The following is a 72,089-nucleotide window of genomic DNA, read 5'->3' on the forward strand; positions in this document are numbered from 1 at the left end:
CACGTTTTGCATTGACTTTATTCCAGATCAGGAGTGTCCATTTTAAACAGACCCTAACAAAACCTTAAGCACAGAAGTTTTATGGCCAGTAATTAGGCCTGAAGAGGCATACATTTAACATGCTCTGACTACACAGTGTTGTCAAGATAATTCAAAAAGTTATCTTTTTTCTTGCAAGAAAATAATCTCAGAACAGGACTTGCCTTCACTGGTGCTTGGGGCATGAAACTGTGTCTCTGAGACACAGTGGGTGGGAGGTGAAAACTGCATCTGGGCCCTCTTGGCATGGGGATCTCAGAAAGACCCCAGAGAGATACAGGCAGGGGTCGGTGATCCCGTGCCGGCTTCCCCAGAGGGTCATGCCGTCCCAGATCACAGGCACCTTTCTGGGTGACGAGACGGGAGCCGGTCAGCCCTGCTCGCATCCTGCCGCGGTGCCCTCAGGGTGCTGCCTGCATCCCCCCAGTGCCGATGCTGCAACGCCTCCCTTCCCCACATCCCCCAGCCCCGCCGAGCACCGACCCCTGAGCCCTCGGGGCGGGTGGGGGACACGGACACGACGGGGACGACGACCTGAAATGCTTTCCTTACGCAGTAAAGCGCAGCTTAACCGGGCTGAAGCAACCGCCCCAAAAATATTTAAAAAAAATACAAGTACAACGGGGTCCCTTACTCCTCGACCCTGCTTGCAGGGAGGTAGGTACACGAAGCGTTGCAGGGAGGTACGTGAGGGTTACCGACGCGGTAAGGACACCCCGCGCTCCGCGGTTTCCGCGCTCCCCACGGCCGCAGCCCCGGCCGGCGGGAGAGGTGTGCGGACGCGGGAGGGGGGGTGCGGGGGGGCCGCCGGAGGGGGCGGGCGGGGCGGACGGGAGCGCCCGGGCCGGCTCCTCCCTGCGCACAAACCCGGCCGCGCCGCGGCGGGCGTGCGGAGAAGCCGCCGCCGCTCCCGCGCTACTTAAGCGGGGAGGGCGCAGCCCGGCAGCCCCGCGGGGGGATCCGGCGGCGGGGGGGGCGGGCGGGGGGGGGAAAGGCTAATCATCATCATCATCATAATCTATCTATAAGAAAACGAGAAAAGCAGAGCCGCGATGCTCCATCCGTAACCCGCAGGCGGGGGGCAGGTTGTGAATTCGCCAAACACCTGAGAAATAAAGCACGACCGAACAATTTCGAGGCGGGCGGGGAAGGGGGGCGAAAAGTTTGCCGGAGCTCAGGCGTTTCGGGGTGGGGGGGGCGGGCGCGATGCCGCCCTGGCTGCTCGGCAGCCTCTGCTGCGTGCTGGCGGCGCGGGCGGCGCTGGGCGGCGGCTCCGCGGGCGCGGAGGCGGCGGCGGAGGAGGAGGACAAGCTGATCCGGGTGCTGGTGCTGCTGCCGCAGGACGACGCGTACCTCTTCTCGCTGGGGCGGGTGCGCCCGGCCATCGAGTACGCGGTGCGGAGCCTGCGGGAGAGCGGCGCCGGCCTGCCGCCCGGCTACGCCTTCCAGCTCACCTACGAGGACTCGGCGTGCGGCAACCGCGCCCTCTTCAGCCTGGTGGACATGGTGGCCCTGCACCGCCGCCGCCCCGACCTGCTGCTGGGGCCCGTCTGCGAGTACGCGGCGGCGCCGGTGGCGCGGCTGGCCGCGCACTGGGATGTCCCGATGCTGTCGGCGGGGGCGCTGGCCGCCGGCTTCGGCGCTAAGGGCGGCGAGTACTCGCACCTCACCCGCGTCGCCCCCGCCTACGCCAAGATGGGCGAGATGCTGCTGGCCCTCTTCCGCCACCACCAGTGGAGCCGGGCCACGCTGCTCTACAGCGACAACAACGCCGAGCGCAGCTGCTACTTCGCCATGGAGGGCGTCCATGTGGTCTTCCAGGAGGAGGCCTTCCACATGGCCGTGCACAGCTTCGACGAGAGCAGCCGACACCTCGACCTCGACGACGTCGTCCGCGCCCTCCAGACCGGCGAGAGGGGTGAGTGGCGCCCGGCGGGGCGCCTCGACGGCGCTGGGTGGCGGCCGGGCTGAGGGACGGGGCGCCGGGGCGGTGGGAGCACCGGGGAGGGAGGGTCCTGCGGCGGCGGGGAGTCGTCTCCCGTCTCCGCCCGCGGGGGAGACGCTGCGGGGCTGTGCCGGCATCCCCCGGCCGGGCATCCCCCGACGGCTGGGGACCGGCTGCCCCGAGCGAGAGCGGTGCCCACGGAGGCGCGTTAGGGCTTTGCCTCCCTTGGCGGGCGGCGGGGGCTTGCCTTCGGGGACCGCGCTTTTGTGGCAGAGTAAGAAATAAGCTTTCTGCCGGCCGTCGGGGTTACTCAAAATCGCCCGCATCTGCGGAGCAGCAAATCCGTTGCTTGTTCTCGGAGATTTTTGCGGTGATTCTCTGCAAGTTCAGAGTCTGAGCAACGGTATTTTCTTCTCACCCTGCTGCGTCTTGCTTACGGGGATCCTTTTCCCCCGCTCCTGCCGTTGGAAGCCCCGTTGAGTACCTCATAAATAACAAATGCATTCAGGGAAGCGGATGTTTCGGGGGATGTGTGGATGCGAAACCCGTGAGTGTGTGCAGTAATGTTGCCGCCAACTGTTAGCAAAATACCGCAGAGATAAATGGCTTGTAAAACATCTTGGAAAGTCACCCCTGGGCCGGATGGACAGGCTCTGCCTCATGAAGTAGTAAAATGCTCAAAGTGCTTTGGGACATGCAGATTTGTCGTTAGATGTGTTTTTAAGTGAGATCTCACAGAGCAATGTGTGGATACATAGGCTTACCAAAAAGGCATTTTCTGTTAGAGGCTCTTACACCCATAGGCTTCCCCAGTAAGTTATTGCAAAAAAAAGAAAAGGTGTATTCCAGGAGTGGACGGCAGGATCAAGTTAAAGAAAGCCCATAGCAGTTTTCTGAAAGAGGCGTAGATGTGCAAAGTGCTTTGTACAATTTTTACATCCCTCATTGCAGAATGTTAAATAGCATCAAAACTGGACTGATGAAGATCATGCCGTGCGTGACCAGCACAACTGGTGTTATGGTGCCGTAGGCTGCGGACGGAGCAGCCTCGCACCGCTGATGTTGTGCTGCTGTGAAGTCTTTAACGTGCGCAGGAGCGTGTGTGAGATAACTGAGGTCTAATAGCATATGCCTCTTTAATTCTCTATTCACCAAAGCAGGTGCTTAAAATAGAGCTTTCCCAATAAGTACCATTCAGGGAAATACACTGAATGGAGAGAAAGAAATGTGTAAGTGCTAGAGGAAACCACTATGTGGGGAAAGATCCTTTTCTTTTTTAATCAGCGTAACTTGCGTGTGTATGTGTGTGTATGTGTGTGTATGTGTGTGTGTGTGTGTGTTCGGCTTCCCTGATGCTAAGAGCATAACGGCATGCTTACAGCAGGAAAAGGTGAGTGTTCACCCTTAGCGACAGGGAGCTGTGGCTGTGCTGCAGGAACGTGTCTGATGGCTAAAGACAGCCGCGCTCTTCAGCCCGTGCAGACAGTCCCCCTTGCCGCTCGCAAGAGAGGCTTACCTTCAGCCTGGGCTTAAGTGCTTTGCTGAGCTGAGACCTTTGGTCTTGCATCATTCTGTTAACTTGCAAATGACTGAACAAAAGCAGCCCTCTGTCTTACTTCTTTCCCCTCCCTTATGCCCTGTGGGGTGCCTCCCTCCATCTCCCCTCTTCACTTGTCCTCTGGCTCATGCCGCTACTGCAAAATGCAGTCAGTGGGGCCCTTCCATCTTCACTTGTGTTTTTCTGACTGTAAAGACTGACTGCAGGACTCCCTTGGCATCTTCCTTTGGGCCTGTGGGGTGATCCTTGTGCTCACGGCATCTTTCAGGTTGTTGCAGTATATAAAAGTCATATTATCATGTGAAGGATGCACCACGTGCCTTAGCTGACCAGATGAGGTCTTTGTTTCTTCTGGGGTCTCCTTGGAGGTCCCCCCAGCAGGGCAGCAGGGTTTGCGGGTGATGGGGCACTGTCCAGAGCACCTTCTAGAAACATTTTTGGTTGGTTGGTTTTCTCAGCAGTTTTTGAGGGCTCTTGTGTCACACCTGCCATGACACTGTCCTGGGCTCTGACCCTGCACCTTCTCTGTTTCCAGAGATTGCTGCTGGTGGTGGTCCCACCCGAGTGGTTGGGCTTCCTTGAGCTGCCTGAGTGGGAGTAGGCTTGACACTCTCCCAAGGATGAGAAAGAAGCTGCCTTACCAGCTGGCCGGTGGGGACCCGTGGCAGAGGCTGGCCCCATGCATTAGGTTGCTGCTGTCTGAGGGTGTGCACTGAGCTCTTGGGAGTTCGTGTTTGCCAGCATCTGCCTGTTCAGTCGCTGGAGCCGCTTCAAAAGACTCAAGTCTTAGAGCCACAACAAAATCGTGATGAAAAATATGATGATAAAAGTCTTTAATAAATTTCATTAGTAGTTCAAGCTCCCTTGTAGGCTTGGTTAGCCACGCTGCAGACTTAATGCTATACGTATGGTATGTTTACCATAATGGTCGCAAACCCAGGACTATGCTTAAATGCATTCTGCATAGGCACGTAGTCCAAGGGATGCATGTAGTAAAGGGAAAGCTTACTCCTTTAACTGGAATTAAACTCCTGAGTATTTGCAGGATGAGTCAATAATCCTAGTCAATAAATTCAGAATATTAGAGTTAGAATTACTGTGGTCTGCATGTATTATACTGAAGGGAGAACATTTTATATGTGTTTGCACGTACACATTTGTATGCACACAATAGTAAGGTACAGATGCAGATTAAATACACATAATTTACATTTTTGGAAGATTGCAGAGACATGTCCATAGCTTATTTGCTTCAAAATCTTGAAATATGTAATCTTTGTTCTCCTGCTGGGTTAAAAACCACATCCAAATAGTTACTATTACTTCCCTTACGTTCCTTTAGAGGCTTGCAAAAGATGATTTAATGTATTTTAAAGTAGGGTTTTTTCCCCCACTCTTTTTTTTATTACTTTTGCTCAAGGTCTTTTAGTGGTGTTGTGGGAGTCTCTTTGATTCCATCTACAGATTATGATTTCATGATAGATGTGAATTATAAGGGTGAAGTCAAGGGAGAATTGGGAGGACAGCAAGGAAACGTTTCAAAAGGAAATCTCTCACCTATCCTGAAATTAGGAACAGTGAGACAAACTTGTTCCTGATGTGCATCTGGAAAAGATTTGATCCAAATTTTATTGTGAGAAATTTTTCTTTCTTCTTCTTTTCCTTCATGCTAATCTACTTCACAATGGTAGTGAAATATGTCTTGCTCTGTTGCTCTGGAAATTATTATATTACTCTGCTATAATCAGTAAGACAGAGCTTTGCATGGTATAACTCTCCTGAAGCGTGGGGATGTACCGAACGTGACTCACCCCGGCAGCGCATCTGGAGCTTTATGCCTGTGATGGCATCCAACCAGAAAAGTGATGGGAAAAGATTCATTGTGTGTAAAAAAGATTTGGCCTGTTTGGCCTTTTCATTTCTTATAATAGCAAACACTTCTACCCAGAAAAGCTGAATGTGGTTTTGATTCAGTTTTATTGTTGTGGTGAAAATATTTGCGTACATTGTTGTAGCTTTTGAGCCCTGCCATGCGTGACGGCGTTCTTGGAAACGTGCGTGCAGTTGGTTTAAAATCATTGTCCCAACAGGATCTCTTACGACTTTTGCTGTAGGATATAGCCCCGAAGCACGCACTGGTACAATACTTCGCTGCTCGCTCTGATGTCAGTAGTTTCATACCCATAGTCTTGTGAACCTGTATAAAAGTTTATAGTGTTAACATGCTCAGTGTGGGAGGTGTCTCCCCATTGCTGAAGGCCTCGCCTGAGTTTCTGCTTTCCCTTTGCAGAGGGAAGGGGTAGCAAGGGGAGTAGTCCCCCCTGCCCAGCAGGTTGGGGAAGAGACCTCTCAACCATGGTTGTCAGAGCGTGGATCATGGTGCCCACATGGAGCACACCTTGGGTTTGTAGGTCCTGCTGTAGCAGCAGAGCCCCTGCTTAGCTCTTGGTCTGTGATAAATGAGGCTCTCTGGCATTTAATCTTGCAACTACTTTTAATCTTCACCCTCAGAAAGTGGCACTTGCTTGTCCCATTTCTGAATATTAAGCATGTCATCAAAGGTCATTGCCTAAGCTTATTGTATAGTCTCTGGAGAGAAGGTCACATTCTGGGCAGATTCATACCACTGTCCTTAGACAACTGCAGAGATGCTGCTCTCCATTAACTGTGGAGAGGCAACAAATTCTAGACCAGATACCTAAATTTTAGAGAGGTGAGGTGTAGGCAAGATGAATCTACATCTAACTGTTCAATGGAGTGGAAATGAAAATGGTAATGTCATTGTATCACCTTAATTCTTCAGGTTGTCTTCTATCCACTTAGAAGTAACAACGGAGGCTTGTGGTTGCAATTGACTCTACGAATATATGCAGTTGAAGAAATTTGAAGCCAGAACTTATCACATGTTGCAGGGGTAAAAATCTTAGATCACACACCGGCTCTGTTTAATTATTTTCAGAGGAGCCAAGGAAGGAGGAATCCTCTCTGTGTTGGGTACTTGTCTTCTGTCAGCTGTTTGGGAAATCAGCTTTGTTTGCCATCTGTGTTGTCATGTTTGTTGCAACACTGGGAGGACAGCTGGGGTCACTGTCTCTGGCAGCGTTCATGCTTAACAGTCTGTTCCCTGAAGTTCTTGAACTGCTTATCTGTGTTTCTCATTTTCTTCCACCAGTTGTAATCATGTGTGCCAGCGGTGACACAATCAGGAACATCATGCTGGCTGCTCATCGGCAAGGAATGACCAACGGGGACTACGCTTTTTTCAATATTGAACTCTTCAATAGCTCATCATATGGTAATGTTTTTCCTGCCCAAGTATGCTGCAAAGTCTTCTGTAAGCCTGGTAATATTTTTAGATTTGTTAGCCTCAAAATATGCAGCACTCAGTCCCAGAATACACCACTGTCTCTCCTCGTTGTTGTAGTTAACTTCCACCTGGGCTATGGTATCGCAGGAAATAGAACAGATCTCACAGCTATAGTTGCCACTGGGTGGATCACAAGCTCCCAAATACACTACAGGCATTATTTAGTTACTTGTAGGGGAAAGCAGCACCAGATGGAGACATTGGTTATAGCAGCCTGGTGTGAGTGCCCCATGCTGCAGTGTGTGCTCAGCTGTAGCTGGCTTGCACCATCCCCAGCCTCGTGACTGCCAAATCTCAGGGCGGGGGTATTCCTAGCTGGAAGGAGGCACTAGCAATTGCCAGTGCCATGGGCAGCTGCAGGGCCTGGGTCTCCAGAAGTCATCTCTGTGCTGCAGGATCCACAAGTCTAATTTGTTTCAGCTTTTGATCAGAAAGTGCACCTGCAAAAATTATGCAGCAGCGTTATGTTGAAGGGAAAGCAGTGGGTGGGACATGGACAGTCCAAATTTACTAGAGCAGGGTGGATAAAAGTGGCTAATTCCACCCCTGAGTAAAAAGGATCGGATTTGTCAAATTAAAACATGACTTTAAAATGTAAATTAAATAAATTTGCTTTTTGAAATATACTTACATTCAGTTACATTTGATATTATGGCAGTTCATGGCAAGGACTAAACTTGCTCTCAGCTGCTACAGCTATCTCAGTTAAACTCAAAGTAATACTGGAACAATGCGTTTGCTGAGTTTTAAACATCAGATGGCTGAAGCTAAGGCAAGTTCATGCCTGTGGACTAGGTTTTGTTGAAGTGTCAACATGGCTTTTGAAAGGAGCAGCCTCTTTTGCAGGTGCAGAGAAAATAATTTCCCCCCTGCAGGCTGCCTTAACTAATCCAGTACAATAACAAATTCATTTCAAATTGAAAACCAAGTGGGAGTTGAGAGAAGGAAAACTTGTTTTTTTTCTTTCTTTCAAGCCTCAAAAAGCTGACCAACAAGAACAACTGAATTAACAAAAGGATGATGTATTTTGTTTCATAAATCAGTTATTTGTAAGTTTAATTCTTTTGCATAAACTTTGTTATCCATCTACCACCTCTGAGATTATTTCACAGTAAACAGTGCTGTTTGTTGAAAAGCTCTATAATGAATGTATGTAGCTGTTTAAATTCAGAGATACAGATGTGTACAGGAGTACGTATACTGCTACATGTATTGTCTAGGTTAGCTGAAGAAGTGCCAAATTTTGCCAGGTAATAAGGAAGTAACATAAATAACTAAAAGATAAAGTTGCAGAACAAGATCAAAGCCAATGCTTTGAATCCAGGTTTTCTTTTTGTTGAGTTGAATTTGGAGTGACTGTATCCCTTGTGGCGTAAGCAAAACCGTTTGGCATTGCAGCCTCAATCAGGACCAGAGCAAAAAGCTGAAGGTCTACCCATATAAGCAGTCACAAAACCCTGAAGTTTTGGCTCTTTGTAGACCCTGGGAGCTTTGCAGCCTTGACTTTACTAGAAACCACTGGTTGAATAGCCCCTCTGGCTGGGATGGTGACTTGTTACCACTGCTCTACTGCTGCATTTCATCTCACAGTCTAGAAATGCATCAGAAGTGATTCATCTGGCCATAGGTATGAGCCTGTGTGTGAGCTGGGATCACTTCGGAGTCACAGGAGAGAAGTTGGTGCCCCTGGACAGCAATTCACCTTATCCTTGGGTGTCCGCAGTGACTCAGATGAATCATCCCCTACAACTGACGGTTTCCTTGCCTTGGCTGAAATGAGCACTGGGTGACTACCTGAGAAGCACTGAAGCTGGCTGGGACAGATGGTACCCAAAGTTCCCCTTGAGCAGGGGATGCTCACGTAAGAGCAGCTGGAGGAGGTGGGCTGCTGCATTTTGGAGTGGTTTTCCTTTCCAGGATGGTATTTGCTAGGAGGTAGGGGTGGTTGCAGGAGGCAGTGTTGCAATCCCCAGGCTCAGCACCCTTCCCCAGGAGGGACCCTGGCGTCACAGCTGATGTGGGATGGGTGTCCCCAGTGATACAGCCCCCAGTAGACAAACACTTTCTTCAGGTGTGTAGAGGGTAGCGCTGTTCCATGCTGGCGTGGTACTTTCGTGCAGCACGGTGATGGGGGCAATACCTGTTTGCCCCGTGGTCATGTGGGAGCCTCAGCACTATCCTCCTTTGCATCACAGGTGGTCCAATCCTGTAGTTTTTCCAAGGGATTAATGAAAACTGTCTGTCTTCTGATGTAGTGTAGTTAGGATGTGGCATTTCCTGACATTTCTAAGTAATAATTCTTTTAAACCAATTTTTCTGCTTCTTTGTGGATGTGTTTCGAATGAAGAGTGACATGACTGTGCATCAAAAGTTGACTTGTCTGCAGATGGTCATTACATGTGGAAAGCAAGCATAAAAGAGAAATATAAAGAAATTCCCCCAAAATTCCTTGTTCCCAGTGCCTGGAGATACTAGAGTGGGTGTGATTGGCAAATTGGCACTTTGCCTTTAAGTCCAGATGACCACATTGCAGTTTGTTGTTGCCCTCTGTTCTGAATATTTTTAATTTTTCAGAAGAGCAGGCATATTAAATGTCAAGGCTGCAATAATTGCACATAAGTACTGTGGCAAGACGACCTCCTGCAAAATAATCCATGAAGGAATTTAAATATGTGAATTATTCTAGGAACGCTGTTATGCAAGTGTACCTTCCCTGCTCCCAGTGTCAGGATTTTTAAAAATAAATGTGTGTAGCATCCAGGGCAGAAACTTACATTCTTCCAACACTACCATTTTTTGGTCTATAATCTCACTCTTTTTAGCCAACCCCATTTGTAAATGCAAAGCTATAGCAAAGCCCTCCATTCTGTAGTGTCTGCCTTACTTCTTGAATGCTGCACCTCTCTTTGCGGCAGAGGTTTTTCAGTTCTGAGGCTCCAGCAGGCCTTGTACCCTCTTGTGGGGAAACTAGCAAGACATGCTAGCTTACAATTGCCAGATGTGCATTTCTGTTTTTTCAAAAGAAATAACAAGGACAGGATGCAGGTACTGAAGGGAAGAGTGCTACCTCTGAGGGCAAAACCAGATGGTGGGCTGTTAGTTGCTCTCCATTGTTTCCATCAGGTCTGATGAATAGGGTCCTGGCATAAGTAATTTGACTGGTTAAACTTTGTATTGGGAAAGAAATTCCTAAACCAAGGCGTCTAGATCTTCTTCCTAAGAGAATGAAATCACTTCAAAAAAAGAAAAAAAAAAGAAAAAAGGAAAAAGAAAATAAATTAAGAATTAGCAAGGTTCATGGTGTTTATAAAGATTACAGTCCTAGCTGGTGCTGAGCTGTGGTAAATAAGGCTTTCCCGGGGCAAAAAAAGAGAGGTAAAAGGACCCAGGTACTCCTGTGCCTCCTGCCCTGTGCTGGGAGTGACAGGAGCTGCCCTGGAGTCAAAAGCAGCAGGAGGAAAGATTTGTGCTCTGGAGAAGTGCAGTTCCTTCCCCTGTGCTCTCTGAGGAAGCAGAGCAATTCTCCAGTTACATTTATGGTCAAAAAAAAGTCCCAGCAGCAGTGCTGAGGTACTGGGAGGACAAAACACAGGCTCTGTATTCACCTGATTTGAGGGGACTGAGGTGGTCTGTCCATGAATTTGCTCTTGCAGGCATGCAATGCAGCAGGTAGTGCTGTGCAAGGAGCACCATGGGTTTGATACCTGGACTCCACCTTCATTAGCATCTCCACTGCCAAACCACGTGCTTCTCTTGGTCCAAATGACACCATGGTCCTTGACCTGAGCAAAGCAGCCACATCCTCTCTCGTCTCAGGGTCCAATGTGCATCTGGGTCACCCTTGGGAGTTTAGCATTAGTGTTCATCTTGGCTCATTTAGCCATCATGGGGTTTGTTGCTGTTGTTTGAAAAATAAAATGACTGTCCAGCTTTTAATTATTTGTAAGCATTTTAAGGCACACTGCTTAGGGCTACCATTGTTCCCTCTAGGACTGTTACTTGTAATTTACGTAGAATAGCACAAAACTTGCTCCAGGGCAGTGTGAACCTTTCCACTAATCTCTTGAAGCTTTGGATCAGGGTCTCAACACCTGCTAAGGTCAGGCCCTGTTAGGCAGTAGAACTTCTCTGCTAATTAACAACCAGTTTGTTCAGCTTTTTAAAAATCTGATTACTTTACTGGTGGTCTTGAGTGTCATGGTTTAACCCCAGCCAGCAGCTGAGCACCACACAGCTGCTCACTCACTCCTCCCCAGTGGAATGGGGCAGAGAATCGGAAAAGTGGGAAAACTTGTTGGTAGAGATAAAGACAGTTCAATAGATAAAGCAAAAGCTGCACATGAAAACAAAGCAAAATAAGGAATTCATCATTCCTTCCCATCAGCAGGCAGATATTCAGCCATCTCCAGGAAAGCAGGGCTCCATCACATGTAACATTTACTTGGGAAGACAAATGCCATCACTCCAAACGTCCCCCCCCTTCCTTCTTCTTCCCCCAGCTTTATATACTAAGCATGACATCATATGGTATGGAGCATCCCTTGGGTCAGCTGGGGTCAGCTGTCCCACCTGTGTCCCCTCCCAGCTTCTTGTGCACCCCCAGCTTGCTCACTGGTGGCGTGGTGTGAGGAGCAGAAAAGACCTTGACTCTGTGTAAGCACTGCTCAGCAATAACTACATCATCTCTGTATTATCAACACTGTTTTCAGCACAAATCCAAAACATACCCCCATACTAGATACTGTGAAGAAAATTAACTCTAACCCAGCCAAAACCAGCACACCGAGTTAAATTGTTCCCCTACTGTGATACAAAACATGTGTGAAATCAGCATAGGTGCAGGATCCCATTTTATTTCTAAGTGTTTCTTTTCCACTAAGATTAGGCTGGTCTGATCATAACTGCACACGTGGTTTTCTCCTTGACCGCAGTGGGAGACCTGTGGGAGAAGTAACTGCACCAACTGCCTCCTATTCGGGGTGATGATCATACTATTGACTTTATCGGTGCCTTTCCAACTGTCCAGGAGTGTCGCCGGTGGGGTGATGTGTAACAAAAATGTTGTGGTCAAATCCTTCCTCATTTGTTCTAACTTAAATATCGCTGTGTTCAAGATCTGGCACTTTTTTTTTGCTCTGAGATGTCTTCTCATGCTTAGACTTCACTCCACCCTTTAAAAATAAGCAAGCACAGCATGGGAGTAAAGTTGCCCTTCTGTTTGCACATTCACTTCCCACCAGCCATTCCTCCCTGCCCAGTTCGCTGCACATCTTGGAGCAGGTTCAGTTTTCCCTGTACTCTGCCATCTCCCCAGGGTGCGGGAGAGGGAACTTCTGGGTGGGAAAAGGAAGGCAATCCTGTAATGGTACCTAATTTGGCATTGGAAATATGCTTGCTTTCCCCTTAGGCAATGGCTCATGGAGAAGAGGAGACAAACATGACCTTGAAGCCAAGAAGGCATACTCGTACCTCCAGACCGTCACTCTGCTGAGGACCGTGAAGCCTGAGTTCGAGAAGTTTTCCCTGGAGGTGAAAAGTTCTGTTCAGAAGCAAGGTCTGCATGAGGATGACTACGTAAGTACTTGATGACAGGCATCAGGTCTTAATATCTTCAAAAACTTGCTCCTAGTTAAAGCAAAGTAGCAGTGAGACCTTATCAGGACCGCATCACCTTGGTTCAGTTGTAAAATCGCACTGTTGCTTATATAATCTCTTTTTTTTTGTGTGTGTGGATAATTCAGATAGTCAGAATAGACTTGGTCTAAGTGCACTAAGTCTGTTCACCATCATCCATGACCAGTTGTCCTGTGTTCATCAGCAGGAAGGTTGCGGAAAGGGAGATTGCCAGGTCTCTCTCCCTCTCACACCAATCACTTGTCTTTTTTTAACAGGAAAAGAACTATATTCTTTTTTGTTTTCTCCCAGTGATTTTTTTTTTTTTTTGTAGAATCAGATCTCAGAAAATTACGCTCTCTGTATTGCATCTGATGAAGTTTTTCTTGATGTGAATGAGTGGTCATATTTCCCAACTAAGCATATTTAGGCTGTTGCTGTTGTTTATTTTAAACTGTCTAAAATATCAGTATAGTCCTTGTCAGTTGTTTTAAGCCTAGGGGAGTGCCACTGTCCTCCAGAGATGGATGTGGGAAAGTATGTAGTTTTTTAATCTCCAAATGTAGGAGGAAGATGCCTCTGAAAATTGCTTTTGAGCTACTGCTAAGCTAGTTCGTTAGGCATTTTCATAGAAAAGTCTTCTGTGAAAGCAAGAATGTATAGCACATACCTATAGGGATTTCTGCATGCTGATACAAGTACTTCCCAGACAGTCAGCCTTCCCCATGATGGGGAGTAAATTTTTCAAGTACTCTTATAAAGAAAAGAGGCTTGAAGAGAGTTTGTTCAGTCTTTAGCTGTAGGAAATGAGACCTAGAAATTGATGCCTGAAACTCAAGAAAGCAACCCAAAACCCTCATTTGCCAGCTCCCACTTAGGCATCTACCTCATCTCTTTGCTTTAAGCATTGTGTCCCTCACAGGTGGAGGCATCATCTTTAGTCTGAAGCACAAACTGATGAACTTGAATGTTAATAAATGACCTTTCCTGCAGTTTATTGTATAACCTCAGCTGTTGTCAGAAAACGTGTGCTTCTTAGAACTTGAATATATTTTATTTAAATATTTTGCTTAAAATGTTAAGTTTGAATCACATCAGTGGCTTATATTTTTCCTGTGAAACTTTCACAGTCTAGGCAGGCAGAAGTGGTCTTTTGTTGGCATTCTTTGCCTTGGGTTAGTGGAGAAACCCCAACTGCCGAGTTCAAGGTGCTACTCTCTGAAGAACCTGCTAAATGAGTTTTGAAGAAGGCATGGGATTACAGTTTTTTTCTGTTCCTCCCTTTTGCCTCTAAGGGCCCTTTTTGCAGGTGTCACTTAGCAAGCTACGTACCTTGAAAATCTGCCATGGCTTATGGTTGTGGTTGGTGAGAAATCTGATTTTGTATATTAAAGATCCAGGCATCCACAGTTTTGTGGCTCTTCTAGTCTGGGCAGTGTGACTTTTCCCCAGATGAGAAAAATGCTAAACTGCCAAGAGCTCAGGATGCTCTCTGTGGGTGGTTTGGAGGCAGGCAAGGGGGTGCTTTGCTGTTCTTCAGTATGGGGACTCACTGCAAACCCCATGAAGTTCAGCGTTGATAGACACTGGATAGATGCAAGCCCTGTTATGGTCAGGCAGAAGAGGACCCATGAGAGAGCAAATCCCTCCCGTGCCAGCAGGGGGAAAAGGTTTTGCAGGCTAATGTGCTTGTTAGAGAGACTACTTGCACAGCTGCATACCCACTGCCAGAAGTCCTCTTTTCTCTTTCCTCACTCCATGGTTGCTTGTGCCGTCAGTCTTCCATGCTGACAGTGCTCCTGGCTGTCCCAGGGCAGCTGCACAGGTGCCTGGCTCCCTACCACCTCGTCCTTTACCACATTCTGCCTGGCTCTGAGGGCTGCCTCTCCCTATATTCCATTCCCACCTGTCATTCAGAGCTTTTCATCTTGCTCCCTCACCCAAAAAGGTCAGCCTTTGCTAGGGCCAGACAGTGGCATGGGGCCCCTCCTGCTGCTACTGCTGCCTCTCTTCCCGCTCTTCCTTTCCCACCTGGTTTTCTGCACCCTTCCTAATCTCCCTACGTACACCTACTACAGCTTTCTGACATCTGAAACATCAATGCTTGACTCACGGGAAGCTCGTGGTGGAGGCCGTAGGGATGTGGGGTTCCCTGTGGAGGAGCTACAGATCATGACTATGGGGAAAGGAGGTTTGGTTTCAAATGCAGTGTTCTGATATTACATGGATGCTTAACTTATACAGACCTCAGCAGACCCCCCCCCCCCCCCATCTGCTTTCTCACAGCCTGCTAACCCAAGGGGATAATAAAACATCTTTAAGAGGGGTAGTCTCGGGTTGAGCATAGCAAAAAACATTAGCTGCTTTACTTCATTGACAGTGTGTGAATTTTAAGTGTCTATCTAGTTTGCTTTTCATCATTTATGATGAATTTTACATTTCCCCACTTTGGACAGTGGGAAAGAGATGTTTCATGTTCCCTTAACTGGTTGTCCTGCTGCCGTGTTCAGAGGAGAAACATTTTGGGGCAGCCTTCAGGCTTAAGAAAAAAAATCAACAATGGAGAAAAGTAAAAAGCCAAACTGAGGGCCACTTCCTTCCTCTCTGAAAGATATGTGGGTAGTGGACACCTCATTAACGGTGCTTCTTTTGACAGCATGGGAAGAAAGTGGCAATTTTGGCCTGGGCATGCACTAAGCAAGGCTGTGTCATCCAAGGGAAGCTTGGGAGGGAGAGGTCCTTCAGCTGAGTGGGTGGGAAGTGACAGAGGTGGATTTTTCTCTGGATTCTGCTCCTGAAAACAGAAACTCTGGGGAAAGATAGTCGGTGGTGCAGTCCATCTCAAGTCCTATCTACGGGTGTTGAAATATAATGCTCATCCCTTTCTGCTGTGTCCCAAGAGGATTAACTCAGGGAGGTTTGGATTTGAAGCATTCAGTTTTCTGCTTCTCTGTGTGGATTTTTTCAGTGTCATGGGAAAATGGGGCCCCAGGTCCATGGTCTAAATTATCTCTCAGTGACCCTAACTCAAATAAAAGTCATTAGCGCTGCCATTTTGTCCTGGCCTCTTGCCAGCACTAATCCCAAAGGCATTATTATCTACCAAGAAAGAATACCATAAAAATGGAAAATAAGCAGATGACAGAAGGAAAGATAAGGTAGACAGAAAGGGCAAAGTCCTAAAGCAGCAGCTGTCCAGTTGCCAGATGGAGAACACATATGGCCCTTGGAGGAGTAACAGGTCAAAGAGCATTGGCCATCTTCATCTCCAGCTGTGAAATCACACAGAAAAGAGAAAAATATGTTCTGGGTATGTCTTTCCGAGGTCAGAAATTGCTATTGTTTCTGCCTGGGTGTTATGCTGTGGAAATGGGGAAGGTGGAAGAACCTGTCCCTTGTGGGTGAGCAGGAAAGCATGGAAAATGCAATTTCTCTGACTCCTCCAGGAATCTCGTGTGTGAAGGAAGAAGCTTCCTTAAGCATCTTTTAACTAGACAGCATCAAAAATAAGAGTGGCAGAGATGTTTTGAGAAAGCATCTTAGAAGTAGTTGGGTAGGTATTAGCTGCATAGGATGGGGCTAAAAATGGTCATGTTCCCTGTCTACAATGTCTCATTGCAACATCCTATTGCAACAGCTGCCTGAGTCCATTAGCAAATATTATTAGTTTGCTTGGTCACCACTTTCAGAGCCTACAAGCAGTTACTGTCACATTAATGTAACCCAAAGAACTGTGGGCTGAAGCATCAGATCTCCTCAGCTCTCCTTTCAGCATACAGTAGTGCCATGATTTTTTCAAGAAACATCCTGTAGTTCTGTAGAAATCCTGATCATTTTATTTCACACCTACCTGGAGACTGACTTCTCTGATAAAATAGCCCAAAAAAAGAGGAATTTTTTCAAAAATCTGTTGAAATTTGAGGTTCAGGCATACGGACAGTAGAATCACTTTAATGTTATTACACAAATAATAGCAGTTTTCTCACTTCTGTAATGTTAATGTGTTACCAAGACATTAACAACAATGTGTCCTGGTCTCTATAAACCAATTGAGATCCTTGGTTTAATTGCAAAATACAGGACAAGTTCTGCTATAGCCTAGGTGAGGCAGACAGCAATGAGAATTGCATGCATTTACTTGAAAGAATAATTTGAAACTGTCTCTGAATTGGTCTGTGAATAAGTCCCAACAGTTACTCTAGTTAAAAATGTTTATGAATAAATAGCATTTTAGTTAAAGTATATGCATAAGCCATTTTTATTAAATAATGCCGAACACTTAATGAATTGGTGGTAGGCTGCAGTTTGGAAGCTCTTAATGCACCTTCTGTTCCTGACTCAGGCCTAGAATTCAATAAATGGTTTTTTTATGTCCAACCCAGTATTCTGAGCTGCAGTGATTTTACAGCCCAGGATATTTGCTCTTCTGAGGTTACAGACCACCCATGGCTTGTTTTTTCTTCTCATTTAAAAGCTGAAAATGTAAGTAATTAAACAAATATTTCTGCTGTGTCAACTACATGACAGCATTGTTCACAAGGTAGATGCGTGGATTTTATCCTATCCACAGCCTTTTCACACCAAAAATGAGCAGCAGGAGGGGGGAACCGGAGCCCAATTTGCCTGTAAAGTTATCTCAGTGAAAGAATGAACTACACAGATCAATTAGATCAGCGAGATGCTACTACCTATTAGAAAGGGCAAGTCTGTTTTATTTAACATTTTCAGCCCTCTGAAATGAGAAGTGGTTCATATAAGAGCAACTGTTCGAGCTCCAACAGTTAACTACAAAAGCTACGTGGGAGGTAGCTGTGCTCATAAAGTTTATCATCTCATCCATAATATCCATGCCAGACTCTTCCCCATGTGTATTCCTTACGTCAGCCTTTTAATTAGGATTGTACAGCAGCTAAGATAAGGGTTGGGAGAAGTGAGTAGTTCAGTCATGTCACTGGGAGAGACACTGAAAATGTAATGTATTCAGCAGTGTATGTCCCGCTTGTCTTTTTTCAGGCACAGGCAGGCAAGATTAATGACAGGCAGGCTTTTGTGTCTATTCTGACTACACCAGGATGGAAGAGAGTTTTGGGGAGATTTTTTTTTTTCCCCGAAAAAACCCTGCCAGGGAATAATTTGTTCAAATGAATAGGTCTATTCAGCTGCTGGAGTGCTTTGCTAATTGTGTTTGAAAGAATAAAAGCAAACCACAAGCTGCTTTCAGCAGCCGGAAAAAACGGGTTCACATGCCAGCTTATTAACAAGATGAATTCTATTAGTAAAACATATTTAGGATTTTCACGACCAGCCCTTCACCTCTTGGAATTAATGAGAGTTTTTTTAATTTCTGTAAGAGCAGTGTTGAACTCTGGACTGCTACATTTGGTGAATACAGCAGACACTTTTTGCTGAAGTTAATGCTTTCTCAGTGATATGAAAGACTAGTGTCTTCCATGTTGGGGTCTCAGGCAAAACTACAGTGTAATAGTATGTTATTTGCCGTTAACAGATGTCATAAAAGATAGTAAAAGAAATAAATTATTCTTCTCTCTTCCAATGGATTTCTGTTTAGTTTTTCTAGCCTGTCTAAGCATATTTTTGAAGCTGTCTTAAACCATGGAAGAGATAGTATAAAACTGTAAGTATATCTGAAAATAGTAACATCTGAACTCTTTGGGAATGTAAAAGTTTAGAGTTGATCTTCATATATATATGTTGTATATTTTCCATAGCCCCATGTTTTTACTTGGGTTTCACAGATATTCACATTCTACTTTACTAAACAGACACTCAGACATTTATGGGCAAGGCACTCTCCCTTTGAAGTGCTTGCTAGAAATACACCTTATTTTCCACTAATAAAGTGTGAAAAATATGTCTTCCAACAAAGTTCATGACCTCTTTTAGTTTTTAATGTCTCTCCATTCCATTTGCGTTGCTAATGATCCAAAAGCTAATTTGTCCCGTTGAGGTCTTGTTATCATGTAAATTCGTAGGATTTTTGATACTGGCATTAAACGGTCCTCAGCTTTGGCTCCGAGATGTTTGCATGAAGGCAAGGAAAGATTACGTATCTCGTTTTGCACAAAATGACACTTAAAAAATGAAAGGCCTTTGCTAACTAAATTTCTGGCAGCTAATACCTTCTCCTACAAGCCTTGTCCCCTGAGTAGCTTATGAAAATAACACTCAGTTGAAAGTTTCCTTTTTAACTGGAAAATACCCTCAGCTCAACAAGGCATGAAGCAGGAGGTTTGGGTGAGCCTGTCTCACATCAGGATGCTGTTGCAGCCAGCAGCAGCGTCCCGGGCAGGCAGATGGAAGTTGTTTTCTCATGGGAGTATTGTGCTTGCCAGATGGTGGATGGGATGCTCCAGCCTCAGCACTGTGGGTGCTGCCAAGGGCTCACCTGTGCTGGTAGCCTCATGCTGCAGTAACACAGACTGAGTTAGTAGTTCATTGTGTTTCCCGAAAAGTGGATTCGTGCCCGACAGTAAACTGATCATGCCACGCTCAGGAGAGATACTGTATTTATTCAGGCCTGGGTGCTCAGTGGACTTTTCCACTGGTCAAGCACACCAACATCAGGTTTTCATGCTCCTTTTGTACACAAAAATGAGAGATTAGTACTTTTCCATAACACGCCTGGTAGGTACTGATTGGTTAGTGATTAACATACAATTATAATATGGCTTACCTAATGCTTCTAGTACTATGCATGCTCAGGGGAAGGGTCTTAACCTGGACGGGGGTCTTTTTGACCTGTGGTTGTGTTCTTTAGTATTATGATGAAGGTAGTTCACTTTCAGGACACTCAAAAGTTAGTTTCATTGTCAAGTTAAGTAAGCAAATAGTCACTTTGCCAAGTTGTCAAATAACTCATTCTCAAGACAATCCCAGACATTGTCTTTATGGTCCAGGACGTTCTACCTATTTTCTAGGGTTTGGAGACCAAAGCTTGTTCTCTTGCTTGACCTCACAATTGTTCCCATATGATAACTATAGCTACTAGCAAAATCATTAACCGTGGCTACTAGCAAATGTGACATATATCAATTGTTTGAAATCTGGCTGAGCCGAGCAGTTTAGTCAGAGAGTTTGATTAGGAGGGTGGCAGGTGCTGGGTGGGAGGAGACACATTTTATTTTCTTTAGGGGCATAAAGGAAGGACAGTTCTTCAAGGCCAGAAATGCCTTTTCCTTGTTTGAGAGCTCCAGAGCAGAAGAGGTGTTGCCTCCACAGGGGAAGATCCCACACACTGAGGTGGTTCAGAGAAGTTTCCTGTACTCATTTGAGCTATTGAAATGATGAAAGCAATCCTGAATGACAGCAATGCAAGGTCTAACTTTATGACATTCAGGTGACAAGTCTTCCTGAAAGAAAGTGTAGGTGGCAATCAGTAACACCTCAAGCCTGTGATCTCTTGCTGTGTCGGCACATGCATTTCTTATGGCTGAGTGCTGGGAGGTTAAGCAACCTGAATGTAGTTCAAACTCACTCTCCAGAGGGACAAACCTTTTAACAGGAGGGCACACTGACCCTGTGGGTGAGTCAAATCTCCCAGATGTATGAGCGTTGGCAGAGCGAAGGCAGGCAGCAGGGCTCGAACGTGCTCCACTTGGGCAGTGAGAGAAGATCAGTGTACTGCACTGCCAGCTCTGATTTTTTTCAGTGGATATTTAGCAGTTCCTCTGATGCAGAGGGGTTAATGTAGTCAGCCTGTGAGGATGGGCTGAGTGAATAAAGGCAACGGTGTTCTTGTGCACACAAGGAGCCATAGGAACCCACAGGAGGATACTCCCAACTTTCCTTCTCTCTTTAGTAGATATTTTTTCATTAGGAAAGGAAGCCTGAGACTAAAATCAAAAGGTTTAGTCCACTCTGAGAAGAACTAATCTATCAAGGCGGATTGAAAAGACAAGGACTGTCTATGTCCCAGAGCAAATGAGTAAGAGGGGCATGAGAAAGGGGCATGGGACAATGGGAGGAGGGTAGGTGAGGAGCTCTGGGCACCCTTCGATTGGCGACTGGGAACAAGGCAGCATTCAGTAGGCAGGAGGACATTTACATTTGATGGGACACACGTTTGTACAATGCTTACAGTTAGCCTGCCAGACTGCAGACTCAAAATACCTTAGAAAGCAAAATCAAGCAGAATCTCAGGGATCAGTCAGTCAATAAGGAATCAAGAAGCTAGAGTGAGGGTTTAGCCTTTTGGAGGGGCTGTAAATCCTCAAATTTTGAGGTGTTAACTACCATGCTGCTGCTTGAGAGTGGGAGGACACATTCCAGGTGATTAGCTGCCTGCTGGCAGGCACATATAAATATTGTTGGAGATAGATGCTGTACCTCTCCTTTCCTGTCCTAGTGGGATCCTCACAGGTATGCCAGTGAAGGCATGGTTAATAAACCAGCTATCATCAGATATCCAGTAACTGAAAGAAAATAACAAAAACAAGTTATTAATTTTTAAATTATTTGGAATAGAAGCATGATTAATAGCAGCCTGAGGGCTGGCATTAGTTCCATGCCATTAAGGTTTTCAAGTTCACACTCCCATTTACCCTGGAAGGATCATTTGTCATAGCCTCAGGTGGGCTCTTCTGGCAAATGACATCGTTCCAGCCCAGAGGTACCCCAGGTGTTGGCAGGTCATCCCTCTCCCCCAGCACCCAGGTTTCAGCTCCAGGGTGCATGCACCCCAGGATGCCCTGCAGACAGGGCAGGGGAAGGGTGGAGCTCAGATTCCCTGAAAGCAGGGATTTGATCCTGAATTTCTCTCATGCTAGCACAGCAGTCATAGCCCCGGGGCTTTTAGATGAAAGGGGTAGGGGATTTGAAAGGACTGACTCCCTCTGTAAAGACTTGACTGCATCTCCATGTAGTGGGGAGTTCCTTACCTGCCTGTGTGAGAGTAACTGGGTCACATCCATCCCTCATTCTCTACATCCTCTGCTGGCAAGGGTGAGGCGGGGTGCTGTTGCTTATGAATCCAGGTTTTATGTGCCTAATTTTTGCCTGGTACTGAATAAGGAGATTAGATGACTAATCCCAGCTCTGAGCATACTTTTGAACGAAGCACTACTTTTGGCTATACCTAAATCATCCATGTTTATCCAGCCCTTAAGACTGCTTCTAAAGCAAAAGCTCCTCTGGGTAGCCTTTGCTAGCCTGCTGCAAAGCAGAAATATGATGGTCCTTTCATCAGGTGGCTTTTTACCCTATCAAAGATTTCATCAGCCCACCCTCATACTATTTATTCACCAGCTGGTGTAGCACAGGTAAATTCAGTTTGAACATGCGAGTTTTGTCTTGAGTTTTGCATGAGATCTGATGTAATCTTGAGAATTTTTAGTATAGAAACAAACATTTCTGTGATTTTTGTGATTTAGTGATAATGTTAGAAAACAATTGCATATTGTACAAGGATAAACATTTAACAAAAAATGTCCTTCCTGTTTGTCCTAGCTCTGCATTTATTTAAACCAGTTAGCTTATTTTAGCAAGTAGAACTGATTTTTTCAGATGAGTGACTCTGTAATCCCGAAAACTGAAATATGTTCCTGCTTGAAAAACAAACTTGCTCACTGACATTTAAAACTTAATATCTGATGAAAGGACTGAGATTTTTTTTTGATTATGAGGTGTTTATCTGCAATTAAAATGTCCCAACGGCTGCATAGTGCTAACTTAAAATGTAAGTCTTCATTACAACTGTACAACAGGTTATTATCACACTACCAATGGGGTCCTTAGAAAAATCTATTTAAAACAAGCATGTTTTAGTTTCTGTGTGTGTTCAGCTGCAAAGAGTAACTTATTTAATATTTCTTGTGTTTCACCACTGTGACTAGAAGTATGATTTCTGAACATAGTTTTGTAACTCATCACATGAATGACCACATAGTTTGTTAGAACGCAGGAAATCCTAAAAAAGTAGAATGGTTAACTTCAAATGACAGCAATACCTTTTATAGTTAAGATCCCTTCAGTATTCAAGCAATGATAATACAGTGCTGAGTGCTAGAGATCCTTTGCATTGGTCATTTATCTGGAGTTAGAGTGTATTATGAACAAGTGGAGGTGGATTTCACCTTAACCTCAGGAGCACATTAATGCATTCTTTGAGTCTGTCCTTTTCCTTGATAGGTGGCCTGGAGCCCTTTAGAGCTAAATTATGTAGGTGAATAGTATGCGTGTAAAGTAAAAAAATAAAGGAAAAATTCCCGTAAATTATTATTCTGTAGGTAGTTCATTTCCAGTACAAAACAGTGCTGCTCCTTAGCTACATTGGTTGCACTCCTTTGAGATGAATATTAAAAGGTAATACAGGAACCAAAACCCCAGAAGGGAGATGGCTGGTACTAACTTGGAGAAGGAATTAGTGAGCACGTTGGATAGAGCCAGGAATAAATCCCACACAGGTTTGCAGGGAGAAAATCTGGTCCCAGAAGTGCTCCCCATTCCTGGAGCAGAGCAGTTTTCAGCTCATCCCCTCCTGCTTTGGCTGTGCCATTGGAGGGCTGGGGGCTGGGGGCCGTCTGAGACTCAGTGATGTCAGGCCGTGGGTTTGGTCCGAAGTTCATACAAATCAGCAACAGTACCCTTGATGTGAGCTGACTGTGGGTAAGGCTCTAAATCTGCTGAAGTAGCGATTCTCGTGTTTGTGTTTAATGGAAGGAACGAGTTTTGGCTGTATCTTGAAAGTTTTCTGCCTGGCCTGTTGGCAGCAGGCACTAGGGTTTTAAAGCTGTTTTCTAGATAACCATAGGAGAGTGTTGCAAGCAATAAACAAACAAAGAATGAGCAGCTCTCGCAGGCAGTGGGGTGGAAGGGTTCCTCCATGCTCTTGCATCTTGGTTGTTGCTGTGCCCTGTCGCATTTTAGCTGGAGTTTCACAGCACAGCTCCCCTGCAGCCTGGGACTGAATAGGTTTCTGTTTCAATTCACCCTTGAGACAAAAGAGCAACTTGTGGCTGCCCCAGCCAGATGACAGTGAGTAAATCTACCAGTCTTTCAAGAATAGGGTATTAAGAAAAACAAGGAAAAGAGCATGAAGAATGAGGATGAGATAGAAGAGAGAAGGAGCTGGTTTGTGGTTAGTTTTCTTTCCCTAGGAAGAAAATAACCTTTACTGACAAAATCCCTTAACTCCCTGAAATTGGCAGCCTTTTTAAAGTAAATCCCACATCTTGGTTGTTAATTTACTTTTATTTTCTTTTTGCTAATTTCTTTTATTTCAGCAGACGTTTTTATGGAACAGAGGGCTGGCTTCTTGTCTACAAGAATGGTAAAATGGATGGGAGTTCGTCACTGGCAGTATTTCAGTCCTGCTGGAGTAAGCATCCTCTTGTCTAGGTGGAGCAAGGGTAGCAGTGGTTTGGCATGCCTTGGGTGCAGATCAGCTTATGCACCATCTGGTGAGATGCATGGCTGAACAGTGCAGACAGGCAAAGGCATGGTCTCACCCTGAAGGGAAAGTGCTTAGCTGCAGCAGAGCAACTTTGTGTCCAAATCAAACAGAAAGTGCAGTAACAGCAGGGATCTTTCTTTACATCTTGTCTCTGAAATGGTGCTTGCAGGCTGTTTCATGATGTTGGTGAGCAGGTGATGGTCTGTGACTGCTGCTTGCTCTCCAGATGTAGTCATCACCCTGGTTTTTCTACCTACACCTTCTCTGTCAACTTGCACTTCAATTACAAAGTCCTCATGCTGCGGCCACATTGCCTGGTGTGCAGTGTGCTTAGGTGGAGGCATACGTCTCCATCTAGTCTGTGCTCAGTGTTACTGCTGTACCAATAAATACAAGCAAGGGGATGGACACAAGCAGGCAGCCTCGTTGGGAAAAGCCTCCTTAAAGTTAAAGGGAAGTGATGTCTTGTGATTGTCAAGTGATGTCAAGATTCTCTCTTGCAGAGCTGAATTTTTAATCTATAATTTTAAAGCAGAGTATAAGCCTCAGTTTGCAGAATTCACATAATAAAGGCACGTGCTCCCCTATAAGAAAAGTCTCATGTGGGTTTCCACATACACACTGTCACCCTGTGAAAGACGAAATTGATGCAACAGTGTTTGAATAAATCTCTTCTAGTTATTCACAAGGTTTTATCGTTATGTGACATCTCCTTACACTGGGGAATGCTTATGCTCTTTTTCTAGGGAGACATGTGGGTTCCAGCCCCAAATAACAATTGGGACAGTTATCTGTCATTTAGAAAACCAAGTCCTGAGCTCTGGCCTCATGTATTCTTGAGTGGGTGCCAGCTTACGTATTTATGTGTTTATAGTGAGTTGATATCAGTGAATACAGTGAGAGACTGTCCTTGGCTACAGCTGTGTTGCCCAGAATTTGGCATCACGCCATATGTTCTTTTTGAGTTGTGAATTAAATATTGAGGAAATGGCCTTCTCTGGAGAAGGCATGTGTTTCTATTATTTTTCTCTTTCCCTTCCTGTTTCTTTGAACCACTAAGGTCCAACTCTGGTAGGGAAGCAGTCTGGTTCCCCAAGTGACAGGCTGTATTTTTAGTATTAGGCATCTAAACATACAGCTTTGATTAACTATTTACAGCTTTATCCTCCTTTCCATTTGGTTGGTGGGCTGGTTTCACAGTGATGTGATCTCTGTGGAAACAGGTCAGGTCATGTGTCCGTGTCTGTAGGCACCACAAGACATGCTGTTTATGCCAGCTGGCTATGGGTCAATGCTGTGACTTTGCATTTGTTACACTTGGGAGTCCTTGAAGTCCCCGATGCAGGGGAGTAGCTGTTATCCATAGGTGAGATTTAGAAACTGTGGGTTTCTGTTGCATAGGGGCATTAAGAAATCACATGAGGATCTGAGGAACTGGATGATGAGTTAATGAGAGCTGTGATAATCCTGTTACAATGGTAACACACAGGATGATATGTGGTAGTGTTATGGCAGTAGGACTAATAAATTACTGCAAAGCTGAAACTGGATACAGCATTAGTGGTTTGAAGTGCACTTCACCTATTTTCAGGTAATGCTCAGATGTAAGGATATTCTTCCCTCAGCTTCACATTCTCAGTCTGTATCTTGCTTCAATCCAGAGCATCTCACAGTTTATGCAAATTGAACGTTTAACAGAAAACCAGTTTGTAACAATTTTATCTTTAAAAACAAATTTAAAATCTAATCAGTGGTATCTGTCTATCATCTACTGTATGGAGATCATGAGCACCTTATTCTGGATTTATGCAGCTCAGAGTAAGGGCATAGCAACTCATCAAGGAATTGCTGAGGGCCCCTGTGCATACCCAGGAACATAAAGAAGTACTTGTAACAATGGCATCAGCAGTGCCAATGTCCTGAATGGGAGCATGTAACATCAGCAAATGGTATCAAAGAGAATAGTCCCTGCTCCAAATGTCAATGAAAAGTAAATTGCTGGGGCGTGAGTCAATCAACAGAAGACAACCAAATATACATGTCAAGAAGTGCATGTAAAAAAGTTAGCTGTGTCAGGATTTCTTGGAAAAGCTCATAAAGGAAGAACTGTAATTATAATTGGCTTGATGAAGAAAGATTAAAAAGAGTACTGACAGTTAAATTACAGCTGTTTAGAAAAAGGCTATTTTTGAAACACATTGAAACAGCCTGAGATAGTAGGAAAACACCTACTTAAACTATGAAATGTGTTGCTGTGCTGGAGAAGTCCATAGTCGTGAAGCAGGTGAACCAACTTGACATCAGATTGGTTTGAAGTACATCACAGCATATATATATTTGGAATATAGTTGCTGTATTTGAACTTCATTGCCGTGTATTTACTGTGTCATGCCATAGTTTTACAATGTAACACAATATTGCTAAAATTCATGAGGGTTCATTTACAGTATTCATAGTCCTGAGGTTAGATGAGCTTCATGTGTTTATAGGATCGAACTTCCATACTTGATTGCTTCAGGTTTCATCCCTGTAGACTAATCTGAAAGAGGGTAGACTTTCAATGGGCATTTGCTCACCTGAGCATCATGTCAAGTATGAAATTGGTAAGATTTTTGCAAAAAGTCGGGTATACCCTACACAATTCCCCAGGGTCCTCACTGATTTTGGCTGGGACTATAGTTTGACAACTTGAAAATCACTGCGAATGTACTGGGAAGTAGATGCAGAGACTGAGTTGGGGGAATATTAGCTGTTTGCTTGTGCAGTAAAGTGATGATGACCCTCCTCACCTAGCACTGAAGTGGTATGAATTGGTGGAATTGCTGTGATTCAGAGCTGGGTGGTTCCAGGTGGAAGACAATAAGCTTACTTAACAGTCAGTGGGCAGGATATGGAAAATTATGGGTCCTGCATAGCTGTAGCTTGGCTGTCTTCCATGTCGGTAGTATTTCGCATTGCTGTGTATGCTGTTAACACCTTGCTATATATGAATAGTGTGGTCACACTATAGCTGCTTGGGGAACTATAACTTTGAACCGTGTAAAATTTATTCATGTGATTTCCATGGTGGGTTTTTTCTTCTGGTGGAAGATGGTCAATTAAGAGTAGAAAGGTAGGAAATTAAAAGACACAAATGTATGCTTAACTCATCCAGCTATGCAGTTAGCTTACCTGGTTTTTAGTTATATGGTACCTTGAATGGGATATGGAAGTAATACAGAAGATTTGTCATCAGGGGGGGTTTCCACATATTTGTATTGCAGTCTCCAAAGATGTTCAGCAAACCTGGCAGCCTCTCTGCTGCCACTCATATTGCTGATGACACATGTTGTGGGGTGGCTCTGCTCTCCAATATGGGTCAGGGACAACAACATTTTAGTAGATCTGACACGCAAATTATGATCACAGCATTTGGAGCTCAGCTTGCACCTGTAATTAAAAAAACACAGCATAAATCAAAATGGAAAATACCATAATCAAAAACTTCTGCTTTTTATTAAGAGCTGAACTAAAAGAACTGTTAATTACCTATAAGATTTGTGGATCTTTAATAGCTTTTATAATCTGTTTAGTTTTGTCCTGAGGGCTGTCTGATGTTGAACCACACATTATTAATTACCATGGAGACTTTCAAGCAACCTGTAAAGACATCTTCACATTTACACTCATCCCTGTTTGAAACGTTCACGGAACATATACTTATTCCAACCCTTTTTAACCGTTTTCCTGCAGCAAAGGAAGGATGGGATTTTTTGGTAAGCATTATTTACTCTTACTGTCAGGTATTCTAAAATTACAGGCCAAAAAATGTAAAAATTTTTGAGGAAAATTTAGTATCAGTCTGTTTCATCATTTCTGATAGGTGACTGTGTCATCATTTGATAGGCCTGAATGTGAAACAGAATCTATGTTAAAGTAATAGAAAAAGAAGAAGAAAGAAAATCCTTTATACCCATGAGGGTACATGAGATATCATTAACAGAGTTAATGTTGTCCAGAAAGGAAGTCCTGGGACTATATGGCTTGGGACACTGTTCTAATAAGTCAGGAGTGGTATCAGATGGGACGAATTTTGCACTCTTTTTACTCAGAGAATCCATTGTAGGCAGTCACAGGCAACAGGGCTGCAAAATGAACCTGAGTGAGCTCTGGGCAGGTGGAAAATGGAGTGAAAAAAGAGCAATCCCTTCGAAATTATCTGCAGCCATTACTTCGCATTGTAATACCTCCCATCTCTGATGTTTTCTCTTTTCTAGGTTAGAGCAGTCTTATACATCATGCAACCTATTCTCTGTGTAGGATCGTGGCAAATTCTAAATGGGCAAGCATCGATGATATGTGGGAAAACCCTATGCCCTTCATGGCATCCTGTATCCCCTTTCAAGAATTGGTGCTGGAACACGTTCCTGAAATAATGTGAAAAGTAGCCAGTGTGCCCAACATAAGGTTTGGCTGGGGAGTGTAGGCATGATCTCACATGCAAACAGTGAATATTACTGTTTTAGAAGAAGATTTGACATGCCATAAATTACCATCACTTTCAGCTTCCTTGACAATGTAAGATAAAATGCTGGGGTTTGTACATCTTCTGATGTTTTTCTAATGTGATTTTTCACATGTAATGTCAGGGGTTTTGGCCAAGAGTCAAGGCAAGGGGCTGTGGCAGTAACCTGCCGAACTGCCAAGTGAATTTTGACAGGGCTTGTCTGGCAAATCTGCAGTGTCTACAGGAGGGTTTTCAGGCTGGTTGCATAGGTAGATTTCAGATTGAGCAAATCAGCTGACAAAGTGGATTTTGAAGGTTGCTGTGTTACAGAGAGGTTTTTGCCATGGACAAAGGAAGTGACAAATAGCTTTCCTTGAAACTGATGCCAGCCACAAGCTGTAAATCAGCCAGCAGGAGGTAAAGCAACTAGAGAGACTCATTTCTCTCCGGAGAGAATGAGTGTCACATCAAGAAAGGCCATGTTTGACCATCCACAGGCCACTTGGACTCTAACACTGGCACATAAAGCAGTTGTCAAGCTTTGTGGTTTCTTGGTTTGGTTTTTTTTTTCAGTTCTGAAAAATTAAAGCCCCTGCTGGCAAAGCCTGTCCTAGTGTGCAGTCTGTCCATCAGCTCTTGTTATTCCACCAAAAGCCTGACTTTCACCTCTTCTTTCATGCTTTCTCCTTAGGTCAAAACTGCAGCTGCCTTTTAGTCTTTGACTGTCAGACTGAGCTGAGCTGTTCTGCGCCTTCCGTAGCACTGTGGGTTCTTCCCCTAAACTGGTGGTGCATTTTCTTAATGAAAAATAGGTTGGAGTTACCTAAAGGTCCAATTTTAAATGTCAGAGCAATGTAAACTTTTGTATTATCGGTAAATAATTCTGAAATTCTCCTAACTGTTGGCAACTGGTTTAAGAGTGAAGGAATATCTTGCATGGAATTACATTACTAGGGGCTTGGTTAGTTCAGCTTAGCCAATCAACTGTGTAGTACTTTTTATCTATGGAGCAGTTATTTACTTAACCAGTTACATGTTTTTTTATCTTTTAACATTTTTAATGTCCAGCTAAAACTGTGAGAGTTAGAATAGCACTTTATTTACCAGCATTTAAAATTGTTTAGATGCACTGAAGTGGAAGATAAGCTAAATGTTGTTTCTGTCCAAGAGGATACTTGTAGAGGTGCGTTGTTCACTGGAAATGGCAATGAGAGACCTCATAATGTGGCATAATCATTGATTACGCGTTTACTAGTATGTCAGGAGCTTTTCCATTGTAATGAAACTGTGAGTGAATGGGAACATCTTTCTTGCAGCTGAAAAGAGAATTAATTCTGAATTATTGTGCATCAAGCCAGGGTGTATTGCACTACTGAGATGTGAGTTGCTGCTTACAGAAGAGGAATACATGGCCCAAGCCATGTGTGTCTGCTTCTGCTGATGCGTCTCCATCTGAACTCAGCTCCTAAAATAATTACTGCTTCATCACTGAAACACAGCAGGCTCCTGTGAACAAACCTGTAATGTTTCTGCATCACTCTGCTTTTAACTGTTGTTGTTACTCACAATGATGTAGACCAAAAGCTGTAGGTTGCCTACATAGACTCATGGGAGGCAGAGCTGGTTGGCAGCAGTCTCCTTTTAAATTAGGGTTAGAAAGCAACATTTCATTCATTTCATGTCACTTACTGAAAAAACTGTAAAGGACAGGAAACTGTTCTCCTGGCAGTTCCAGAGAACACATTATTATAGAGGGTAAGTAGTTTCCTCCATTGCTCATTTGCTAGTGGAAAGATGTTCAGCTGAACAAGGGCCAGAAATGAAAGTGGTAATCATTAAACAAGCAAATCCACCACTTGCGCTCTCCAAAAAAAATCATGGCAGAACATACTTCCCAATCCTGCAAGGTGCTAAGTCCTCTGTGCAGGGGAAGGAGGACATACTCGGTGCTGTGGCATGAAGAGGGTTCTCAGCACCTTACAGAACCTCATGTGGTCAGCTGAAGAATTTGTGCATCTGGGCATGGGAACTGTGATCTGCAAATTTCTCCCCTATCTGCAGAGCTATTCAGACACAACATTATAGTGTAATTTGAATGTTCAGAATAGCAGATAGTGATTAACTGTTTTTAAAAATGGGTCAAAAGTTGCCATTTTTCCCCTGGGTTTTTTTGAAACACCTCCCTCTGTGTTCCAGCCATTGAGAAAATAACCCTCCAAATTAGTCATTTTGGTTAATTTGGAGATTCTCTCTAGTTAATCAGTTCCATAGGGAAGAAAAGTTTTTCATGTGTCAATTGCCATTGGGTTTTTTCCTGTTTTGTTTTTTTTTTTTAGGTGAACATGTTTGTGGAAGGATTCCATGATGCTATTCTTCTTTATGCTCTAGCTTTACAGGAAGTCCTGAAGTTTGGTTTCAGTAAGAAAGATGGGGAAAAAATTGTTCAGCAAACACGGAACAGAACATACGAAGGTAAGAGTTAATATGTTATTCCAGCTTCCAGAGTCAAAAAAATCCAGGTCTTTGTTGTGTGCAGAGTAAGGACTCATGCCTATTCCACTCTTAAATGAGAGGAAAATAACCATATGAAACCATATATGTCTTTAAGGCTGGCTCACATATCTCACCAGTCTGACTTTTTTTTGCACCAACCCTTGAGATCTTACTCAGCTCAAAAAACTCCTAACGATTTAATGACCCTCACTGATCTTGTAAAGAAAACCAATAATTTTCTCAGGCTCCTTCTTTGTTTTTGAAAAGATTACAGCTGCTCACTTTACTCATGTGCATCTATTAGCTCTGAGATTGCCTCATTTTTTCCATTTGACTTTTTTATCTTAAAAGTCTGGGAATGGATAGAAGCAAGCAGGTGCCAGGTTTTTTTGTTTCTTGACAGGGCTCCTTTGGGCCCTGGAAGGATTTCTCCCCAGCCTCCTTTCAGGAGTTGTGCCTGTTATTTCAGAGGCAGCAGCTGAACAGCACTGTGCCTTTCTGTGCCTAATCCTGTAGGCTGCAATTCGGCAGTGGAACTGGCACTTGTATGTCACCCTTCTGATGCAAAGCAATGTGAGTGCTTTTCCCTGGTTGGGATTGTAATAAAGAAACCAAGGATTATTGGATTAATCGGTCATCTCTTAGAGTATTCCCATCCATCTCTTACAATACTCAGTCTTTTGGTGTAGGATTGGCAAGATTTCCTATGAAAATGCCTCAGAGAAGGAAACATTTCCCCTAGATAAGAAGCGCATGATTAATCTGAATGTGTAAGAAAAACCTCAGTGGCCAGGTTCTCTGCTCTAAGAAACCACTGGACATAGTGGAGGAAGGCAAGGACAGTAGCTCCAAAACTCTTCTCTGTTTTCAGATTGTGGCCTGAACACAGGTAAGTCATATGCTGTCTCCTCCCTGTGGCAGTAGTTTGTTGGACATAATTTACAAGGATGAAACTGATTTTGAAAGAGACCTTTAACTTGATGTCTTGCAAGCCAGTCCTTTTAGGAAAACCACACCCCTTTATTCTGCCTGTAAGCCCCTCTCTGAAGTTGATGCAGCACTGCAGTCCATGCATACACCCACTGGGCTCTACGGCAGGACTGAAGCTTTATAATTCACTTAAACTTTTGTGAGCCTCAATGAAGAGAACTCCAGTTTCATTAATGTCATTAATTTAACTGCTGACATCTAGATATCTAGTTGCCTGGGCACTTCATTTTACAGCCTGCTCTGAATAGGTGACCCAATAGAACTCCAGCAGGATGTGGATGCTGTTTCCTGCAGCGTTCACAGTCTCCCAGCCACAACTGCACAGGCAACAACACCATGTGCTTAGGAAGGGATAAGGCTGAAATGATCGAAGGATTTATTACTGCTTGGTTTGTTAGAGATACCCTGGAATGGCTGCGGGGCACAGTTTATGGAGAGTATTTTCTATTCATTGGTGTTTCCTCTGAAAAAGTAGCAAAAATTTCTGTATGTGGATACCTAACAGATCAAAAGAGAGTCTGGATAAAATCCTTCCACCTTCATCCAAATGCAGTTCTCCATTAAGGTTGTTTCAAAATTTCCTGCGTATGTTTCTTAAGGAAGAATATTGCAGGAAATGTTGACATTTTGAAGTCTTTATTTTGATTCAGATAGAAAAGTTAAAAATTAGTCTTTCCCATTAAAAAAAATCCCATAGGAATTCTGAGTTTCAGCAAATTTTAGTACCTACTTCCAAAAACATAGTTTTGGCTTACTTAGGCCAGGAAGGTATCTGTTCCAATTTACACCTCCTGTCAGATCCAGAATCCAAATTGTTGTGTAGGCAAGGACATGGCAGCTCTTCGTAACAGCCTCTTCCAGTGTTTCATGGCCAAGAATTTGTTACACCCATTCTGTTTTCCTGCAGTAATCAAATTGGCAATTGTTTGATTCGTGTATTGTTATAACGAAACAGATGCTTGACAATAATGTTTTGATGGCCACTACATGTTTTGAAAATCACGGTAAATTTAAGCATTCCTGACATCACTAAATGGGAAAAGAGGCAAGATAAATGGAGGTGTGTTAATCTGTTGCGTGTTTACTATCATTAAGTATGTTAAGGGGAATTTATACTCTGGCTGAATATCTGACCTCTCTCTCCTGGTTTACAGTCACTGAGAACCTGATTCTCTGCTGCTTTGTGCCTGGTCTAGTCATGTAGTTGGTGTAACATGGATGTATAATGGTGCCTGTTTGACTTGCACTGGTGTAAATGGCTATGTTTGATGTCAGGCAGTGGAGGATCACATTGGAGAATATCTGAGATGATAAAGCATATCAGCAAAGTCTTACAATGTCTTCATCATAGTTAATAGGTATTGTTTGATGTATTTTAAGAACCTGTTTGACTTGCACTATAAGAAGTTGGAGTTATACTCTTTGTACACAAGGGCATACATTGAAAGAAGAGGTTTGGACTGAATGCAAGAAGGTTTTTATTCACCATGACAGTTGGAACAGAGAGTTTGTGCAGTTTCCATCCTTGCACACTTTGAAGACCAGATAAAGCCATGAGCATCCTCCTATTCTGACCTCCTGACTGACCCTGCTCTGAGTGGGAGGTTGGACTCGAGACCTCCTGAAGCCCCTTCAGACTTGAGTTATCCTTTGAGTTTTGTGATTCCCATTTTCCCTAAAGTTCCTTAGAACTTGTAAAGGAAGGAAGTAAACTGAGGGTCTAAAAATATAAAACTAACAGCACCATATTATGCAGTTAATCTTATGTAAATGAATGCAGGACTTAATACATATGTGATGCACATGGTGCCCCTTGTCTGTGCCTCCTTCAGTATCCCATCAGATGGAAACAACACTGGACTGGCTGTATCGGTGCACCAGCCCTGTCAGTCTGTGGGGCGTGGGTCTGTGCCCCTATGTTCTCTGGACTCTCCTCATTGAGGCATCATTAGATATTTCAGGGTTAGGCTCTCTGTAAATAATTCACATTACATATATTTGTGTTTTGTTCTTGCATGCTGACTTTTGGATTAGATTTTTTCTCACGTATTCCCCAAACAGTCTCACACATTTGATATTTAAAAAGGAGAAATGTTAAGAATTCAGGAATGCAGACACCGAGATGAAATTACAATTTCTCTTGGAATGCCAACAAAAATGCTGGGAGACTGATGACATTTCCTGTCATATCGGTCTGTAAAAACCTGTCCACTGTTTTCTTGTTTTCCTTGGAAAGGGTCAGTATTTTAACTAATTAATTTTCTAATTCCTCACATGCCATTCTTTAGGCATTGCAGGGCAGGTGTCCATTGATGCCAATGGAGACAGATATGGGGATTTCTCTGTGATTGGAATGACGGACCCAGAGACAGGCACACAGGAGGTAAGGAAACAAACACCACTGCAACTGGCCACTGATGAATTAGCTAGTGTAATGTAACATGACATCATCTGTTTACTTGGCAGGCATCTGTTTATTTAATATACATGTTAAAATAGTATTGCTTAATCTTATCAACCTGGAGACCAAATCCTGTCTGTAAAATAATTATCTTGAAGTAGTTATCCTAAGTTTTTTTTCAAACTCTCTTAACTTCTTTTTTTCAACAATACATGTTTCTTCACATGATGCTAGAATCTTTAAAATTTAAAGAGTGAAATCTCACAAGCTAGCTAACTACTGACAAATTTTGAATATGAGAAATAATTGTTTTAAATGAGCAAGGCCTTTTATTCATTGGTAAGAAGAAAGATTAATCTTAAAGCAACAGGGATGCACAAATTACCGTGATGTATAAACACAGTGAGTACAGGTATTTTAATCTTACCCTGTGGTCAACCACAGGCAGGAGGGCAGACCTTGCCTCACCTTGTTTATCAGGCAGTAAGACCTGAGTGCCTTGTATTCAATGTTTAAGAGACATTTTAATCAGACAGCTCAATATATACCAGATGGGTTATTCCACTGGACGCAGCAGCAGTGGAAGCAGCCAGACTGTGAAACAGTCTAGGAGAAATAGCACCAGCTGCACATAGAGAATAGCATGACTGGGTTGAGTTTATTAATACTTATATTGCCCTAACTCCAGCTACGGCGTAAAGCTTCTGTTAGTTGCAAAGTCAACATCAACCTAAGCTTTGCTGGCCTTCCCTATTTTATCAAGCTCAAACATAAAGCAGCAGTAAATCTGAGCTGGACATTTCTATGTGTGGATTTGAATCTAGTGGAGTTGTCTTGTTCTTGTCAGTGCTGCTACAGAGACAAACTCAAGAAGCATTTTTAAAAGCATGAGGATGTCTAGTGTGGTTTGGTGTGTAAAAGTGACTGAAAAACTACAGCAATAAACTACAGACACTCCCAGGGGTAGGAGTAATCATCATTAATTGAAGCTAGGAGTACAGATTGGTTGGGATAACTTTGGTTTGAACAACTTGTATCTCTTCTGTTTGTTCAGTCCGTTAGCTTTTTATCTTGTTTATCAATTTAATTCCCCTCTCATACCCTTCTTTCCATTGCTCTTTCACTTGCAATTTAAACTCTCTATTTCTTTGATGTTACATTTCTCCTTTTAACATACTGCTCATTTTAATTTCCCTCTGCTTTGTTTATGATGTATGTAAATATACATGCAATGAACATATCTTACATGTGATTACTTATTATTTGTGTCTGCTACATTCATTTCTACCCTCGTGCCTCACTCTAAAAACGTTGTTTCTTTGATGCCTTGCTTTATTCATTTTGCCAATTTTTTCTACATCTGTGCAAGAATGTTTCTCGGCTGAACTGAGCCAGATGAATGGGTGTTTGGGCAGAGCTGTTTTCCCAGGTCCATTCACACAGTTTAAAGCTAGAAGAAAACACCAGATTACCTAGTTTGACCTCAGCTGTATTACAGGCAGGCAGGTTTCTTACCCTTGTATGGAGCCCTGTAGTTTACATGTGACTAAAGCTCACGCTGTAACAGGCATTTGTTTTTCATTTGGAGACAGTGAAGAACAGGGACTGCCTCGCTTACTCCCTCGATGTTTGTTCCACTGTTTAACCACTCTTGCTTATTAAAAATCCTATATCCTACTTCTGATCTGAATGTGTTTGGGTACAGTCTATAGCTATTTGTTCTTCTTAAGTCTGCCTGCATGCTTTCATATTTAATAAGCCCTGCTCACAGAGGACTCTCCCACTCCTGTTTGATAAATTAAACAATCTCTTAGTTAATTGTTTGCTGCCTGCAAATGGTCTCTGAGATTTTTCCCCTCTACTTTTTCCAGTTTGAAAGGTACTGAATTTGCCTTCATTTTTGAATAAATGTTAAAGAAAGGCTCCTAAGGATTTATCTCCCAGTTGCAAAACTGGGAGAGAAATTAGTTCCTTTATTTAGAGTGAAATCTACCTTTGTGTAGCTAACCAAGGGAAATGTTATCTTTTAACTCATTCCCCTCAAAATGAAATTTAGGTGAAATATTTGAACAGGCTACTGGTGGCGTGCATTCTAAACCCAGTGTATTAATATATGTTTTTTACTCATGGTAAGATAAATACATGTTTTGATGTGCTTCTACCATTGCTTCTGACTACTTCAGTGTCATGATATTTGGCCTTTATTACTGTAGATAGATTTTTTTGGAACTGTTTTCAGCTGAGTGACCTACTACTGTTAGCACAATTTAGTCCTGCAATTTTGCGGTAGAGCCAACGTATGTTATCTTAAATAAAGCCTGGATTTACTATTGAGGGCAGGACTGAAATTCTAAAGTATCTTGATGAATTGGTCTGAAATAATAGTCCATGCTACTGGGATAATAAGCATGAAAGGCCCTTTCTGTGTAAATATCAACAACTGCAGAAATACAAAGTGAAGAATGACAGGCTTTGTTGTAGTTCTTCAGAAGATTTGAAGATTTTAGCAGACCATGATCAAGTACCTCCAGATCCTTGCAAAATATAAAATTCCTGCCTGGAGTGTGTAGTCAGGAGTCTCAGCACATAAGGCACTTGAAATGGTACTTTCATGTAGTTGGGTGACAGTCCTGAGCACTCAACCCACTATGGAGCAACTGAAGAAAGCCCAGGGAGAGCAGGAGGAATATTCAGAGGGTTAAAAATACTTGTGTGAACTGGGTTTATATTGAAGAGAAGCCTGAGGGCAGACTAGATAAGAGCTTGTGAATATGTAAAGTGATGTTTCAGAAAGGAAGATACTTTATGTCCACTGGCAATTCGGTAAGTAGTGATGGGTAATTGCAACAAGGGAGATTTAGGTTACATGTTAGGGAAAACCGCTGATAGCAAGGATAGCCAAATTCCAGAATAATTGCCTAAAGGAACTGTCAAGTCGACATCTTTGGAGGCTTTTAAGAACAGGTTAGATAAACATCAGTCAGGAAGGCTTTTTTTGTTCAACTGATCCTGCCCTGGAGCAGGGCGTGCTCTACATAACCTCCCACAGACCCCTTCAGCCCTATTCTCTGTTCAGCATCCTGCCACAGGAGTCCAAGTGAGTGATGCTGCTGTCCTGCTTGTTTTATTTCCTTAAGTTGATAGGAAAATCTTTTCATTTGTTTCTTTTTTGCATAGGTGATTGGGGACTACTACGGAAAGCAGGGACGTTTTGAAATTCGATCAAATGTTAAATATCCTTGGAATCATGGCAGGCTGCGACTGGATGAAAGCCGAGTCTCAGAGCACACAAACAATACACCGTGTAAATCATGTAAGTTTTGTGACTTAATGCTCTTGCCCAGGCTGTCAGAGGGAGGAATCCATGTGGTGATGCAACATAATGGGCCATATTAAATTGCTTAGGACAGTTGTCCAACTGAGACATCATGACTGTCTCTCTGCTGACTGTTTGGGAAGTTAAGGTCTGGCAGTGGTGGGTGGTACGTGGTCTGAATCACTTCCTTGAACTTAGACGTGACAGTGGTCATGATGCACACCCAGGGCCCTGGGGGCTTTAGGACTGTCCAGGGGCTAAAAGGTAAAACCTGTTTTAGCCAGAAAAGAGGATTTAACTGAAACCCCAAACAGAGAATATCACATGGATAATTAGCAGCTGGGGAGGCCAGTGCTGATGGGAGCAGTGTTTTCCTAGTGCAGAATGATTTTCAGTGCTGTGGGAAGGCACTGCAAGGGCTCCAGTAGGCTGAGAATAAGGGAAGTCAGTTGAATGGGGCAACACCTGTGAATACAGAAGACTGGGACTACCCTTTATAGAGAAGATGTCCTTGTTTTCCAGTATACACACTTTGCAGACTATGTTGTAGTGAGCAGGACATTGCAAGGAGGTAAGGGTAGAAAGATACTGATGTCTCAGTGGCAAACGGTGATCTTAGCTTTTCACAGGAAACAAATTGCTAGTCCTGCAGCCTGAAAATTCTTTAATCCCTGAAAAACCTTTGTGTACACACATACTGTAGAGACTGTTTCCAGGCCATACCCTCCGTGCTCAGCCTGGTGTAGCTATGCACCTTCTTCTTTCCACACATCATGATGTACAGACAAAATTTCCTCAAAGGATGAAGGATAAATGAAAAGGAGGAAGCAGTTTAATTTCCGTAATATTTCTCTGTTCCTTTCCACAAACCCAGGTAGGCGTGGAAAAGGGAGCAGGCTGCATCCACATGAAAATGCCATTGTTCTTCAGCTGCCCTTGCAGTTTGCAGAGTGACAGTCCCTAACTGGGCTCCCCTTTAGCCAGTGTCCCTGCTTTGCCTCAAGATTTTGGAGCAAGGTGAAGGTCATAGGGCTTTAACTTGAAACAGCATAGGTTCAGAAAAAAACAGGAACTGAGGAACTGTTGGATAATCATACAGTTGTTTTAATAAACCTGGGTGTTAGAGGGCTGTGATGCTAAACCAGGTGAAATGAGTTTGTTTCTGTTATAATGACTCAGGGCATATTCAGTGCTGATTCCTATTAGTGCATCACTGTAATCCCAGTCTGTGTTATGATTCAGACCGAGCTGTCCAGAACAGTTTTCTTAAAAACATTCCTGTCCATCACATCTCTAGAATTGCATCTTCATCTGGCACTGATCTTGAGGGCTGGTTTAGCCCCAGGGAAAGCAAGGACAAAAAATACACATGGAGAAACTGGAACTAAGGAAGAGGTTCCATGGCGTCCTGAGCTCTGAAAGGCTTTAGTTATTATCTGATGTTGGTCACTCGTTTCCTAGCTGTGTGTATTTTCCAATATGTGAATGCAAATAGTTCTCAATATGAACCCTGATTGTTTACTTTTCCCCTTTTCAAGCAGGTGGTCTAGGAGAATCAGCGGTTACAGGAATAGTTGTGGGTGCCTTGCTTGGAGCAGGATTGCTAATGGCTTTCTACTTTTTCAGGTTAGTCCAATTCGTTGAAAGTACTCATCATCCAAACCTCTCAGGTTCTGACAGGACATCCTTGATGAGAGACACGGAGGTGCCATAATAATCTGTGGTAACATTCTCACCACAGACAGTGAACACGCTTTGACTGTCCTTTTGTGTATATCCAAATAATTTTATTGATGCAGGGCCTTATACTGAAACCACTTACATCCCTGAGTAACTTTACGCATGGAAGTGATTCCTGTGAGTTCCAGTCATTCACAGTTGCTTTAGTGAAGTGCCCTGGCCTTGAAAGCCTTCTTTTTTTAGTACTCCTTGCCAGCACGATTGTGCAGGCTGTGATTGTGCAAGAGTTTTATATCACTTGCCTGGTACCATGCTTAGTTTTTGAGTGTTGAGTGGGATTGTACTGGAAACTAGAAAGAGATTTCTGTTTTGGTATAAGAGAGCATTTGGATTTCAAAGCTGTGCATTTAACTTAATAAGCTGAGGTCAGTGCAGGGTGATCAGCGGTTTATTCCTGTTTAAGTAAAATAATTCTTACACTGCTAGTCAGCAAATCTAAAGTCCTGAGAGTTGATCCTACGCTGACAGAATAAATTAGTTATACGCGTTCAGCATCTTATATATGCTATAATTTATCCTCTTATGCTATGTAAGAGAAAAGGCAGATAGGAGAATAGAATTAACCTCTGCATATAAGAATCAAAAAATTCTACCCAGTAAAAATGTCTGTTTATAAAAACATGTTAATAAAATGAAACAAGCAAAAACTGCTTCAACTCACCAGCACACTTACAGGGTTTCAAAGGATTGCAGAACCAGGATCAGGTGTTTACAACTGAAATTCTGTGGAGTGATTTTGTTCTTGCATGTGTTTGGTGCTTATATAATATGTTATTTGGGATTGAGACAAGATAAGTTAGCTGGTGCCAATTAAAGACTGTCTTTAAAAGAAAAAAAAATACAAGTCTGTTTTTATATTATATGTCGTCAGAGGTTCTTGCATCTTTTATACATTTTCACTCTGAGATGACAATTTTTAGGTGTGTTTCTTAGCATGGCTAATATTGGGAGGGAATTTATATGTGAGGACAAGAAATGAGGCAAAAGACATATCCTGAGCTGGTAGAAAACTATGCAAAGCATCATTGTAGGAACTTAGCCCCTTAGTCATCTGACACAAAGATTTGGATTGGAAATCCGTGTGAGCAAAGGTGAGTGTCTGTAAAAGTAGATGTACACACATGAGCTCAACACCCCATCTTTGTATTTATGATCAGAGGGGAGAAAAGAGCATTTTTTGGTGCAGTTCATGTCATCCTCATGTAAAAGCTAAACCAGATCAGAAGAATCCCTCTTAGAAATGCCTGTTTCTCTGCACTGACAGAAGGAAGCCACAGGTATTCTGTCAGAGGAATCTGAATGTTGGAGACATCTGAAGACACATGGGTGAATTCCACCCTGGAGATCTGATTACACTCACTCAAAGCAGGAACAGGGACAATCCTCTAATTCCACCATTAGAATAAACATATGAAACATAACATATCAGGCTTTACGGGTCAGATTTTCAGAAAATTAGGTCTAGCAATTGTGAGCCTAGAAGTAATTTGTACCTGCACCTTCTGTACCTTTCAAACTGTACACGTACCTTCTGATTACATCTCATTTGGATCTCTAATTACCAGAAATAAGCATGCAAACACAGTTTTGAGTGTGTATGCGAACTGTTAAAAGATCTGGGTAGTAGTTCCGCTACGTAGCTTTGAAAGGATTTAAACTTAAAGAGCTGCATTTCTAAAATGTGGACCTGTCCTTGTGCATGAGCTACTACTGTGCATGCTCTGACCTGTGAAAGGATCTGACTTGAAAATACATAAATGAAGTAAAGAACATAGGTTTTTCAAGTTGTTTTAGAGCCTACTGATAGAGACACAAATGTCTAGGGAATCTTTTCAGAACCTGTAGGTTCCCACTTTCTGTTGAGCCATGTTACCCAAATTAAAACCTTGCTGTTTTGAAAATCATTCTTCCACTGCTACACATCTAGCTCTGACTCCTGCTACACATGCAAGTGGAGCAGAGCTTTCCTTGGCACAAAAGCTTTTTGTCATGCATCTGCACAAGCGGTACTGTATGCACATGGGGTTGGACTAATGCCATTCTGAAAAGTTAGTTCTGAAACTGAGTAGAAGCATAAATGCATAAAATACACATGTGAATCTTCTTATGATTTTGGGGAGAGATTTGGGTACTAAAGGGGAAACTGAAAGGCAGTCAGAGGGCTTGTTTGATGTATAAAGTAACATAACAGAATTCTTCAAAAGGCCCTAGAGGAAGACACACAGGAAAAACTGTCTGATGCATGAGCAACTGTATTTTTCTTATCTGTCCTCTACATCCCTCTTCTTAATTCATCATACTACCTCCTCTGACATTACAAACATAGTAGCTTTCTCAGAGGGAGATGGGAGGATTAGTTAGTTAATATATAGTTTCAGTGAGAAACCAACTGAATAAAGAGTCAGATCTGTTGTTTGAACTCTGCAGAAAGTGCTCCTCCGCCCCCCATATACTGCAGAGAGATTTGGCTTTGATCAATATAAAGCAGTGATGTGACATAGTTCACATGACACTTCGCAAAAACTTCCTAATCACTTAGATCAGAAATTTTCAAAGAAGCAAACGTCTGTGAGACTGCTGTGTAGAAATTAACAGGCATTCTTGAGCCTGGGTAAAATGTTTTGAGGCAAACTACTTTAATCTTTGACCAGGGTTTCACATTCTGCCACATTTCATTTTTCAACTGGCACCCAGCTGTCCCCTACAGGCATTCTTTATAAGGGAAGTCTTGTTATCCTGTAGCGGGAGAAGGATTTCTCACTCTGTTCCTCTCCTTTCATGCAGAAAGAAATACAGAATAACTATTGAGAGACGAACTCGACAGGAGGAGTGTAACATGGGGAAACATCGGCAGTTACGTGAAGACTCCATTAGATCTCATTTTTCTGCTGCATAAAGAAGAAGAAGAAAAAGAATCCCATTCTTCCTAGGAAAAAAAAAGAATTAGGAAAAAGGACACAACCAAAGACATCAGTGTAAAAAGAAGAGGCTCTTGAAGAACTCACTCTTTTAAGCAGTAATTTTGTCTTAATTTCTTTCAAAAGCTCAGGAATGATTTACTAATCACATTATGCCACATGGCCTTTCATCTCATGAAAAAAGAAAATGATGCAGTTTGATGTTATAGGATGCACTTAATATGTAAAGACAGTATTTCTTAAAGCATATATTAGGGACAGCAGATCTGGGTTTAGTTGATGGGGAATGCCTCATTCTGATCCCTTCTTTTTTTAAGTCCTGTCACCTCCTTCCTTAACTGCATCTCACCCATGGGTATCAAGTATGGTTTCACAGACACAGGTGCTGGTTGCTGTCAAAAGGGAAAAAGGGATTCATCTGGGGTATGATCCTGCATCACTGAATCATTGCCATTGATTAAAGGGGATACAAGATTGGCCATATGGAGTTTAGTTCTGGGAGGGAACTGGCACTCAGGTGTGATTAACTCCACTGGGGTGTAATTAACTCCACTGAGAAGTCGGGCAGGTGGAAACACACACAAACCATTCATTCCTTGTTTGTGTAGTATCACAAACAAAAGCACTGATTCTCCCTCTTAGGTGCTGGGAGTTAGGAAAAACTCCAGTGAAGGATGAGGAGTTTCACAGGTGTGAGATAGTGAGGGAGAAGACAATCAGGCCTCTGGAGAGGACTGGCTAATTCCTCAGTCTTGTATGTGTTTTATCATGCTCTTTTTTCTCCACTGCCATGACTTGTCAGAGAGGCAAATACAGTCCATGTAGAGCCTGCTCCTGTTCCCAGTGAAGTCAATGGCAAAATCCCATTAACTTCAGTGAGCACAGGACTACATCCAGAATTGTAAATATGAAAGTGTTTGTATAGCTGAGGCAATTCAAAAGGGGATCTTTTTTGTGTAAAAATGACATTCCATGCTACCATTTTATTTTTAGGATATTTTTATCTTGTATTTTTCTATTAAAGTATCTATTTTTGCTTTGGTAGGTTTAAAAGGGAGAGGATGTTTTGAAGACATATTTTTTATGATAGGAGTAACAGGCAGGGAAAGTCAACAGCTGTAGATATGTTTTAGAACCAGTATTTAGGGGAGGAGAAGTGACTTTGTGGATAGTAACAGAATTTTTCCCCCACTTTCTTCTCCAGGCACGTGCAACATTCAAATAGTCATTTAAACAATATAAATGCAGTTATTGAATTGTCTATGTGATGATGGCCCTGATCCTGAAAATAATGAACTTTTCACATGTTAAATAGACCTACATTAGTCAGTGAGACTAACTATTCATGTGTATACAATTAAACACACAAGGAACTACCTTCAGGAATTGGGGTTGTAAAACACTATTCTAGGGCTGACTTCAATCTCATTGCCATCAGTATCCCTGGGACTTTTGCCGTTGACTTTACCAGGAACAAAACTGAATCTGTGATGAAATAGCTACTGACAGGTTATTTTATACTAGACAAAGGAGAGCTTGCACTTTCTAGTCAACAAATGGAAATGAACAGTACATATTATAAGTGTGGTGAAGAAGACCCATAAAAATATTTTCTGAGAGAAAATTCAGCTATGACTGTGGTTCTAGTGCTTGAAATCTTTTCGTTTATCCTATTCTGATTTCATAAGCAGAACTTTCTGCCCTCAGCAGTTATAGTCAGACTTGACATCGAAGCCTGTGTTCTACAAAAATTCAAGGTCCTGAGAAGCCAGAGTGCCAATTCAGAGAAACCATTTTGGGTAGCTGGAAGTGAATGAAGAGTGAAAGCTGGCTCTGTCTTCTTTCTGCTGCCTTTTATTTGTTAATGGGGAAGTAGCCCATAGAGTATTTCCTTGGACTTTTTTTTCCTTGTGTTTCACTTGTCTCTTAGGATATGCAGGGGTTCATCACCTGCCCTTACGAAATACTGTCCAGTGTCTCAGGCAGCCAGAGGGCAGGGCTTCCTGGCTGTCAGGGCAGCTCCAGTACAGGTGGTAGATGTAGACCAGGTAGATTTGGTGTCTTTAGGACTGACTGTAACAGCTCTTGTTCACACAGTAGATTTCCATCATCCCATTTCCCAGTCTGTGCCTGTATGACTTCTGCAAAGGTGCCTTAGCCAATGTAACACTGGGGTCAATGGACAGTTTTCTGAAGTAGCCTCCTTGTCTCATGGACACCAGAGAAGAATGTAGGCTAGAGTAGCATTCATACTGTTACAGAGCTGGGGGAGAAAAAAAGACTTCCTGAGTAGTTTTTGGAATTTTTTCCAAGCATTTGAGTTTGTCTAGCCTTTAGGCATGCTTAAGGTTTGGGGTTTTTTAATACTTTCCAAGGGAGTTTTGATCTACTTGTTTTGCAAATATGCCTTTCAGAGTTTTCACTTTCTTTTATCCATTTGACTATTTTGCCACAGAAAAAGGGAAGGAAAACCCTTAAATATGTAGAGAAAAGAGGGTATGATTTGAAGCATAAACTTTTATCAAAATTATATTTGTTATGACTTGCCTTGCAGTGTGAACTAGTACTCAAAAGAGTCATTAGTTAGGGAGCAAGACAGTAGTGTATTTTTCCTGTGCTATGCAAGGTCAGACCAGAAGATCTGAGCCAGGAGATCTGGCTGGGACAATAAATTGTTATGACAGCTTTTTTATTACATCATCTTACTATAGCTAAACATATTAAAAAAGAAAAAACAGTATAATGAAAGATTACTTTTTAATTAAAAATACAGTAATTCTGATTCCCAGTTTTATGTAGGGTTTATAGTCATGACCTCAAGAAGTTTTTTTATGAGATGGCTGTTGGTGGGATGCTGATGGAGGCCTAGCCACAACTTTACATACCAGGACCTCCCAAGAAAGGTGAACCTTTCTTGCACATGGGTTTTAATCTTTCTGAATTGTTGCACACCTACATGTGCATTTTTCCCATGGAAGTGTGGAGATCATTTAAGACATTTCACGTAAGTAGATTCCTGTATAGCATGAAAAAACTTGCTTTTCTTAGCTGCCTCTCACAGGCCTCTTGCTAATAGCTCCCAGGTCTTCTATGGACCATAGATCAAAAATTGCCTTGAGTTTAGATTATTCAGCAGAGAGATTCTTTACCAGCTAATGCACTTTTCCTTTCTGGTTCATCTGCATTAGCTCAATGCCACAATGTTTAGGCTTCAAATTCTGTAAGGGAATGTCTAATCAAAATAATAAAAATTGATTCTCAAAAGATTTTCAAAACCTACATTTTTGGCTTCAACAAATTGCCTGTATTACAAACATACATCTGTATTACAGAGCAGCACAAGTTGGACCTTGACTCAGCTCAGCACTTTGGAACACACTTAAAATGTGCTCAACTTCAGCTTCTAAGTGCTTTGCTCACGTGGGACCTAAGGGTATGATCCTGGCCCTGGCTGAACGAAAGGGAATCTTGCCATGTGCTTGAATCAGAGAAAGGTTGGCCCCATAGGTCAGTGTTTATTTCTAAATCTTACAGTTGTGCCTCTTAAATTGAAATTGAACTAGTCGCTTCATACTTTTTGTTTGTCAAAGTTTGACAAATTCTGCAAATTTAACATTTTTTTAAATTACCAAATATTGGTCAGCTTAACAGCTGATTCACCTCAGAGTCCTCTCCTTGAGGATACTATGGACAAATTACCTGACTTCTACCGTCTTAATCTTCAATGCATAGATGTCCACTGCATGTTGATAAAGATGAAGCAAAACTTTCAATAAGTACCTGTGATTTAGTATGCTGAGACCCACAACTTCAGAGTCAGATGCCTAGATGCGCTGTCCTGGGCCATTGGTAGTTCTGCAGGTTTTTTTCTGGACAGTTTGTGTGTTCTAAGTTGTCTGTGAGTACCACCATCACCAGTCAGTTACCAGTTTCTTTGTGATGTGCTTCACTGAAGACCAAACCCAGCTAAGTTCTGAGAATATTCAGTCATTGCTAAAACTTTTGATTGAGGGTGCTGTGCACCTTGCAAGATTGTGGCCAGAATTCAGTTTGTTAAAGCTATTTTCAGTTTGTTTTTAAGAAATGCTGTATTGCATTATTGAAAGTATTTTGTTGTTTTTTAATGGAGCATTATCAAGGTGTACCTAATACTTTGAAAACATTTGTGCTGGACAAAATAAGAATGCGCTCCCTGACAGCATGTTTTATTGTTGGTTGAGGTTGATCTCTGATTCATTTTTTGGCTTGGAGGTGCAATCACACTGTCATTAAGCTGACAAAAAAAACCTCTCATTGATTCAGTGGCAGTAAACTCAGGCCCTCAGTGAAGTGTTTTCAGGCTTTAAACTCAGCATCTTGAAGCAGTTCAGAGTGAATTTTTCTCAGCTTTGCAGTAGAACAGGCTGCATCAGCCTTAACTGACCTTGGCTCCAGCACGATTTTCACCTCATGAATGCCATAATGCTCCTGGAAAGCCAAGAATAGACATCAAAGACAGGAAGCTAATAGTCCTGGTCATAAATTTCTTTGGCAATTCAGTCCACCTTTTCCGGAGCTCAAGACAGTTCCACATCCTTCACTACCCTCCTCTGTGCTTTAGAGTAGCCATGTAGCTGTTCTGTTTCTTTAAATAAAGCCGTTGAGGTTATTTTTCCTCATTTTCTCCCAGGGTAGAGTGAACACTCTTGAATTCCCCATTTTTTTTCATGCTCTTTTCTCTAGCTTCAGAAGTACTTTGAAAAGAGACAGCCATTTTCCAACATTTAGTCAGAAACGCTCCCACTCCACTGAGAGGTGGCTTTTACATAATTTCAGCCATTGTTCATTGCCACCATGCTGCTGAGCTGCCGGCACACCTTGTGTTGACCTATGGCCACACCAGCCGTTATCAGAGATCTAGACCCAGAATTGTCTGATGTTGCCTGTCTTTTAACCAAGCAAAGTTGAAAAATCAGGTTGACCAAAAACTTTCTGAAGGTTGATGTGAATTTCACAGCTGGCATACTTTCCTTTTAAAAACACCCAAGGCTGGCAACGTAAATTGTGGTTATCGAAGCAGTCCCATTAAAGCTAAAATGATTACAGGGTGCCACTAGGTTTACAGGAAATGCACTAGTCCAAGCATGGTGAGATGATGTCAGGTGATGTCAGACAATCTTTTTTTTTATTTTTTTACCCTAATGACATTAAATCTAGTGACCACCCTCCCCAAAGCAGGGCATATGGGAACAGAAATACAACTTTGTAATGGTACATTACCTTTTCTGTTGGTCAGCAACATGCCGTAGTAACTTGTCTCCCAACAGTGAGCGATGAAGGGACAAATTTCAGCAAAGTGCATGTTTTGTAAGAAACAGCTTTAGCCCTTTTTAGAAACAAAGAAATACAAAGTTACTTTTGGAATATATTTCTAAGGACACGCTGGAAAAAGTTTCACCTTCAGATGTGTTGTGTGCATCTCCTCCCTCCCTTTCTTTCTTGCTGTTGAAAGCACAAAAAGATTTGTGTGTATGTGAAACCTTTCAAGTAGAAGAATGGAAGTGTTTGCACTATGCATATCACTGCTTAGAGGCAGAAATGAATTCAGATTGCTTGAGGGCTGTATTTTTTCCATTCCCAGATACCTTTTAACATCAGAGCTCTGGGACTGGTGGAAAATGATTGTTGAAATTAAAACAAATAGCTGTTTGTGAGAGGCCTCAGACCTGGCTGTCTACAGGGGTCAGCAAGCTGTGCAGCAGACTTTGATAGTGTCTTTTCTCTTCTAGAGAATGACAGGAAGCCTAAGCACTGTGGTTTGCCCCAGTGAAGCCTTGAGTTTGGCATAAATGCCGGTCTCCCTTTATCTCAACCTTAGAGGAAGAAAGGATAAAGGTTAATGTTGGTGTTTTTATGAGGTTACTACTGGTTTCGATCAAGAAGATAATGCTTCCATGACTTTGAGGCTTTCTTGGGCTAGTGTTTAATTATGTCCAGTGTATCATTGCATAGACTGTTTTATTATGCTATTAACTTCTTCCAGAATTTACCTTTCAGAATGACTCCTAACTGACATACACCAAATTTACAGCATAGAAAACTAGCTTTCAAAAGGAGATGCTTAGAATTCATTCAAAATCTCTCACTAACCACTAAGTTAATATTCTGCATCAAAGGCAAAATATTCTAAATAACCTGACACTGTTAAAGTTTGTCTGTTAAACTATAGTACTTCAGAAATCTTATGTGGATTCATTAGATATTAGATCTTTGAAAGGTTAAAATCCACTCTGTGTGAACTGTTGCTTGGTGTTTGTCATGTGAATGTTTTTAGAGGACACTCGAGCAAGCAAAGAAAATGTACCAAAAAGGGTATTTAAAAAAATAATCTTGTTTTAATGGTTTCTTTCTAGTCTCTGCTGGTATGCACAGGGAACACAGAATTCTCCCCACCAAACCATGAACAGTTTTGCTAATGTTACACTAAACCGTCAGCAGACCTAATGAGCACAGCTGTGTTGGTTCATAGTTGGTGATGATCTGAACTTCTCTTTCTCTGTGATCTGTGTATGCAGAGAGGAACAAGGCCCCACTGAAAAGCCAATATCACAGTTACTAATCAGTGGTCGTTTATCTTGGTGCCATGTGAGATGGTAAACGTTTCCTCCCATATTTAGTATCTCCCTGATGTAGCTTTGTGGCAGACGTTGTGATGACTTCTGCAGTATAGGATGCAAGGGATCAAAATACCTGTTGATAATATAGGGAGAATACCTGTGCAGTTGAGGTAGAGAGAGAGAAGAGAGAAAATGCTCAGGGATTGATTATACTCCCATGATGATACTATTGACTGTATGGAGGATGGGATCAAGCTTTTTCTGCACAGTACACTGTCTTTATTGTTCCGTATCTCCTTTCTGAGAGACTCGGCAGAAAGCTTACTCACTTTTTAAATCTCACATACCCCCTTACCTAAAATTTAAACAAGATTTAGTTGGTGCATAGGGCCTGGTCAGGGTGTACCATGCCCTTAGGTTAGGTATTTACCTAGCAACAAAGTTGTCTTTACTGTGCAGGTCTAAAAGTGTTGAGAAGACTTGGGTAGAGCGGCAGGATTAAGGCAATGGGTAGAATTTGCTGTGTTTCTTGTGCATGAAGCGTAATTATCACAAAACTAAGAGGACTCAGGATAGACACTGTGGATGTTAACTTTGTCCCCTTTTTTTGGTGATACTGTTCATTATTAATGTAAAAATACTGGACAACAGAGAAACCTAGTACCAGTCAAGTAGAAAACAAATGGAAAGCTGCACAGTATATTGTACTGATGTAAGTAGAACTATCTGCATATAATGTGATTTTATTTATTGTTGTTTTTGTGTAGAGGAGAGTGCGTATTCATGACTGTGGATATAACCTTTGTTTATTTGTGTAATGTATTTTTATTTCTTTTACAACTTGGTCATTTAAAGTATCTACATTCATTGGTGTCCTTCAACTTTTTATTCTGTGCATTTTCTTTCACACATTTTAAAAATGCAAGAATATCACATAACCTAAATTGTAACAAAATGTTTCCATTAAAGACATAGGAATATGTTATCACCTGTTTCTGTGGTGTCTTTTGTCACCTGTTTACTACATTCTTAGTCTGTTTCATATAGAGGGTACTACCAGATGTTAGGGAGTTAATAACAGGAGGGTTATTCTGAGCCTGAGACACCATATAAATCCCTGATTTTAATGATGATTAGCAACTGATGAAATCAGGAATCAAATCTAACCTTTCTTTGGGAAGAAAATTCCCCCTGGTATTTTAAGGTCTGGAAAAGGTTTTAATCAGTATAAACAAACTTTGGATATTTTTCTATTTATTCTCAGTCCTCCAGAAATGCAATTAAATAGGAACCAAATTTTTAAAAACACTGAAACCTTAACTAGTAAGCATTAATTTTTATAGCCTGCAGAGAGGCAAAACTTACACATTTTGCTAAGCTACAAGTTCATTTGTTTGCAGCAATCTTATCAAATTGGGGGAATTTAATTCTGTTTCTTTCCTGTGCTATTAAATACAGTCTTCAAATTATCCTGTTTTGTCTAGCCTTCTGCTTTCTGTGTGCATGTGTCTGCTGTAGCAATGTTGCCAAATGTAAGATTTGTGCTTGAGAGTATGCCAGGCCTTTATAATCTAGAATAACTTGGAAATGAGTGTGAGGAAGAAGTATCTGATCACACTCGTACCAAAACTACAAGTACCTAGAATTCACTGGAGAGTTGATAGAGAGATGAAAACATCCTCTGGGTTAAGTGTGGACCTAAAATCTTTCTGCAGCCCAGGAAAGAAAAAAGCAAAGAGTAAAAATATAGGCTTGGAGAGGCCCATTCAGTCTGGGGAGGATTGAAATACTTTCCTAGCTGCAATGCCTTTCACTGGTAAATAGCGAAATATGTCACTAAATTTAATTAACTCAATATTGCCAACAAGGAAATTAATATTACTAGTTTGAACAGCTGATTAAAGGTGCAAAGAGATTAACTTTCCAAAATTGTAGAAGATATTCCCAATATATGTTAGAATTGAGTTTATTTTAAATCTGCATCCTCAGAGATACACTTCTAATTATGTGAATGTTGTACAGATAGAAAATATTTCTCCTGCTTTTGCTTGATGGTCATGCTCTTATGTCTTCATCCCATTGCAAACAGGAATTATCTTGAAGTACCAAGCAATTTTCCAGTATTTCTGTATAAAGCATTGTAGAAAAAATTGGGCAAGTAGTGTTTTGTGTTCCTCATAACTGCAGTAATCATTAAAGGTGTTTTGTGATCTTCTGAAAAGTGCACATTTTACATGACTCATCTCCAGTCTCTTCTAGCAATTAAGATTCTATTCAGGATAAACTAAAGATTAGTTTACTAATGTTTACTAATATTCTAACTTTGCTAGAACTGAGATCAGAAATGATACATGCTTTACCGCTGCTATATTGTAGGGATGCATCATCAAGGAAGACAGCAGGAGAAACTTTTGACATCCTGCCTTCATTTGACAGCAATGGAAAAAATCTCATCAGCTTCAATAAAATAAAGTTTTCACTCAGGCTTGGGAATATGGTGTGAGAAGTTATTGATTGAATTTATGTGCTGTGTATGACCCTCAGGCTATTAGTCAATATCCAACATGTTATTACCTTCACAGTGGCAGGACTTTCCTCGGCTGTCACTAGATATTTTTTTTCCACTTTTAATAGCTTATCTTTCAAAATGAGTGCTTGAGATACGTGTGATGAATTGTGTACAGGTATACATACATCCATATTTATGAAATGGTTCAAATGTGTTGGGTATCTTTTTGTCAGAGTATCAGCCAGTCTGATGGGTAAAAATTTCATTTGATGAAATTACTTACAGCAGTTGATCTTCAGTGGTAGCAACTTTCGGGTATCATTCGATATCCTGTAACCTAGCTGGATGCATTTTTGTGACTTTCTTAGGAAACTATTTCTTGAGGGACATTCATCACATTTCTGAAAAATTATGTTGGCATTTGAGCCAAATCCTGGTCTTGAACCTCAGCCAATGTTTTCTTGTGTTGAAAGAGCACTGCCAATAAGCAATTGTACAACTGACAGAACCTCTTTTGTTGCCTCTTAGGAATAACCATAATTTACAGTCTGTAATGCCAGAAAGGGTCTCCCTGTGTACATTTGCTACTCTTAGTAAATTTTCCTGAGTCATTTTGGGGTTGGTTTGATGGTGTTCAGTTCTCTGCCTCAGAAAAAAAAATACCCTATTTCCCTTTCTATAAGAAATTACCCCATGCAGCTATTTGTTCTGGCAGTGCAGTGGTTTATTATCAATGTCTATTACTTCTTGGCCCTGCCATTCAATTTATACAATAAACCCCTGCTTTCAAATTTTAGGTACATGTATGTATAGCTTAGAAATTAGCTGATGGCAAAAGTTGTAACCATGATTTTATGTTTGTCCGGGACAGGGGACATAGGAAGCTCATGTCTATGGCCCTATTCTTCTCTCACCTATATTTTTCCAGTACCAAAGCAGACAGTTTCCCCAGCCTGCTCTATTCCTAGTATTCACTATGTGAACAACCACCAAAGACCAACTACTACAGTGCTGTCTATGAGCCAACAAACTTCACAACTGGTTATTTCTCCTTCTGTCTCCCTTTTGGGATCTAGCAGGCTAATAGCAAGCTTAAACTATACAAAACACACAGGAGAAGCTGTGCTTATGCCTCTTCCTGCTACCTCTTGCGTAGTGTTAGAGTAGTAGTGGCGTGACTGGGGGAAAAACAGCGCCCTGGATTTGGATCAGGGGTAGAACTACAGTCTTTTTGCCTTTTAAGAGAATAATCTAAACATGAATGCCATTTGTGAACCAGTGTCTTGCTGAATTAATTTACTGTTATATAAAAAAATGCCTCAAGTAAAGACATTTAAAAATAATTTTCCCATAATCTAAATGCCTAGACTACCACACTACAGCAGGCATTTCTCACTTCTTATTTCTCTTGCTGCAGCAGAACAATTTTTTTTATTGTTACTTAGCTTTCAAAGGGAAAGAGTGAGAAGACAGATTATGCACTACAGGACAGGGGACATTCTGACAGCAACATGGATTTGTGGATTTAAATCCCTCTTCAAACCGAACAGAAGAAATTACCTGAGGCTTGTTACAGCCCTGGTAACCAGTATTTATTAAAAAGACAGTACTAGGAGCAGTCCCTCTGAGTGTGACTTATGTGTCCTGGCCAAATTAGATGCCTGAATCAAGCACTGGACTAACATCTTTGACATCTGAAGAAGGAGAAAGCTGCTCTCATGATGAAGAATTTCAGATAGTGGGAAAGGCCTGACAACACTGCCTGTCATTGAACTTGCACACATGTATAATATGCCCCTGCTGAAAAGGATTGCCAGTAACTATTGTGTTGAACTATCGTTTGGGCAGTCTTAAAGTGTGGAGTATGCTGTGACTCCTCTGCAGTACTTGTCTCCATGTGCAGGATGGAGGGACCAGAGGAAGAATTCACAGCCCTGACTGAATCCTTTCATGCAAGATTTCTTCGCAACAAGGAAAGGGATCCTAGAATGACTAGAAAATGACTAGGGAATGACTAGAAAAAGGCGTATTATAGATCAAGTTGATCAGGGCTTTAGTCTCTGCTCTCAGAAGAGATTTACCAGAGCAGAGGACTGGCCAGTATCCAACCTCCTACACTCCTGGGATGGAGAGAAATGAGGCTTTCTACTGGGTTCCTGGGCAGTTTTAGGGAAGAAATAACGGAGCCTGTCAGGAAGGCACCAGAATGTTTAAAGAATGCGGACTAGTCTCTGCCTTTTTGCATGCCTTCTTAAACAGAAATAAACCTCAGAACCACCCGGGATTCACCCAGCACCAGTTATAAATAGGAATAACGGAGTAAAGACATTAAACAAAGGAAAATGTAGGCTATGTATCAGGAAAAATTGCATAAGAGTATGATCTATTAGCCCTCAGGCACCCCTCCCAAAGGGGTGGAGGTGGAATTTCTGTTGCTCAAAGCATTAAAACCCCAAGCCCTTGGGAGTGTGCTGCAGGAACAATACTGCACTGACTGGAGGGAGGATGAGGTGATTTAACTGGTGGTCATTTCCACCTCCAAATCCCTTTTATGTACATGCCAGGATGCCTTTAGTGACAAGCTGCAGTACAATGCCAGAACCGAAAGCAGCCTGCACACAGCTCGAGAGAGTGATTCAGAAGTACACACGAAAGGAGGTATAGAAAGAGGTGCGGGGGGGGGGTGTGTGAATTCAACTGAGACAAGCCAAAGTCCATAAAAAATTTTCCAGTTCAGTTTGGGATGGGAACTGAGACTGAAACAAAAAAAGAGTGGTTAAGTGATCCCATCATTCCTTGAATATTTATAGATGCATGTCACATGTCAGTGGCAAGTATGTTAAAGCCTCATTAACATTGCTTTCCTTAGTCAAGGCCTGACAAATTAATATAGACATTAAGGGCTTCTGCCTCCAACACAGATACCACTGCCCTGTAAGCCCTCACCCAGGTCCAACCAGGGGAAATTCTTGCTCTGCCTGAGCTGCAGCTGAAACAAGAGTTTCCATCGGCACCAGGACTAAACACTTAATTTCCTCCTCCCTACAGCTCTCCCTTTCTCTGCCAAGGAAATAAACATGAAGGAGAAATAACCTTTCCTAACCTTGAATGTCTGCATAAGAGATCATGTTTTATTTCACCCCTTTACATTGTCAGTCCTTTCTATAGTCCCTCCTTTCATCACTTGTTTTCACATTGCCATTTTATCCCTTTATTTCCTCCATCATCCTCTCTAGTCCCTCTACTCCATACCTAACCTGCTTCCTTCCTTCTGCCTGGCAGTTATCCTAAGTGCTTGCTTTCTCCTTCTTTAAAGCTGTTTTAAAAATTGTTGTTGTCTTGTTTTAAAGAGTCCACCTGGATTGTCCACGCCTGGAGAAAAAGCCTCAGCCAAGCTGGCAACCTGAGGCAATGAATCTCTGGCCCAGGGGCCTTTCCCTTGGGTCCACCAGGCTGTGCTGAGAAGTGCTGCAATCTGTTCTCTTGTGGCTGACCTTAGTGTCATTTTACCCCCTTACTGATGCAGGGACTGGTACTGAGAGAAAGTACCTTTCTCTAATGTTATGGGGCTCTGATTTTATTTCTGTCTCACAGCAGAAATGTAAATAACGGCAAGCAGCTGCATTCCTTCAGAGGACATTGCTTATGTCACCTGTCCATTAATGAATACCATACAGTGTCATGATTGTTTTTTTCATAAAAGACAACTTTCCTTAGGATGTTCTGAAGCCAGAAATAACTGGCTTCTCTCTGATTTCTCAGAGCCTAACCTCCCAGATTGGAAGAATGATCAAAATCCAACTGCAGTATTCCAGCCTTCAATTCCATATAGACCACCTGTTGAAAATAAAGTTTATTTTCTGTCAAACAAACATTATTAGGAGGCTGTGTTCTGCTAGAACATAATGTACCTAACTTGGCAGACTAATGTTAACAGGATAGTACTATTGTAGAGGGAGGAGGCAAAGACACACCCATACGTATCCCATGATGCTAGCATAATTCTTCCTATTCTTACAGGCCTGTAAAATTTGAAGCTGAGTGTGTTATCTGTAGACCTACAGTCCTGTGTTTAGGCAGCAAAGAGAGCTACATTGCAGGAGAAAGATCTTTGAACACTGGTAGCAACATCTTACACAAGGCTTCACAAGGGTAAGAAAGTCCTGTGGAAACGTTAACCCACACACACCACACAGCATTGACAATGAGCAGTTGCTATCTCTCAAAGAATATTTTAATGTTCTGTCTGAATGCCAGCTGAGTTTTCCCTGTAGAAGAAGGTCTTCAACTGAAACTCTACATAAATTGGTATGTTCCATGACAGATCAGGCATCTGATGCAGTCCTTGCATTTCTGTTGTTGATTTGGCTAAATATTGTACCTGACTATGGGGCAAATGCCGTAAGTTACTTGCATCCAAATAGGTTGGTTGGGTTAAAATGCTTCCAGATGCAGCAGTCAAGGCTGTGAAAAAGAACTGGTGGTTTTGAATCTCTCAGTTCAGGGAATGCCTATTTTGAGATACTTTTATGTAATTTGACTTTTCCAGTGGCAAAGCCTTACTCTGAGAAAATCAGATCTACTTTAGATTGACTCAAGCAGGCCCATGTACAAACAATGCATCCAAAATCACTAACCATTTGGAGAACAGAAATATTAAAAAAAAAGTCAGTCCCAAATCCTCCTCAATCCCCAAATCCTTAGTTACTACACTGAAAATCTGATCATTATGTCCTTTTTTTGGTAACTGGTTATATCTCACTAGTAGTTTTGCAAATGCACATAGGGGGAAAGCACTGAAAACAGCAAGAAAACTATGTATGAAAGTTTAAAACACTAAAAAAATCCAAAAACCAAACCAAAACAAAAAAATCAGAGAAATTATTTTTAACTAAGTTACATACTACTATAGAGACATACGTGGTCCTTTCATTAGGAAGTCAGGAATGATCCTAATTCTTTTTCTTTTTGCTGTTGAGAATTGGCAAAAGGATCTCCTGGAATTCCAGGAGTCCCGCCAGCCCCATGGATGTAACAAACCTGAAGTTATTGCTTGACTAACACCTGTGTTCAAAATACAATCTGAAGCAGGGCCTTCAATCAAAAACATCACCTCTCAGGTCTGCAGCTCTGGTAATTTTAAATGCTCACATATTTACATTTACACTGCTCTAGTGCTCTGTGTTTCATATGTTGCTTAGGCTCCCTTGTGGTTGCAGGGCTAACTGGATTAATTTATGATTCCCAAGAAGGTTAGTGTCCTAGGTGGGAGACAGTGTGCAGTTTTACAAACTATCCATCTTGTTCTCCTACTGGAGCAAATTATTCCCTATTGCAGTTACTGTTTAAAAATCAAGGAGGTGATGTTATACTACCTAAATAATGCATTAACTGCAACTTAATAAATCTAGACAAATTGTATCAATGCATTCTTGTGCACAACACATTGTCTTCTGTTAGATAATGCCATATATGTATTAGAAATGCTAAAAGTCTGCATTAATTACATAGTGGAAACAGAGCTAGGTTGTATATCTATGTTATTTTCAAAGAGTCAGGGCTAAATGCTTTGTATGCCATAAAAATCATGCTTCCCCTGTAGATACACACATTTCTGTCCAGTGTTTGGAGAAAAATTGATAGTTGAGAAGCAACGGTTTTTAATGGAAATAAGGTCTCTTTTCCCTAACCATCCTTCTTCTCACAGCCCTCTTTAGGGTTTGTAGTTTTCAGAAAAGGAAAACAGCTCTTACAATAAAGGACAAGCTTTAGAAATTGTTCAAGACATGATCTACCAAAATAAATTTGGTAGATTTATTTCCCCTGTCCCACAACTGAATTTAACTTTTAAGACACACGTGTGCAAGATTTCTCACAAACACTTGTATGTAACCTAGCAAAGTAAAATACATTCACCCACCACATTCAGGATGAAAGACTTCTCAATGCCTATTCCAAGTTATGAAACTTCTTGATACATTTCCTGTTGTTGCCATTCTTACTCCCAATTTGATGATCACATGCGAAAAGCTTTACACTTGAGGTTGACTGAAAATTGTTCATGCACAGTGTGAAAAAGACTGTTGAGCCCTGCTAATAATACTCTTTCCTTCAAAACCTTTGAAAGACGGTTACATCTTCCTGAACTAAAAAAATTCGTTTGTCAGTCTTTAAAAAAAAAAAAAAAAAAAAATAAAATCAGTGTTTTCTGCAATGAAAATAGTCCTTTTCCTTTTTCTTTTCAACATCTCTGTTTTCAAGCATGTAACACAAAGAAGTTACTTAAAGGTAAGGTAAATATATTAAGTAATATTACCTTCAACTTTTTTTTCTTAAAAACACTCAAAGGTTCAAGCAAGAGTTTTGTAGCAAGTTAAAACTTAAAGAAGGGGTTTCTGTAATTAAGGGCCTTGTTATGCCTTCCCCCGCATTTGCCTGGTTTACTAAAGGAATGGGATTATGCACTCCAATAATTTGTCCATCAGTAGCAAGTTTTGAAACAGCTGGCCAATATCAACTACATTTGACAGAGGGGTGAATGGGTCTGAAAGATATCTGGGGTTCAGAGATTACGTGCAAAAGGATGACTAAATACAAGGAGGCTGTAAGAGTGAGCGGGAGAGAGAAACAGCTGAAGGTCTCTACTGATGGAAGGAATCAATGCTGGATTCAGCTTTTATCATCTCTGTTGGTCTGATGCTAGCCAATATAAATCCATGCACTGCGTGGGCAATCAAGCATGGTGTCCCAGGCCCATTTCACAATAACAGTTTGAATGGTACTATAAGTTGGAGTCATTATTTATCATTTGGCATTGAAATAAACAGAGGAGAAGGACAAGGAAAGGGAAGGGTAAATATTTTTGCAAAACACATCTAAAACAGTAATGAACATTAAATCATTTCTACAGGAGTTTGCAAATCAAAGAAAACAAGGAAGAAACCCTCCTAAGTTTGTTAAAATGAGAACAACTATACTTATTTTTGTTTTTCTGCTATTATCTGGAATTTTCCTTCTTCCTAACGTTATCATTTTTACCTTACATTTAAGCCTGCACTAAGTGTGATTTCACACAGCAGGCACAAAACCATAGAGGTCTGGTTTTCAGTATCAGAGGTGTCTTTGTTGTGGAATGTTGTCAGCTCCCAAACGTTGTCTACAGCACATAGATCTGTGTACTTTGGCAGGTTTATAGCTCAGAATTTAACTCCCCAGAGACTTGCTGCAACTTGTAAACCCATAAGGAATTTTTCAGGCCAGTTCTATATCCTAATTCATTCACTAATGAGAACAGTTCCATTATAAGTTTTTTTAAAGGCATTTTCAAATACTTGCTTTTCTATGTCACTCTTGAAGTAACAGTATTTGAAACACTGAAAAAGATGTCAGGTTAGCTCCCTGGACCAGATAGCTTTCACTTTGGATTTCAAGGTAGAATTCCTAAAGTTTTTGTTTTGTTATCTGAGATGCAGAAAAACAGACAGGACAGAAAATGTTTCAGCATTTGTTCCTGGCTTTTTACTTGGATTTATTTCTAAATTTACTGCTTGCCCTCTAGGTCAAATGCCTGTATCAGCTGTGCAACTGGACAAAATACTTCCAGATGAAAACGGTAAAAAAAGCGAACAAAATAATCATCAAATTAAACATTTAATTTTGTGTTAAGCAGTAGAGTTAGGATAACCTGAAACATTTTGCAGTTTTTTATTTGATCTTTTGCTGGGAAAACAACCTGTTTTCATTTGTTCTGAATCTGTTACTCTCCCTGCAGATGTTTTCAGCTTATTTAATAAATCAGTAATAAAACAAAAGCATAAATTGGGCTGTATATTACATTATCATTTAATCCCATTCTTTCATTAAACATCTAAAATGTTCCCATTTTTTCAGGGGAAAAAGAATTAACTTCTTTTTTGTCTTTGAGATTATTCAGGAATTTCCAGTACTATGAAAATGTAGCTCAGTAAATTACACTATGTCCTAGGATTATAGCTTCTTTGGCTGCCTGGATTACTTGGCTTGGATCTTTTAGCTTTTGTTCACATCAGTGGCTTCCAGTCTTCCCCTCTTACTCTTTCATGTTTACTTTCTCATCTCTCCATCCTTTATAACATTTTCTTTGTGCTATTAAAGCCACATATACAAATTGGTTTTTTGAAAGACACACCACATCTCAGCATGGAGATGGGGCTTGCATTCATCAGGACAGAAAGAGGATGGCCAAAGCTTTGCTGTACTCTAACAGTCCCTGCCTAAGAAATGGCACAGAGGGGGCTGTTGAACTAGAAACACCTTGAAGCCCTGCAAGATCCTCCAGAGTGCCTCTGTTCCTGCCCAAGGTGAGAGAAGATGGAGGTAATTTCCTGATGCAGCTGATCCCTTCACTTCCTCATGCAGCTCCAGCACACCTGCAGCGCTCTCTCACTGGGACAGCGAGGGGCCAGGAGTGACTATGAAATTAGTCTCTGGAGAACTGACCACCAAATGATTCAAACAGCATTGTATAAAAGCACATTTCTGATAAAGTTTTTACACACCAATTTGCAGTGTTTTCATGTAACCCATACTTCCTCCTATTCTGTTCTGGTTCATTTACCCTGTCCACAACTATAGTATGCAAGAGTGTTCAGAGAGGATGTGATTACATCTGTTTTATCAATACACACTATTTTGTGGAAATGGGATCAGCAATTAAATTATGCTGCTTTTCCCTTTGAAATAATTGATGAAAAAATAATCTAAAAATATTATCTTAACCTTTTGCTAATATCACTGTGAACCTTTGGTTTAAGGTCTCTTTATTTAACTGTTTCAAAGAGGAAGTGATAATAAACATTTCAAGTAACATTGTTCCCAAAGACATAGGAACTCTCTCTCCAAGCAAAATACTTAACCACTTCTTGTTTACAAGAGGTATCTTCTAATGTTCTTTTCTGGTCTGAAAAGGTTCAAAACTCACACACAAAAAAAGGAGAAGCACCTTTTTTGAATTCACAGATAAAATCCCCCACTTGCATTATAGCTGGTCTGGTACAGAGGTGGAAAAGAAAATGTGAAAAGTACCCACCGATGAGTTTTCCCATAGGATTAGTCTGTGAAGCACATAAGCACAAGTGAAGCGAGTAATATCTAGCCACATTAAATTGCAGATAAATTAGTGCCTTCTCTATTTGAGAAATACTTGATTTAGCTGATGTTTCTAACAAACTTTTTAAATTGAATTGACACAAATAAATTAATGCTGCAAAATATTTGGTACATTGTTAACTAAATTAACTTCTTTAATTAAGAAAAAACCTACACATATTATTAACTGATTTTTGTACGGTGCTGAATGCTAACTTTATGCACATTCCCTCCATGAAATTGATGGAGGTGACTGGGAGTAAAGGTGGCATATGAGAGGAAACATAATTTTATTTTGATTTACTTATCAAGGAACAGCTAGGAACCTGAACATTCAAGAGATTTTGATCACAAATCTTTAGATACAGAAATAGTACTGCTGCAATCAGAGGAGAAGCAAGTGCCTCATGGGCCTTCCTGGCCTGTGGAGTGCATGCTAAAAAGGACTCAGCACTTCTGTAAGGCATAGAGCTTATGAAACCGCTAAGTATTACCAGTTGAAACAATTTTTAGGATTTATGTTGCTGACGTGGAGACCATAACCTGGCCTGCAAAATTCCGTTGCTTCTTCAGTTTTCTGCAGCTGTCCTGGACAGTTGCTGGATCTGGTCTCTGGTGGGAGTTCTCTGTTGAATGCTTTCTGACAAGTGGACAGAAGACCCTTGTTTAGTTGTTTTCCTCCTTGCAATGGAAAGAAAATTAACTCCACCAGCTAGTATGAGTAAATCTTGAGATGGGGCAGGGGGAGGGGAAGAAAACTTTTAAAGAAGGCAATATTTAACATTTATAAAGGTGAGAAAAACATGCCAGCCAAACTGTCTGACCACTGGTATTCAGCGTCAAAGACAAAACTAAGGAACGTTAATTTGTCTGGGGTTTAAGTTCTTCCCTTGTGTAAGGCAGTATGAGCAATTATGGTGAAGTCAATAAGGTCACTCAATTGACTTGAAACAAGGTTTCATTTTTAAGCCTGGATGTGGATGTTGGGTTTATATCAAAGAAGTTCTATAGCTATGGCTGGGAAAAGAAACCAGGGAGACTGACTCTTCCTGGTGAGGGACATTATGACTTTTTATCATCATTAGTGAGAAATGTACGCATTACTCAGGAGAATAATAATAATAAGAAAGAAATCAGGTTTTCCAAGGGATCTTTTTAGTTCATAGCATTTACCCTGTGTTCTGCAGTGATCAGATAGTTTAAAGAAAGCTGAGAAAAATCTCATCAGGTGAAGTCTTCCCAGAGGAGGAATTTTTCCTAAAATGTATTAGTTAGTGATTATTTTGTGTCCTGAAGCAAAAGATTCATACATAAACATAAACCACCATGCCTAAATTAATGTCAGAATCTTATCTGAATTCATGCAGTTATGTGTCTGTGAAAAAATAGCATTTTCTATGATGAGTTTCCAGAATATTTCTGTGAGATATCCCTGTGCCTTGGGTATTTTTAAAAAGCAAATTAGAAACGATCACATAGTCAATCTGTGAAAATGGGCCATGACATAATTAAAAATGTCTCTCTGGACTTTTTTCCTATGCTAAAAACACCACAGTGAGTCTAGGTGAATGTTGCATGGCACTTTACACACCTAACATGAAGAACAACAAAAAGAAAACTGCAGGTTGTACATACATTTTAGAACTTTCCTAGGAAAATTACTTCAACACTGTAACAACCACAGTATGAAACTGTCAGTGACCACAGTTTTAACTCTGTCCCAGGGCAGATTGCTGTCAGCTGCCTAATGCTTCAACTCATTTGTGACTCTGCACAGCTCTGAAGAGTTGTATTTTGAGACTGGAATACCGAAGGACTACAGCTGACTGGATTTGCATTGCTGGAATATCTATATGACCTGCAAAATCTCTTGCAATTTCTTTTTCCTCGTACTGCTTTATCTCAGCATGGTGAGAACTCCTTCTGCAATTTCATTAAGACAGCCAGAGATGGATACAGAGATGCAAAGTCTGACTGGTAAAGGATGCTTACCTCACTCAGATAAAAATACTTGGTTTTAGGACAGATTTAGAGCTTTCACAAGAGTACATGCACATGAAGCAATGAATCTTGATTTTTGCCAGTACTTTTTGTCATAAGAAATCTGTCTAGCCATTCCAGGAGGAATTTTGGAGGCAATTATTTCTCACATAATTTTACAGTTTTATAATACTTCTCACTTCCATATGAGTAGAAGGAAAGTGATAGTCAGGACAGCAAACCATGCAACAGAAAGTTGACCCTGGCAGTGCTACCCTTAATCAAGCTGAAGTGCTAACCATTTCTCATAGAAATTATTTCCTGTCTGCTAGATGTATTCCCACAGCACTAATAGAGAGCTGGTATATTGCTCTAATTGAAAAAGCTTAAGTTGTCTAGGAGGTTTGCTTTGTATAAAATGCATTTACTATTAGATAGCAAAAAATATAGAAGTTAATCCAAACATGTCTATGTTGCTTTCAGCTTTTAAAAAATTTTTTTTCATCAACAGAAGAACTAATAAATGCCAGTGGCAACATGCAGTATGCTCTGTTGCCCTTTTAATAACCCTGACTCCCTGACCTTTTCACAAGATCACTCTTTGCTCTCCCATATTTACCTTAAAGCATCTCATTCATTTTCCCTAGGACTTCCTCTATTTCCCACCTTCTCTAATGCCTATTTATGCTGAAATTAATGCCTGCTGTAATGCATTCAAATCCAAACAGGTATTGCCCTACAACCTTCCTCTTGGTGGTGACAGCACTAATCCATTGATTTTTGAGGAAATGAAGAGGAATGTAGTTTCTATTCCTTTATGTAATGTGCTCAAAATCAGCCAATGGATTTAAAAACTATTAGCGGAGTGTCAGATGGACTGTCAGACAGATGTTATGGATGGTTAAGAAATGAGACTGAAAAACTGAGGCTGGGGAAATAGTGCAAACATTTTGCACTCCTAATGTTAGAAGTGTGATACTTACATTGCTTGCACAACATAAATACATACATTTCTTGAGGAAGGAAGTGCCTTTTTTAAACTAATATTTCCACATATAAATAATACCTGTATCTAAGTACATATGAGTTACTTTCATGTTTAGTGGGAGTACATGCAAATCATCCAGGCACCACTTACAGTACACCAACTTCAGTGTATGGCTGTTTATAAAATCTGTTGTGCATTCATTCATGAGTATTTGAAATGCATTCTATAACAATTTCACAGGCCTGTCTGTAGTGGTACTATTCTAAATCAACCCTAAGCCAAACTGTATTAAAAAAATCTAGCTCCTTCTCCTCACACAGATTTACTGAGTACTGATCAAAACTATTACTCTAGTGCAACTAGAAACTCCCTATCTCAGGTAATGCAAATATGACAACACATTTACATATTTGTAAGAATTCCTTTCATTTCATTAAAAAATTGAAGAAAAAAAATAAAGGGGCTGATTCTAAGTTAAAATGGGATTATGCAAAGTGTGTGTCCTCAGGAAACTGGTCAAGTCACCCCTTTTGGATGTTCTTGAGGTTGCTGAGAATAGTAAAATAATCATTCTGTTCCTCCCTCTGATTTTGGTGCCTAATCACCCCTTTCTGAGAGCTGAAAGCCTGAGGTCCCTGAATTTAGACACTGCGATTAGTACAGCAGCCTCAGACTCCCCAGTGTCTTAGCATAACCCTTCACAGAGTTCCCTTTTGTGGGCAGTCTGACTTATAGTTCATGTCTTCAGGGACACATGATGGTGGAAACAGACAGACAGGCCTTGAAAAAGATCCAAATCTATTAATCTTTACTTCTGGTAGCATAAATGATATCCAAATCCAGACAAACAATAAGCCATCTGTATATATTTGCCTGCTCCAGTTTCCTCATACTTAAGCATTCTTTGGGGTTAAGTTACTCTTCTAAGGAGTTCAGCATTTTCTCCTTCCTACTGTACTCTGCCTTTTAATTCAAAGCAGAGAGTTGAAAGAAGCTCTTCTCTAAACTACTCTGAAATGCTCACTAGAAAAAAAAAATATTTAAAAAGTTTTCTTTTATAATTTACTTTATGTTGACATGCTGACTAAATTTTGTCTTGGGGAGCTCAGACATGAAGAACTAGTTTTTCCTGAGCAACAATTCTCTGTAGTGCCATTTGAATGCACAGTGATCAAAAAGTATAGTATATTATCTTTATCTTCTATTATTATCCCTGTAACTGGTGTAAGATCTTTTCTTGATGTTGCTGCCGAGGTTTAACTTAGTGGGAAGGCAAAAGACAACAGCGAAAGCAATCTAGCTCCACCTCCAAAATAGATGTTGCAAACTGACAGTCATGTGCATATGGAGAGCTCATTTCACATGGACATTTTCAGTGACCTTTTTTGCTATCCCATTGCAGAAGTGATATTCTGCAATAACTGTGTCCACACAGCCAGCTGTTTCCTACTTAATTTCTACAACAATGGCATAAAGACAACAGGGGCCTATTTCAAAGTAAGCACATCACAGCATTCTGGGCAGGAATCCTACGGTGCTTCTTCCAGATGGTGAGCTAGCTGTCTGTGTTCTGGATCCTCTCTTGTGGTGTGTTGTGATGATATAGCAAAGCCAGCTGGAACCAACCAGAATTGCAGGACCTGTGGTCAAACTACACATTTCCACTGGTTTGTCTCCTTTCAGTGTACAAAAGCATTTTCAAGTAACTGTCAGCTACCACGAAGGCAACTCTTCTTTCTGCCATAGTGCTAGGAGTCTCTTATACAAAGGGACATCTCCACACTGAATGGATTTGTCTGTAGAAAGTACACACCATTTTGACAAGTCTTTTAGCAGCTCAAATGAGGTGATGGCTCCAGGAAGATGAGAATACTAATGAGGAATTAACTGTTTCTGAAATAATTTCATTTTCTGAGCATAGGCGAAAGACAGAATATTCTGGGAACAGCTTACCTGCCATTCCCCTTGACCCTGAAGCCTTTAAGCAAGAGTCCTGCACAGTAAGATGTATTAGTTTTTCTTGAGAAGATGTAGGTTGACAGTGGAGTATGAGCATTTAAGGGACTGAGCAAGAAAAGAGAGTGCTTAAGTGGGTGACTTTGAACACTACATCCCTTCTGAGTGCTTGCTTGCTTGCTCTAGTTTCAATTAATTCTACTTGAAGAGAGCAAGAAAAGCATTTGTCATGGAGGCAAAAAACAAAAGGTGTCGTTCCCAGATGGCAACTGGCAAGGACAACAAATCCAGAGAGGATATGTGTTCCTACATGGAATGTGAAAATAAAGAGACTTTATTCATCATATCTTTTAAGCATGGGAATTACACTTCTATGGAAAAGATAATTACTTTTCACAGAATGGCGGATGTTAAATATATTGCTTTGACAGGAAAGACCACTGTATACAATGTATCCTTCTGACATACATGAAGGCCAATACTTTTATCAGTCATTCGTTGTTCTCTCAGCTTGGGGTACATCACCTTAACAGAATCAAATCAGTTGTTAACAAAAACGTTCTTATTAAACAAACAAAATCCACTTACCATCATCTGACGTGTAAGCTTTATAACCACCGAAAAAGATAAAAGGTCTGGCAAGGGTCAGGCTTTCTACCAGTCTCTCTTGATGAGTTCCGCAGTGTGCTCAAAACCTCACTTTCAAGCAGGTAATTTCCTATCACCATCAGCTCTGTCTGCCCCAAAGGGTGTTGGATGTACATACAGGAAGGTGCTGCATAAAAAATTTCTCCTCTGAGCAGACAGTATTCTCAACAACACATGTATATGATTGGATCACTGCACGGCCTGAGGCTATTGTGGTCTCTGAGAAACCAACAATAGTAATCTGCACTTCTGCAAAATCATTTGTCTCTTCATCAGTCCAAGAGCCGCCTGTGGCTGCCTCTGCCCTTTCAGTACTATTGTGGGGCAGGTAAATGCTCTCTCATATCCAAACATGCTGCCCAATGTGAAAGCAGGTCATCAGGTAGATGCTTAAGTTTCTTTCTTTCCACCTGGACAAGTTATCATCTGTTTTCACTTTCTTCCATGAATTTGATAGATTTCTGGTCCATCTTCTTTTTTCTTACCCCATCTTATTAGGCCAGTAGTTAGCACATAATAACAAACTTCACCTTGAATGTCTTGGCACTTTGTTTATATTGGTTGTAGAAAATGGAAAGGAAAAAAAAACAAACCCTAGCTCTGGGTATTGACTTTTCCTTACTCGGGCTCTATCAGTTTGCACTAGATGAGAAACTGTTCTTTCTCAGTGCCAGATTACGAATCTTGCTGCAATGAACCACATATTGTGTGAAGTCATGGTCTGGACCAGTGGACACCAGTATCTGGCTTTACAATGTGCAGTGGGACATGCTTAGCACTCAAAAAATGAAGCAGCCACAGGCCTTGAGTGTGAGGCAAGGGGAGAGTGGATTCAATGGAAACAGATCGGTAATTGTACCTGCATGTCTGCATGCAGTCCTTACAACGTTGGATATTAAATTTTGGGTTTAACATTATTAGAAGAGATTGTTCACAAGACAATGCAGATTGAAGAGATATGCAAAAATGCTGAACCAGGGGAACTCCTCCAAAATCTTGCTGGATGGGAAATGCCTTCTGTCCTGGTTTAGCCAGGATAGTGTTAAGTTTCCCCAGCAGTGGGGGGGAGCTCTAGCCGGGTTATTCAGATACCATGCGGATGTCACATCCTGGCGCCGAAGAAGCAGGACAGTCAGTTACCGCGTGTACTGTGGGATTTGCTCTGTTCTCACTGCTGTATTGGTAGATATTTTGCTCTGTTCGTTGTTATTACTGTTATTCTTATTGTTATTGTTGTTGTTTGTTGTGTTGCAGTTGCACTGTTGTATTAAACCTCTCCTTATCTCAGCCTGGGGCTTTGTATTTCACTCCCTTTGTGGTGGAGGGGCAGCGGCCACCTGGTCTCAGACCCCGGCAGGGACTAAACCACCACACCTTCTTAACATGTCTCATTGCTCTACAGTTTTGCCATGCTGTCCATCCTCCACACTAAAACAGAACATCCCTCTGATTGTTCAGGCCCAGGATTCACCCATCCTCCACAGATCACTACATAGATGTCCTCAACCTTTGGGAGTGTCACTGTGTCGACAAGAAATCCTGGCTTTCAAGTAGGAGCTCCTCATCAGTAACAACGGCATATCTCACCAGTCTCTTTATCGTTGTCCTCCACAACCCTGAATGCTGAAACAGCACCCCAGGCAAGGAAAAGTAGAAGAATCGTTGGAATACACACAGTTAACCCAGCAGGAAGGTAACAGAGAATGGGAAAGCACTAGAAGACTGCTGGGAAGTACAGATACAAACATGCAAACATTAGCCAGCAAACACTAGTCAGTAAAACACAAGAAACTGGAACGTTTTTCAGTGTAGACAGGAAAAGTTACATTAACTGGCAAGTAAATTCACAAAGAAAAATTCAACAAGTACCATAGAAAGAGCAAATGTGGCAAACAGTCTGATGCAAACATGCTCACAGATACTGAAATAAAGTTTCTACTGTCAAAGATTAATGAACCATGTAAAAAAATTCTCTTAGCATTAAGTATGAAGCTTTTTGTCTAATTTCTATGTATAAGCCTCTACAGACTGGAGCTCAGGTTCATAGGCTTTCAAAAATGAGTGCAATTAAGCTCATTAATCAGGTGTGAAAAATTTGATTCTAGATGTTCGCATGTAGCACTGTGTAAATAATTGATTTTCCAGTTGGCTAGGCCAGTGTTTCTGTTTGATTTCACTTGAGCGCACAGAAGAGACACAGGCTTCTCATTAGCATGGGAAGAATGATTTCTTAGCCTTTATACCTCAAAGACTCCTATGAAAACACAGAGTAGATACACACCTTGATGCAGTTAGAGTAGGAGGTAGCATTTATTTAGTCATGTTAAGATTCTCTTTCTCTCTATTTTTAAATTTACAAATATGCTTTTAGTTTTGGAAAAATGTTATGTTGTTGATGTTTGATGTAAATTGTCTGGGCAAAGATGTGACAAGCAGCAAATGCATGTAGTCTTTGCTTTGTATGTCCAAATGAGGTCCATTTTTTAACAGTCAAAATTTTTCTAAAAGCTATTCATTCCTGTTTAGTTTAATATGTGCACGGCATTGTGTTCAAGGGCAAGAAAAATTACAGACATAAAATGAATTACACCAACACATACTCAGATTCCACATCACTGATCCCTCTTGCAATAAAAATTCAATAACCCCTGGGATGGACATTTGTTACCACACAATGAAAGTATGACAATACCAAAAAAACCATTTATCCTTTGATTAAAACAAAACTCCCCAGGCTGTCAAATGTAAGTGTACAGATGTGCACCAGGAAAGGAAGTGAAAAACTGTACACTGTCCATCATTAGCTATGAGGAAAGTATTTTTATGCATAAGGTGACATCCATTCTCTGATATGATCTGAATATCAAGGACAATATGATGACTTTTGAGGAAAGGATCATGCTTGGCTTTAGATTAAGTAAATCTTGGTGGTTCAGTACAAATTTTCATATGAACATGTCTTTCAGTTTCAGTTTGGATCTATACAAAACAGATCATTTCACAAAAGGGTTTTGAAATGAGATGTGTAAGTAGTTGATGGGTGGAAATCTGCAGCCTGAAATCTGCTTAAAAAAAATCACTTTGAGCTGACCTTTGGGGTATGTACCAGGGGAACTCAGGACTCACGTTGAGTGCAAGGCAGGAGGAGTTAAAGTGTTTGCCAGTCTCTGCACTGTGCCTATGGCCTCAGCTGAACTGCAGTTTCATATGTATGAGGATGAAGCTCACATACAGATCAAACCTCTAGACTATCTATAAATGATTCCTGAGATTAAGCCAAATGCACATCTCCATGACATTTAATTATAACAAACATTGAGTTGAATTATAGATTCATGGATGTTAAAACCAGAAAGGACTGCTGTGAGCCTCAACCCTGATATCCTGGATAACACAGGATACTCAGGTTGTGATGATCTGACTCAGATTCACATGACAGTGAAAACAAAAGGACCACTGAGTTCAGTGAGCTGATATATTTTTTTAAAATACAGTTGATTACTTTTTATTGTCAAATTTTCATGGAAAATACTCTCATTAATGAAAAGCTCTTGATTTTCAGGGGTTGTTTTTTGAAGTTGGGCCAGAGACATCCCTAGCACAGTCAGCAGTTAATCAGGGCAGTGGATTGCTGGTGTGAAAAAATGGCCATGGCCTCATGGCTTACCCTTCCTGTGCTGTAGGAGCTGTTAAGCATCCCTGCTGCCAGAGGTGAGTCCCAGAGCTCATGGGGTAGCAGCTGCGGCTGGAGGAATCACTGCCACCTCTCAACAATGATAGCCACTCTGTAGCCTCTCCACTTCATGGCAGGAGCCTCAAACCCTTGGCCTTCTGCCTTCTTCCCTCTTCCATTCCTCTTTCACAACGTGAGCAGCTTGATCCAAGTGAGAAAGATGACCCTCAGCTACAATGCAGGGAAAAGCAATATAGTCTCCGCTGCTAAGAAGCCTTCAGTCATCTCTGAGTCAATAATATTGTACTTTGATCCTTGAAATTCATAAAACGGGTGTTTAGATTGCTGACAGGAGCGCCTAGACTTTGTATTATTCATTATTTATTAATAATCCCAAACTAAAACCTATAGGAACAAAAATTCCTTTTTAATTCCCTGGAAGTAATGCCAGGCAGTCAGATTTCCAGTATACTTTGTATTTTGCTTCCTATTGTCCTTAGGTGAAGTATGAAAGGGCAAGGATCACTCATGTCACCAACCAAAGGTCCCAGAGGACCTCTTTAGCTCATTTCTACTGCATACAGTAAAAATTAAATTTATGGCACTATATGTATGATGCCTGTGAATTTATAGTGTGATGTAAAGCAAATTCAGACATTAAATTAAATACATGAAGATCCTACCATGTAATTTTGTGAGACATTTGCCTCATGGGCAGGTATCTATTTGTTGAACAGGTGAAATTTTGGACCAGCGGGGATTTTTTGGTTGGCTTCAGTCCTTGTTGGAATTTTCTCCAAAGTGGTCTGTTGGTTTTGGTATCCACTATTTCTGTATACAGCTCTTTTAAATGAATGTATGTTCTGATATATATAACGTAAAAGTCAAATTTTCACCCGAGGCATGTGTTTCTAGGCACAATCTGGGGTTTGGAAGTACTTTGGGCTACATGCTGGAAGGGAGACCTAGTTTCTGTGGCATGCTGCCACATCCTTTTTGATTGGGAAGCTAACAGCTGGATAACTTCTGAAAACAGGAAGGCATGACAGCAAAACTTTATTTCAATTAAATAGCTCCCATATAAACACAGGAATTCCACTGTCATCCCTGCTCCTTATCCTCAGCAGGTTTTACAAGGACAGACTGGCTGGGTGACAGGTTCAGTGGCTCTGTGCTGGTCACAGGTCACTGTGAGCAGGTCTCTTACCTAGCTTAGCTGGCAGCTGAAAGAAATTCTCTGAAAAGTCACAATATAGCCAGTGTTAGCAGAATTTACTATTCCTTTGTGTACCTAGTGATTTTTAAAATTTTTTTGTGGAGACCTAAGGGAAAGCTTCTAACATAAAAATTGTCTTATACATAAAATGGCTGCCACCTCCCATTAATGCCAACGGTTTGGAAACCAACAAAATGGCCACTCCATCCCCTCACAGTGTGTGAGAAGGACAAGAAGAAGTGAAGCACAAAAAAACAGAGCAGAAGTAGGCAGCCAAAATGTGAGGGCTGCAAGAAGTTGTGGGTAAGGGTAGGATACCGGGGCTAGGCTGCCAGCCGTTCTCCCTGTGAGCAGCGTGGAAGAAGGCCATCCCTTCAGCTGCTGTGTGGGTGTTCAAGGTTAGATTTCTAACCTTAGAAGTCAGCGGATGCTTCTGAGATATCATCCACCATAAGCTCAACTACCATCAGGAAAATGAAAAGCCCTAAAAATAGATCGGTTTAGCATATCAGCAGTGAATTTTAATCTGTTCTTGTGTTTGTTGGAGGCTTAGCTGATGCTCTTAGGCTGCTGAGGTCAGCAGTCATGAAGCAGTGCCATTTTGAACACTGGTGGCTGCTGACTAGCAAAGTATGATGTTTCTGGATTATTTCTGGTGTACTTCAAACATGAAAAAAATTCAACATGTCTTTGGAATTAAAAAGAAGTATGTTCTGGTCTGGTTTCTGGTGAAAGAGATCAGCTGTCTCAGATATTTTGCCTCTCTTCTCATAGGACAGCAACAAGTATTTTGGTGAAGGAATTCATCTGGCTGAGGACGCCAAGTGAGCTGCTGCAGGGAAGCCAGGTAAAGAGAAGTGGAAACTGATTTGAAGACCTCTGAATGGAGGTAGGGAAAGCTGCAGATGGTAGTAGTGCTCCCACCGAAGGGCACTGTTGGAAGGCTGGAGACCTTTAGGAAAGTCTAGTTCAGGTCCTGATCTGCAGTCACTGAGGAGAAAATGGATCACCTGGAGGTAGCTTAGACTTAGGCTCAGGGGGTGGCAATGGGCATGGAGGTGGGAAAAGTTTATATGGTACAGAAGGTGAAAGACACATATAGTTTTTAATTGTTGGATAGC

General features: G+C 41.6%; 1 protein-coding gene across 1 annotated transcript; it reads left to right on the plus strand.

The window, feature by feature from the left end:
- The first annotated feature begins 1,245 nt into the window (after nucleotides 1-1,245).
- Nucleotides 1,246-49,857, plus strand: NPR3 (natriuretic peptide receptor 3). Its single transcript, XM_074813012.1, has 8 exons — nucleotides 1,246-1,957; nucleotides 6,715-6,837; nucleotides 12,317-12,483; nucleotides 30,755-30,890; nucleotides 34,190-34,284; nucleotides 37,480-37,615; nucleotides 39,157-39,244; nucleotides 42,143-49,857. Exons 1-8 carry the CDS (start codon nucleotides 1,246-1,248, stop codon nucleotides 42,252-42,254), a joined length of 1,569 nt encoding a protein of 522 aa, XP_074669113.1. The 3' UTR covers nucleotides 42,255-49,857.
- Nucleotides 49,858-72,089: the final 22,232 nt, after the last annotated feature.

Source organism: Strix aluco, chromosome Z (assembly GCF_031877795.1).
Source record: "Strix aluco isolate bStrAlu1 chromosome Z, bStrAlu1.hap1, whole genome shotgun sequence".
Classification (NCBI taxonomy): domain Eukaryota; kingdom Metazoa; phylum Chordata; class Aves; order Strigiformes; family Strigidae; genus Strix; species Strix aluco.

Coding starts and splice junctions, on each gene's coding strand:
- NPR3 (XM_074813012.1), top strand. CDS start 1,246: ATGCCGCCCTGGCTGCTCGGCAGCCTCTGCTGCGTGCTGGCGGCGCGG. Junction 30,891..34,189: donor ACGGAACAGAACATACGAAG/GTAAGAGTTAAT, acceptor GCCATTCTTTAG/GCATTGCAGGGCAGGTGTCC. Junction 39,245..42,142: donor ATGGCTTTCTACTTTTTCAG/GTTAGTCCAATT, acceptor CCTTTCATGCAG/AAAGAAATACAGAATAACTA.